Source organism: Ursus arctos, unplaced genomic scaffold, assembly GCF_023065955.2.
Source record: "Ursus arctos isolate Adak ecotype North America unplaced genomic scaffold, UrsArc2.0 scaffold_14, whole genome shotgun sequence".
Lineage (NCBI taxonomy): Eukaryota > Metazoa > Chordata > Mammalia > Carnivora > Ursidae > Ursus > Ursus arctos.
The window spans coordinates 25,917-95,982 of NW_026622808.1; the positions used below are offsets into that span (position 1 = coordinate 25,917).

The following is a 70,066-nucleotide window of genomic DNA, read 5'->3' on the forward strand; positions in this document are numbered from 1 at the left end:
GACTGAGGGCTAGGAATGGGGGCCAGGCCCCCCACGGTCTTCCCTGCCCCTCCCCACCCCGGCCCCCACCAAGCTGCTTCCTTTTGCTTCTTCTTGTGGTCTCCCACCTCAGGGCCTTTGCTCGTGCCAGCCCCTCTCCCTGGGAATTCCTCCTCATGTACTTGGAAAGGCCGACTCATCCCATAGATCTCAGAGGAAATGTCACTTCCTTGGGGGACCCACCTCGGTCCCTCTAACCAGGCCTCCCCTTGCTTTTCCTCCCATGGCGCCCTGAGTGTGTCCCATTACCACTCAGGGATCACTCCATATTGTCATTCCTTGGTGCAGAAGGCTCTGTCCAAGCCGGGTCAGTGGAAGAAGTGAGGGCTGTAGGTTGGTGAGACCCGCGGACCCCTCTGTGCGCGGGAGGCCCACAGGACCTGTACTCCATCCACCCAACCACCCATGAGGCAAATACACAAAAAGCACATATTGTGCCGGGCGCTAGAGACCCAGCAGCGAATGAAAGAGGTGACAAGCCCCTGCCTTCGTGGCTCTCTCACACTGGGTCAGGGAAGGCTTAGGTTGGAAGGATGAGGAGGTAGATCTGAAGGGGAAGTGCTCTGGGCAGAGGAAAGCATATGCAAAGGTCCTGGGGTGAGGAGAAAAATGTAGTGTTCCCAAGGCACTAAAAGGGGGCAGGGTGCCTAGAGCAGAGGGACAGGGGGAAAGGGTGAAGAGGATGAGTTGGGTGAGGTCAGGGCAAGATGAGACAGGACGTCAGAAGCTGGAGAAGCAGTTAGGATTTTGGGATTTTAGTTTCAGTGTAGCAGGAAGCCGGGGGAGCTGCAGGCAGTGGGGTTACAAGGCCTGATTCTGGCTTTAAGACCATTCTGGTGTTGGGTGGATGGTGGCTGTAGTAGGATGGGGTATATCCTTTGAAGCCCCCACTATCCCTGGGTTGCAAACAGACAGCTCTGATCTTGGTCCTTCCACACTGAGGGAAAACCCATGTGTGATTCCCTCCGAAGTCATTGGGGACCCCACTGCAGGAGATGGACTTTTGGAAGGAGAAACTGAGTCCAGGGCAGGCCCTCTGGCTGGGCTGTCATCCTCCCGCTGGCCGAGAATCTAACCCCCGCCCTGGCCCCTGGGAGGCAGAGGAGGGGTCCAGAGCGGTTCGGTGCCTGTGAGGGTAGTGGCGTCTGGGTCAAATGAAGGCCGCAGGAGCACTGGGGGACCCCAGGCCTGGGTCGGATCCCAGCTCCCTGGAGAGTCCCTTAATGTCCCTGGACTGATTTTCTCCAAAACAGGTACAGCCGGCACTTCAGGGACCTCACACGTCAAGTCAGTGAGCGCTTAATAAACGGTCATCACCGAATCCCCCACTCCCACCCCCTTTCTACCTTTTTTAAAGCAGATTCCAACTTGGACTCATCTCATCCTTGGGGAGGCAGGAAAGTGCGGGCAAGCTGTGGGCTCACCGCACACACTGGTGTTGCTGCAACTGGGGAGGGGGGCACCTGCTCTCTCCACGTGCGCCGGCCCCACCTCGAGGGCTCGTGTTGCGTGTGCGCGCGAGGCGGCTGCCGAGTCGACGTTCTTTCTCCCTCTCGTTCTTTCCACAAGGGTGTGAGCTAGCATTTATGATGAACGTCCCCTTTCTTTATAGGCACAGCGACGGAGGCCACGGCGGGAAAGGAATTCGACACAGGTCACCAAGCAAGAGAGTGGCCTGCGTTCTGACTGAGGGTCACAAGCAGGACAGGGGCGCGTCAGGGCTGCTGAGCGCCCAGGCCGTCAAGCTGGAGTCCTAGATGGTTATCAAGCGCTGACTGGGGCCCCATTCCTGTCTGTGGAACCAGTTCCCGGGGGGCGGGGGGGCCCCAGCTGGCTTCGATTTCAGTATTGGGGTACCAAGGAGGGCTCCGGGGCTAGGGGAGGGAGCTCCACCCCCAGATCAAGCTCACCACCTTCAGGGTCTGCTGTTCTCCAGGTTCAACCCAGACGAACAACCTCCAGGAAGCCGTCGTGACCTGCCCCAGCCCCTCCCGACCTCCTGTCCTTCATCCCCGCAGGTCGCCACTGCCTGGGCTTCTTATCCTGTGGTCTGGAATCATCGCCTGAATCCCGCAGAATGAAGCTTCCCTGGGGTCCCTCACTGATGCAGGGGAGTTCTCCAGGGAGGGAACTGGTTGGGGGAAAGGAAAGAGTTTTCTCTCCGTGAGCCTCTGCCAGAAGGCCACTGACACCCCAGAGACTGAGCCCCTGCTACGGGTAGAAATCTCCTTTCCCCCAGATGGGCCTCGCGTGTCTTCCTCCCTGCGTGTGCTCTCGCCCCTGCTGGCGGCACCTGTCTGCCCTCCGGCCCTCATCGCCCCAGCCTCACTGGGAGAACACCACTCCAATTCCTCCCCATCACCATGCCAGGCTGCAGGAGGGGTCCTCGGGCCCCCCTGCCCACCGCAACTTTTTGTCCTGTCACCGTGGTGAGAACCAGGGCTGCTGGCTCGCGGGGCCTCCCCGGGGGAAGGAGTCCCAGGAAAGAGCTTCTGCTCTTCTGCACACAGCACACGGCTGCGTGTAGACGTGCTCACCGAATCTTTGCAGAAGGAAAAGTGGGGATGTCCTGGGCCCAGGGAGGACAGGGCAGTGGCCCAAGGTCACATGGCTGGGGAAGTGTCGCATCCAGGGTGAGGGGGTGGGCGGGCTCACTCCAGGGCCTGTGCGGGAGAGGGTGTGCGGTCACAGGGGACTGCTGGAAGAGGGCGCTGGGGTCTGCAAGCGGGTGGGGCTCGGTCCTCTCTTGCAGGGCTCCTACCAGGACCCCCCCACCCCAGGCCCCAAGCCCCGGGTCACAGTGGGCTGAGGGAGCCCAAGAATGCCAGGCAGGGATTTGCAAACACACATCTCCACACGGTGGCACTCAAAGAGATCAAAATGCATTTAATGTGGTCTAGTCTCGTGGCCTATGTCTTTAGATATGCTATGTATTGAAAATAACATGAAAATTCTCCAGTTTCACCGTTTAAAATAGATGTGACATTCTGTGACCTCACGCAGGACAGACACCCCTGTGCAGGGGCCTCCTTCCCATCAGGCCCCCGCTCCCGCCCCCCCGCCCCGCCGGGACCCTCGGGCAGGCAGGGACCGGGGTGGGGGGAGTGGGGGGCACAGCACCAGCATGGCACGGGGGGGCGGCCACCACGTCCCAAGCAGCACACGCAGGCGCGCACGCGGACACACCGTTTCCACGGACATTCGCGTGCACACAGCCCTGCGACCTGCACACGCTCACACGTGCCCACACACACGGCCCCCAGCAGGCGGGCACCAGCCCTGCTCACAGAGCCCGGCACCGCTGCCACACAAATGCACCAGAGGCGCCCGCGTGTTCACGGGGACACACGCGCGCAGACGCCATCCGCAGGCAAGCGCTCACCCACGCGTGCGGATATTAGCTCGTGCCCGCGTGCACAAAAGCCTCACGCCAGCATACGCGTTCCACGCATTCCGGCGTGGACGTGACCAGGGCAGACGGCGGGGTTCAGCTGTGCTGATGGCCACAGCCGGTGTCCGTCCTGAGCCCTGCGTGCCCAGCCTTACAGCCGGCAAGCATCACACCAATGCCCGCATACAGAACACGCACTCACGCACGCGCCTGTGGGCAAGTACATAGAACCATGCGTGTGTGTGTACACACATACACACCACATATAGCTATCATCGGCCCAGACTCACACGCACACGGAGATCACCGTGGGCCCGCGTCTGCACGACACTCCCACGAACTGCGAACCCACACGCTCGTGCGGATTGCCGTAACTGCACCCATTTGCTTGAACACAGAGGAGATGACTGCACATGGGAGTCCACACACTTGGTGCTCACACACTCACACTCACACACACACACCGTCAGCACGGCCCCTTTCCCACATCAGCAGCTCAGTGTCTCAGGGAGGAGGGCACCGGAGGCCACGACCTTGGCCCATTCCAACCCCCACCCCTCCTGGTTCAGGCTGGCAAGAAACTTCTCGGAAATCTCGGTGCCTGGGAGGGGAGGGTGGGTGCAGATTGGTACACACACACACGCACACACACACACACACACGCACACGCACACACACACACACACGCACACGCACACACACACGCACACGCACACACGCACACACACACGCACACGCACACGCACACGCACGCACACACACACGCACGCACATACATGGGCACCCCCCCCAGCACACACTCCCCAGGGACGACGGAACCCTTGCTCTGCACACACACAGCTCCTCCCATCCACCCTCCCGTTTCAAGTGCACTAAAGAGGGAGACTATTTTGGTCTTTAGCACAAGCAATAAATAAATAAATAAATACAGGGAAGGAAAAAAAGAGGGCAGAAGAGTTTGAAAACGCAGCATCTGCCTTTGGCGAGAGATGAAAGGTAGCTCAGGGCTGCTCTCCCGCAGGGTCTGGGGCTGAACCATCCAGCCTGGGCCTCGGAGGGGGACAGGCCTGAGAGGAGGTGCACCGAGCCAGAGGTGGCATGGGCCTTGGGGGACCCAGAGTCCCTGGGCTCTGCTCTGGATGGTGGCAGTGGAAGCCTGGCCCACCCAGCTCTGGAAGGATCTCCAGCTGCTGGGCAGAGCAGAACGCAGGCCGGTATGCCAGCCCCAAGTGACCGGGGCCACCTCATCCTTCCCCGGCTCAGCCTGACAATCTGGGTGGGGGAGGGCAGGTAAGCCCTTCCACATCAGCCTTGCCCTGCTCCCCCACCCCACCCCGCCCCTGGAGCTAAAATGGAGAAAGCCAGCCAGGCTCAAGGCTGGAAGCCAGGCCCCAGGCTGGGAAGGAGCAGAGGCCCCTCCAGCAGATCCTGAGAGGAAAGAGCTGCTTCCAACCGCCTGAATCATCCCAGCCAGAAACGAGGGCGAGCTTGAGGCCTGGGCGGGACGCTGGGAGTCAGGCATCCCTCAGGGCATGGGCCCAGGGTGTCCGTGGGTGGGAACTGATAGCTCACGCCCAGACCCTCCAAGGCCTCTGACCTCAGGCCAGGTCTCCAGCTGCCCCAGGGGTGGGTGGAGGAGGAGGGGTGAAGCAAGAGCCCCACCCCGGGGCCCTGGCCTCTCCCTGCCTCCAGAGACCCACCCAGCCACTGCATGACCTTGCACTCTGCCTCAGTTTCCCCACTTGGGCCAGAGCCCTGAGTGCCTAGCTGTCTTGGAGGGCACGGGTTGGAGCGGCCTAGGCGGGCAGACTGGGGAGACACGTATGGGCTTTCTAATTAAGGACTTCTTTACAGGCCTGGTCATTTGAGAGTACAACATTCTTCGCTGTCCTGGGAAGGGCCTGGCCAGCTCCATCCCTGCCAGCGGTGTCCTCTGCCAAGAACAAGCCCACGTTGGGCAGCTCGTGGTCCAGGGGCCCGCTTCCGGGCCAGCAGAGCCAACAGCTCCAAAATTCTTCCTGGTGAGGGTGCCTGGATGCAAGTGCCACTCCCAGTCATCTCAGCTGACACTTCCACACCTCTTCTAAGATCATTCCTCTGCCATTCAGCCGGGACAGCCTGGCTGGGACCCACCTGCAGTGCCCCAGGTGCGGAGAGAGTGCCAGGACAGCCCTGCCTCTGAGACACACAGGCTGGCGGGGACTTCACGGTGGAATCGGGGGCAGCTGGGAGGATGGGCGAGTCTGATAAAAACAGAAACAACTAGGGCTGGCCCACCCGGGGTCTCTAAGGCACGACTCACACTGGGGACCCGTGGGAATGGGGCTGATCTGCTTCCTGGTCGTCTGGGAACCCGGCCTCCCTTCCCACGGAGCCATCTACTCCAACATTTTCTGAGCGTCCCTCACTGTGGAAGGGGTGGAGGCCACTGGGCAGAAAAGGAGAGAGAAGTAAAACAGGAAGCTCTGGGGGGAGCGGGCCCTCCACGGCAGGCAGGTCCCATATCCAGCCCTGAGACGCATCTCTAAGGTACAAAAGTCAAACTCAAAAAGCTCAAACTAGTTTTTTCCCAGCCCCTACCCCCACCTCTAGGACTCTGGAAAGCTTTTATTATGATCATTAACACGGTCTTGGTTTTTCTATCACAAACATCATCCAATCGGCCGTGAGCCGAAGGAACCGCGGCTGAGCCCCGTGCCTGCGCGTGTGGACTGCCCGCCCGGCACACCCGGCCTTCACAGAGGAGAGGCCTATCCAGCCTCGGGGAACCTCGCGGAGCCCCCATCGAACTGCCTGCATCTCGGCAGACCAATGCAATTCTAACTGTCTTTTTTTATAACCCCCACAAATTAAATATTTTGTCAATCACGTGTTAAATTTTTTTTTTTTTTTGTAAACAGTCTTACTCAAGCTAAGGTTGAGAAAGCCCAAACTGGTGTTTCTCCCCAAGTTAAAAACCAGCGGGGCGCTCTGTAGCCGCCAGCCTTCACCCGCAGAAGCTGGGTGGCTGTCGAGCCACTTCCGGGCAGGCTGCCGCTCTGCCCAGGCAGAAGGCCCTGGCTCCTGACCCGGACCCCTAGAGGCCACCTCCCTGCCCCTGCAGCTCTTCTGGCCTCCGAGGCCAGGGGCGGCCCACTCTGGCCACCCACTCTCCCGCCAACCTTACCAGGCCACTGTGAAGAAACATAAAACATCTAAAACGCTACTGAGTCTGCAACCGGGGCACCTGGCCCGTTCTGCCGAAACCCAGGGCCCTCGCGGGACGCCGGGCCTCTCCCTGGAGGGGCGGACGCTGCACCTTGGCCCATGGTGGCTCAGATCTCCGACTCCCGTCTGTAAGGCCGCTGCTCGAGGCCGCCACCCCCACCGGCCTGGGGTCTGTCAAAGTCGTGCCGGGCCTGGGGGCTGCGGCCATCCTGGTCGCCATCTGCCTCGTCCTCCTCATCGCGGCTCAGGAAGGCCAGCTCGTTCTCGTAACAGAAGGAGTTGGCGCTGGGCAGCAGGAATTTGTTCTCCACCAGGTCCTTGGCGCTGCAGCGGGGCGTGGAGGGCACCTCATAGGTCTTGTGAAAGTGGGAGTAGTCGATCTTGTACTGGTTCTTCTCCTCGAAGAGGACGGGCTCGAAGCGGTGGCCCCACAGGATCTCGTTGGCCAGGTAGGAGCTGCGGGCCTGTGTGGTCATGGCCGTGGCCTCCACCATGCCCTCCAGGATGACCACGATCTCGAAGTCATCCGTCTCCAGGTCCTGCCGGCTGATGCCGAACAGCGGGCTGGCCTCGTCGATCTCGTGCAGGATGGTGATGGGCGACACGAGGAAGATGCGGTCCAGGCCCTTGTCGAAGCCGACGTCGATGTCGATCTGGTCCAGCGGGATGTACTCGCCCTCCTCAGTGACCCGTGGCTTGATGAGCTGGGCCCGCACGTGGGCCTCCACGATGTGGCTCTTGCGCAGGTTGCCCACGCGCCACATGAGGCAGAGCTTGCCGTCGCGCAGCGCCACCACGGCGTTGTGGCTGAACAGCAGCGTCTGCGCCCGCTTCTTGGGCCGCGCCATCTTGGCCATGATGGCGCCGATCATGAAGGAGTCGATGATGCAGCCCACGATGGACTGCGCCACCACCATGAACACGGCCACCGGGCACTCCTCCGTCACACAGCGCAGCCCGTAGCCGATGGTGGTCTGCGTCTCGATGGAGAAGAGGAAGGCCGCCATGAAGCCGTGCACCTGCATCACGCAGGGCGTGCGGCCGCGGCCCTCGGCCGGCTCCAGGTCGCCGTGCGCCACGGCGATGACCCAGAAGATGACACCGAACAGCAGCCAGGAGGCGAGGAAGGCCAGCGAGAAGATGAGCAGCATGTAGCGCCAGCGGATGTCCACGCACGTGGTGAACATGTCGGCCAGGTAGCGCTGCGACTTCTCATCCATGTTGGCGAACTCGATGTTGCACTGGCCGTTCTTCTTGACGAAGCGGTTTCGGCACCGGCGCCGCGTGTGCACCTTGCCGTTGCCGAAGCCGTTGGCCCCCGACATGGTGACCAGGTGTAGCCCGTCCTCCTCCGATGACACGATACTGTAGGGGTTGGCCCTGCCGGCCGAGGTCATCCCGGGGCTGGGGGCGCCCTGGCTCGCCCCCCGGGGCCGGCTCCGCGGGGGGCGGCTCCTGCAACAGAGAAGACAGACGGGCTGGCGGAGCACCGCCCCGGCCCAGCCTTCGGCCCCCACCCAGGGCCCTCGGAGGGGCTGGAGGCCGTCTCCGCCCTAACTCCCCCCCCCAGCCGCACTCTCCGTCCTCCCTCCTCGGCTTGGAGAACTGACACTCGACCCTCCCAGGAGCTCGGCCCCAAAACCTTGGATTCATCCGCAACCCCTCTTAGCCCCACCCCAAAGGCTGTGCTCCAGAGTATATCTACGATCCTGCCTCTTCTCCCACCCTCAGGGCCTGAGTCCCCATCATCACCCACCTGCACCAGCACGGCGGCTGCCTCGCCAGCCTCCGCGCTCCTGCCCTCACCCCAGTCCAGAGGCAGCCAAGGGGAGCCTGTCCGTCCTCTGCTCAAAGCCAGTCTCTGCCGGCACCTGCGAGGCCCGCGTGAACGGAGTCCGGGGCCCCTCGGCTCTCACCTCCAGGCTCCTCCATGCTCACCCTGCTGCAGCTCACAGCCTCCACGCTGTTCCTCAGGCCTGTCCCGCGCACTCTCCACCCGGACATCCTCCCACTGCCTCACCTCCTTCAGTCCTTGGCCTCCATGTCACAGGAGCATCTTCCTGCACCCATGGGAGACTGTAACCCTCACCCAGTCCTCACTGTAACCCCAACGCACCGACTGCCGACCTCATAACAGCAGTAACAGTAACAGGAGTGACATGCGCGGGGTTGCGCGCACCTGCCGTTCCTGTGAGACCGCTGGCCACCCGAGCATCGTGAGTTTGCTGTTTTGTTCACTGCAGTCTCACTCCCACGGCCTCGAACAGAGCCCGGCCCCGAGGACACCCACTCTCAGCACCCATACACCACGCCCTCTGCCTCCCCATCGGTAGCTAGGAGGGGGTGATGAGTCAGTGCCCAGAGGGGCCGCTGACTGACCCCAGCCCAGGGGCCTCCCCATCACTGCCTTTCTCGGCTCTAAATGACAGCACATAGTGAGCGCTCAGAAGCGTCACTGTCCTTGGCCCACTCATGGGAGCACTTGGTTGGCTTGCCACGCACACGCGCACACACACACTCACGCACACCGAGCAGTCTTAGGCTTGCCCCACGGCATAATACCCACAGCTGGACAAACACTGCGCTCATGGCCCCCAGACAGGCCGGCAGCTGCCCCTCCCCCAGTGTCCCGCCAGCTCCGGGCTGGCCTGTTGGTGCCAGGCTGAGGCATCTACACGCCGGAGGCCATGGTGCCGCAGGGCCCTGTGGGCACTGAGGCCATCTGGCCATTAGCATCGGGGCTTCAAGGGCTCAGGCCCTTGGCCTGGCTCAGTGGGGCTGGGCTGGAAGGAGGGGGAGAATCCTGGCTGGCTGGCCTGGCCAGGGCGCTGAGCAGTTGGGTATATTCCTCTCCACCCATGGGGACCCCATCCACCCCTAATCCCCACCTGGTCACACTAGGAGGCAGTGTTAGACAAGGCTGGGAGTCCTCGAGTGCCCAGGAGACAATGAGGCCCCAGGTAAGAAGGTCACCAGGCAGCCGGGCCAGAAGCAGAGAGGCAGGTGACTGGGCACCCACCAGAGACCCAGAACCTGGAAGTGAGACAGTCAGGAGGAGGCAACACTGGGATTTAGCCCCAGTCTGTGTGACCAGAGACAGCCAGAGCCTCGGAGGGAGCGTGACATCTGACCTCTGCTTCAAACACCTGCGAGACAGCTAAGGGAGAAGTCCACGTGACCAGCCGGGCGGCAATCCCCTGCTAGGGTCTGTCTCCGTTGCCAGGTGTTTCTGGACCCCCAGAGCGGACACATGTCTAACACTCACGGCTCTTACTCCCCACTCCTCAAACTGCAGATAGCAGGCCAGACACAGCAGCAAATGCTCTTAGATTATCCTCTCAAAACCCCAAGAATGTGGCTACCATCATTACTTCTGCTCTAAATGGAAATTCAGAGAGGTTAAGTGACTTCCCCAAAGCCACACAGCCAATAAGCAAGAGAGCTGAAATTCGAACCAGTCTGTCTAATGCGAGGTCTCCTGCCGTGGGGACTTGAGGCTCTGCGGAGGCCTCTTCTCACACTGCCATCCTCCCCCCACAGCCACGCCAGCTGACCACCTCACCATGGGTCTGAGGAGCTGAGGCCTGGGGCTGTAATCGTGGATGCTGCTTTTGCCCAGGCCAGGAGGCAAGGAGCCGGCGGTTGTTGGGACCCCGAGTACTGAGCCGAGAAGATGGCTCCGCCCCAGATTCCTGGACCCTCCAGGCAGAGGTGGCCAGGGCCTGGGTACTTAGTTGCCACCGGACCGCACGGGGCAGGTTTATGCGGCCTGGAGGCCTTGAGGGACGTCCAGCGGGTCATGGCTGCTCCACCTGGGGCTCTGAGCAGCTCGAGGCCTGCAAGGGACAGAATCGGAAGAATCAAAGGCCGGAGAGCCCAGCCCGGAGCGCTGCTCCCATCAGCAGGGAAGCCTCGCCCCTGGCCAGCTCCCAAGCCCGTGAGGGAGCAGCAGTGACTCCTGGTGTCTCTGCCTGGGCTGGGCACCTGGGACCCACCCAGACCGTGTCACACGGGCTTGGGAAACCCCTCTTCTGTTGAGGTTCCTCCTCGAACCACACAGAGAAAATCAGTAAGGTCACGTTCACACCCTGCTCCCGTTTCTCAGCTAGAAACTGAGGCTATGAGCAGAGTCACTGTCCAAAGTCACACAGAAACTAAGGATTAGAGATAGAGTTGGAGCTCCAGCTATCAGGCCAGGAGTCCACTTCCCATGGCCCCATTCTGCCGTGTGTGTACATGCGTGTGAGTGCGTGTGTGTGATGCTAGGGGTGTGGGGACCCCCTCCCAGGCTCTTAGTGAATGCATCACCACAAAGAAAGATCCAGAACAGGACCCATGAACAGAAACCCCAGCACCACAAACTTGCCAAACGTCTCAAGCACACTCCCTGGCCACAAACACAGGAGTGCCAGGAAAGTCACACAGCTCTGGAGTCCTTAAAGACTCGGTTTCAGAAATGTGGGACAATATCCTCAACCAGGGATATGCACACCTGTTTGACTCTTGCTCAAGGATGCATATAGTTAGATCAGATAAGAAATGTTATTAGATTGGTTTGGTAGAGGGGCGCCTGGGTGGCACGGCGGTTAAGCATCTGCCTTTGGCTCAGGGCGTGATCCCGGCTTTATGGGATCGAGTCCCACATCAGGCTCCTCTGCTATGAGCCTGCTTCTTCCTCTCCCACTCCCCCTGCTTGCGTTCCCTCTCTCGCTGGCTGTCTCTATCTCTGTCAAATAAATAAATAAAATCTTTAAAAAAAAAAAAAAAGAGAGAGACTGGTTTGGTAGAAGAGGCCTCAGCAAGTAAGGAAGCCGGCTCCCCATTTCACAGATTCGAGAACTGAGGCTGAGACTTGCCCCAGGTCACAAAGCAACTTGTGGGCTTGGATGAGGCAGTAAAGACAACAGTTAGGATCGCTGCTGGCAGATGCCCAGGTTGGCCAGTGGGGATGCCAGGCATCGTCTGGAGGGGACGGGGACAGAGGCTCCAGGGGTGTGCTACCTGAGCAGACGAGGTGACTTCGACACAGGAGGTGGGGAGCGAAGCAAGTCCAGCAGGCAGAGGGGGGCGGTGGGGGCGCAGACCAGACACGTCCAAGAGATGGTGAAGCTGTCCCCAGCCCGGCTGTTCTTGAGCCTGCTTCCCTGTGGCCACAGCTCTGGGGACACAGACTCCCGGCCACCGGGGCGTTCAGAGCAGGACAGGGCCTGGGCTGGGAGCTTTTAGAGAGGCAGCTGCCACATGACCCAAAGGTGGGGCCCAAAAGCCACCGGGAAGTGCCTCCGGATGGAGCAGGACACCCCATGCCCTGTCCCCTGAGGCTCTGGGCACCTCAGGTTTCAGTGACATCCGGGAGGGAAAGAGGGCAAGGTGGGGGCCTACAGTCTCAGATGTCAAGAAAGCACTAACTGTAAGAGCGGGAGGGGCTCAAGCCCCCCCCCCGGCCCCGCCCCAGGCCTTTCCGCTGGCCAGAGCGCCTCCAGCGGCAGGAACGCGGGGATCGATGCCCACCGTGTGTTCACCACAGGCCCGGCCGGCTTCTAAGAGCTCCAGCAATCTCACTTAATCCCTTCAACAGCCTTATGACTATTACCCCATTTTCCAGATGAAGAAACTGAAGCTCAGAAAGACTGAGTCTTTCTGCCCAGGGTCACACGGCCACTAAGCAGCAAGTTCCCAGTCTGGAGGGTGGGAGAGAAACAGACCCCCATCGGCCCCAAGCCCCAGGGCCAGACAGCAGGCCTGACGCTGCGTTCCTGCCTCAGTCCTTCAGGCCCTGGCCGGACCGTGTGGTGATAAGACACACGAACGGCCCCGAATCCAGCACTAGAAGCAGAGATAAGCCCCTCGCCGGCACCCCCGACCCAGGGCCCTTCAGCCCTTGCTTGGAACGTCCAGGGACGGGGCACTCACTACGTCATGATCACAGCCTGCAATGAGAGAACTCGGAGATCCCGCGGGTCAGGGAGAGCCAGTGCGTGGCCTCCGTGCAGCCGCACGTCCTCCTCCCGCCCATGCCCGCGGCAGGCATCGCTGACCCATCAGAGAAGGCCTCCCGTGTCCTGGGACAGCCTCGGAATCTTTCCCACTCCGGGAACTACCCATCAGCTTGAGCGACAGAGCTTGACGAAGCCCATCTTTAATATGCGGGCTGGGAGGCTCCACGCAGGGCTCCCTGGCTCCATGACAGAGGAACTGAGAGGCCTGGGGGTGCAGCACAGCCAGGGGAGGGGCCCTGCCGGTGGCGGGGAGCACGGGGGGGGGGGGGGGGGGGGCGAGCATGCTGGCGCACTCGGGTGGCCTGTGAGGAGGCCGAGGTTGGCTTGGAGGGAAGAAGAAGGGCTGGGAGCACCATTTGCATTTTCACAATGGGGAAGAGGATGACAGTCTCCTTTGCCCCTTCCAGGCCCAGCTCCCTTCCCCTCCCCAGGTGCAGACCGCCTTTGCCCGAGGTGCACACCACGGCCTACACACACTCGGGGTCAACACGTGCCAAGCCCGTGCTGGGCACCAGGACAGAAACAGCCACGGTACAGGAGAGGACGCGGGAGCTCCTCCTGGGCCCCAGGCCTGCCCGCTCCCTTTCCGACCACTAACAGCAGTCTTTTTGCCCAAAAGCTCTCTGGCCGCGGCACACACTCTGCTCACACGTCGGACAGGCTAGGGAATGCTGCCCCCAGAGCAGCCTTCATTGAGGGGCGACAAGCGCACTCTGGGTGCCTGCTCTCTGCTGCCTCCCCAGACCCCAGCCTCCTGTCCCACAGCACCACGTGGCCAGCGCGGGGCCTCCTCTCCTCCCCAACATCTTCCGTCCTCCTACTCCCCTCCCCCTCCCCCCTCAGCCTCCCCCTCCTCTCCCACTTCCTCCTCTCTTCCTTCTCCCTCCTGTCCTCCCCCTCCTCCTGCCCCTCCTCATAGGGTCATTTGGCAACCTGACCACTTCCCCAGTTGCCTGAGCCGGAAGCCTGGTCTCCTCTCTCTCCTTCAGCCTCCATATCCACTCCCTCACCGGGTCCTGCGTGGTTTGACTCCTGATTTCTCATAGCTGCCCCCCATTTCCTCACCTACATCCTCCCTCCGGTCCAGGCCACTCCTGTCTGGACACACCACAGGCCTCTAATGGGTTGTGCTGTGGCGCCCCTCTGCCCCATGGGGTCTGACCCCCAAATCACAGCTAAAGCGAACCTTTATAATCCTCCCCTCTGTCAGGGATCAGCTGAAGGCCACCACTTCCACAGAACCCTTTCGGATCCTCTGGCCCCGGGCTTCTCCTGGTATGGCCGGACGTCACCTTCTACCCTCCGTGAGAGCTGAGCTTGCCCAGGCCCCATCTCTGGCCAACCTCAGAGGCCCAGAGAGGCTGGTACGGGCCTGGCACAGACTCGCCGACCAGACAAAAGGGTGAGGGAGCAGGCAGCGGAGCAGCAGACGGATGAGGACGTAGGTGGTGGACGGATCGTACGTGTACGATGGGGTTGATGTACGTGCGGGGTGGTCGGGCGCGTGATGAATAAATGGGACTGATGGGTGGATGGGCGGATGGGTGGTAGCCAGAAAGATGGATGGGTTAGGTGGATAGAAAATAATTCGATGGCTTCGGTGGATGGATTCGTGGCTGGATGAAGAGACGGAGAGATGGATGGATGGGTGGGTGGGCAGGCAGACGAACAGACGGATAACTAGACAGACGGACCGTGGATGGAAGGACAGATGGGTATTTGGGTGCACGGCTGAACCGCTGCGATGGTGGTGAATGGTTGGGAAATGGGTGAATACGTGGAAGGACAGACGGCCGGATGCGTTGGGTAGGTGAGTGGACAGGTGGGTGGATGGCAGGTGGATGGGGGCAGGTGTGGCGCCAGTGGGTGGACGATGGGCGAAGGAGAGGCCGGAGAGGTGAGCGGACAGAGGAGTGTTCGGTTGCCTGGATGACTAGACGGACAGAGGCACATCGCTGACCTTCGTCTTACCTCTTGGATCCTATCTTCTAAGTAACGGTGCTGAGCGGGCACGTGGCTGTCCTCAAGGCTGCGTCTGCAGCAGCTGCCATTTCCCAGGCCCCAGCGGGAGAGGAACCGGTCGCCAGAAGCCCCTGAAGTTAACAGAGCAAAGCCGAATTACTGTGAGGCTGCTGCTCTCACAAGGGTTCAAGAGTCTGAAATTTCCACCGAAAGCCACATTTCTGCTGCTTCCGTGGGGGTCCCGTGGGGGGTGGAAGAGGCCTCCAGTCCAACGCTCTGATACCCACACCTTCGCAGCTTTGAGTCTCTTTATAAAACCGTTCGGAACCAAAGAAGGGCAGAACAAGGTAGGTCCCCGGAGAAAACAGCAGCTGATCGTTACGGAGTGCCTGCCGATTGCCCGACACTGGTAGGCGTTGTCCAGACATCGGCTCGTGTAACCCTCACACCCGCCCCACGAGGCGGGAACTACTGCTGTTCTCATTCCAGAGAGGCAGGTAGTGTGGTAATTTTCCTAAGGTCACCGAGGAACTCAGGTCCCTAACCGATGCCCCTAGCCACCACCTGCAGAGCCTTCCCCATGCCAACCGCGGGACTCAGGTCCCTAACCGATGCTCCTAGCCACTCAGGTCCCTAACCGATGCTCCTAGCCACCACCTGCAGAGCCTTCCCCATGCCAACCGCGGGGTTCAAGAGTGGACGGACAGAAGGACAGACGGATGGCTGGCTGGCTGCATCACGGATGGGTAGGTGGACGGATTATGGGTGGGTGAGTGGGTGGGTTACCAACGGGTGGGTGGGTGTGAGGATGGGCGAGTGGGATAGATGAATAGAGAAGTAGATGGGTGGATAAACGTCTCTATGGGTGGGTGCACGTCGGTAACTCGTCAGACACTTGCCTTGGCAAACACGCATCCCATGTGGTCCCAGCACCCCATAAGCCTCAGTTTTCCTACTGTCAAAGGGGCCCCCTGCTTGTCTCCCCAGCGTGCTGTGGGAATCGGAGGACAGCGTGGCGGAAAGGCGCTCCGTGCGGTTCCAGAGGCAAGCCGGCTTGAGAGGCCCTTCTCACCTTCTCCCACCTCCCAGCCACAGAGGCCACAGGGCCCCACCCCTTCACAGCCGAGCTGGCTGCAGTCCACTGTCGCACTGGCTTTTCTGGCTGGGGTCAAGGGAACCGTGGGTGAGTCACCCCCTCATCATAAGCGTCCTGGGGCAGGTGACAGCAGTGGGTTTAGAGGCCCACAGACCTGAGTTCAAGTCCTCTGCTCATCACAAACTGTGTGACCTTGGGTGACTCACTTCCCCCTTCTGGGCCTCCGCTTACTCCATACGGGCATGTCCTGCTGGTGTCTCTTCACCTTCCAGGCTCTTACCTCAAGACTCCCCATCCTCGGCCCCCTGCTTCTCCGTCCCTCATCATTCCCTGAACAGCTGCTATGGGAATGCAGGGTCCCCCTCTTAGCCCTGGCACCCTCCAAGTAATGGGGAAATTGAGGCTCAGGGGGGCTCCATCATAGACCCACATCACACGGCTGCAAATCTCCATGGCAAGGGCTCTGCCCAAGTCCTGGATCTTTGCCCTTGCCCTTGATGGCCCTACACTGTGCCTGGCCCTGACGGCTCAGCTCCTGATGTCAGTTATTCCAACCTTCACAGCCTCGCCTTGTGGGAGCGCTGCTTCTCCCGGCTTGACAGACAGGGGAACTGGGGCTCAGAGAGGCTAAGTCACTCGCCCCGGGTCACCTGGAGTTGGAACTCCAAAAGAGGAGATGTCCCAGGGCAATGGGAGCCAAAGAAGTTTAGGGAGAAGGATGAAAGACAGCCGGCCCCACCCCCCTTCCTGTTGGTCACTTGGCCTGCCCCAGGCTCCCTCAGCCTTGTCCCTGATGCCCTAGTTCCTAATGGGGCTTTCTCCAGACCCACAAATCCAATCACGTGTGTTCTCACCTGTGAGGGGGGCGAATTAGCTCCATTCTACAGGGAAACGGAAGCTCAGAGCAGAGAAGTGACTTGGCCAAGGTCACAAAACCAATGAGCGAGTGGCAGTTTGGAGACAGGAACCCAGGTCTCTGGACACCCTGTCCGGTACTCTCCCTGCCACCCTGGGGTAGCCACAGCAGCCCGTGATGTGGATTCAAACCTCTGACGTTCACCGTATGTCTTCCTGGGTCACGGGCACCGCCCTGGAGAGGACCGTTTGCAGGCGGGGTGGGGCTAGCATGTAACACGGGAGGGCCCGGAGCCAGACCGGCCGGACTGGCCCTCAGACCCCAGCCAGCGGGGGCGGGGCCTGGATGGACACTGACGCTTCCCCACTCCCCCTGCCAGTGCCAGTCTGTCAGCCAAGGCTGGGGCCGAAACTGCCTGGGGACAGGGCAAGGCACTTCCCCTTCCTGAGGCCCAGCTTCCTCCTCCACAAAATGGGCTGATGACGCCTGCCCAGCGATGTGCCCATGCACTTCAGGGTGGTGAGGGAGCTGTGCTCTGGGCACAGGGCCTGGAACAGCAGGGCTCTGGGAGAAGGCAGCTGTCATCATTGCGGACCGCAGTCCTCCCTGGAGGGGTGGGGCCCGAGGGGGCCAGCGAGCCCCGATTCCCTAATCCAAGGCCTGGCTGACCCCAGCTCACAAAGGGCCCTTCCTGGGCCTTGGCCTCCTCATTTGCAAAAGACGCAGACCCCACCTACTTTAGGACGCTGTCAGGGGAGTAAAGGGAGGCCCTGTCCCAGTACAGACCCAGGGTAAGGGCCGGTCCCTCCAGGGTTCTCTGGAGGGTTCTCTCTCCGGCTCTAAGAACAGAAATGGGGATTCCTGACAGGACGGAAAGGTGGCATATGTATCCCTGGCCCTCCCATGCAGTCGTGTGTGACCCTCTCCGAATGCACCCCAATAGGCAAGGAAGCAGGAGACCCAGGAGCTGGCACAGACTGAAGTCTGGCCGCCTCCTTCCTCTGTGCCTCGATGGTGCTGGCCGGCAGGCAGAGCCCAGCAGACGCTGGCTGCAGTCACCGCCTGCAACCCTCAGGCCCCTCACGGTCCACAGCCTAGCGGTAGGGGCCAGACACACTGATCCTGGGACAGGCTGGGCCAAATGGCCACGAGAAGTGGACATCTGCCTTCTGAGCCCCAAGGTGAAGCCAGGGCGGGAGGTTCTGGCCCCCAGGATGGACGACAGGTCATGCCAGACACCGGGGAATGTTTCACAGGGTATTTTTATCTTGAGAACATCCTTCTACAGCAGGTGGGGACAGGAGGGATACAGGGTGTCCTTGGCCCCAGGCCTCTGGGAGTAGCCGAGGACAGAGGCCCCTGGGACCTCTCTACTAGAGTGGCCATTACAGACACTGCTCCGTCCCTAATATCCCGTCCCAGGGGCACGTGGGGCCTAAAGGGTCTTAGGGGTTTCATGGGCTCCCAGCTCTGCTCCCACTGAGAGCTCTGCTCTCAGTCACTGTGTGACCCGGGGCAGGTGTCTGCCCCTCTCTGGGCCTCCCTCTTGCAGTCAACTGAAGGTCTGCTCATGCCGGGCTCAGCTACGCACCAGTGACTTGGATGGACCAGCAAATGCCTGCTCGCGTGGGGTGCCCTGCCAAGCAAGGGAGATAGTGAGCAAACCAGCAATCACAACGAGGCTGGATCAGAGCCACGGTCAGAGCCCTCGGAGCCCCGGGGAGATGTCTAACCCAGTCGGGGTGCAGGGGGCTTCCCGGAGGGAGCAGCAGGAGAAAGCCCAGCCTGAGACGAACTGCAGTGCCCGTGAGGGGCACCTAGAGTTCCACGGATCCAGGTGCACACTGGACTCTGGGGCTCTCCTCACCTCTGAGCCTCCCTGTTTCCTATCTACAACCACAAAGGCTGGCCCTTCCAAGCCAACATTCCAGGATTCCAAGGCATTTGTGGCTAGGGAGGGTGTAGAGAGACAGGTGGGGACACACTTCATCACGTACTAACAGTGCATAGGCGCTGGGGCCAAGGCGTGACACAGATAGATGAAGAAACTGAGGACCTGAGAGGCACCAGATATCATACTAACGACCCTGGACTTGATCCCAAGGGCAATGAGGTGCCAGAAGGAAATCTGAAAGTATGAGTTCTGGGGCAACATGGCCTGGGTTCAAATCCTATCTCTGTCCCTTCCTGTGTGACCTTGGGCAAGTCATATAACCTCTCCGAGCCCATTTTCTGACCTGTAAAGTGGGATTAATAATGGTATCCATCTCATGGGGTTTCATCAAGTTAATACATGGAGGTTGCCCAGCTGGAAATTTCCTGGTCCCCCACCACCTCCCATCATCACATATCTGAGCCCCGACTCACTCTAGAGAGGGTGCATAGGCCCCTGGAGGGCCTGGGTTGGACCTCACTCCAGGCAGGAAGGAATGAACAGACAGAAAGAATGGGAAGGAACCCCAGGGGGAGGCAGACAGTGAGCAAAGGCACCATGGCCTCTATTTGTCTTAAAGCTGTAATTTTTCATGCTTCAACTTAATTGGAGTCTCAGACATTTCCTAAGTACCCAGCATGTTCGCAGGACAGCAAAGATCTGAGATAAAGTGACAAGAACAGCCTGGGACAAGGAAGGCCATGAAAGACAAAGCAGGAAAATTTACCAACATAAAAATACTTACGGCGTTACTTATCAAAACTCATCGTAAGCAAAAAAGGTAAATGAAAACGTTTGTTATAAAAAAGACTGGTGTGCTTAATATATAAAAAGTTCTTATAAATCAACAACAGAAAAGGACGTGATAGGAATGAACACAGTGCTAGAAGTAGGCTCTGCCCTGAAGACCAGGTGACCCCCAACAACTGATGACTCAGGAACATCCATGCCTCAGAGCCTCAGCATGAGATGGCCTCTCGCAGTGGAATGCCTTGAGCCGCTTTCCAGAACTCAATGCATCCTTCAAGCACGAAGGGTGCCTCCTCTATAAAGCTTTCCAAGACTTCCCTGGGTCCCCTTTTGCTCCTTGCCGAGTTCTCACATGTCTTGGGCCCTGGAACAGAGTGCCTGGCTTTGGCTGAGTACCTTGCATTGCATTAGAGAATGTTCCAGGTGGCATAACACAAGCATTTGACAGAGCAGTAAATAAGGCACAGAGAGGAGCGCGGCCATGTCCAAGGTTACCCACCTATGAGCCGATTCTAGGAGCCCGGTGTCCTGCCTCTGGTCCCTCTATGCTCCAGCCACCTCCTCCCTCAGGAGCCCTCCTGCCCTGCCTTGCCCCCAGGAGGGAAAAGGCCCCACCTTGGGAGCTGCACTTCTTCATAAGAGGCTGGGCCCCACGTGGGGCCTCCCTAGAATAAAGCTGGCCAAGATAAGAGCCTGAGCCCCTGCCCCAGTCCCCCCGTGAGCCCAACACTCAGCTGGGGGGACACAGGGACAGTTGTTTCTCTTCCCCTTTTTTGCCTCCTCATTCGGTAAATTTGGCTTTATTTGGGGAACAGAAAATGCACTGGGAGGGCCTGGTGGATCTCTGAGGGGCCTGGGGTTCCTCCTGGCATGGACGAGAGGCTGAGCGTTAAGACCAGGAGTCCAGGAAAATAGAGGGGGCTTTCTAGAGGGACCGTCCCTTCACCCTCGCTCAGGTCTGGAGCGCTGCCAAGGTCCGGGGCCCTCACTTGCTCACCAGAAGCACATTTCACATTTACTCACTCACTCAGCAGGGGGCCACTAAGCCTCCACTGTGTGCAGACAGGATGCTTGGTGCCAACATTCAAGTGAAGCAAGACAGACAAAAAACACGTTGGCGGGGGGGGGGGAGCCCCAAGTAATTCCAGAGGCAAGGTGGGCACTATTCTAGAGGTCTTTCAGAAAATTGTGACATTTGACTTGAGAGCGGCACAAGGAGAGAATGTGGGAACAGTGTTCCTGGAAGGGGGAACAGCAAGAATGAAGACCCGGAGGCTGGACTGTTGCTCTCTGTGTTCAAGGAACCGGAGGGCGGGTGGTAGGGCCGCAGCTGAGTGCGCCAGGGAGAAGAGAGGAAGTGAGAGGGGACAGAAACAGCTCAGAAAAAGAGAGAGGACTTGGCTGGGGCCACACAGGCAGCTGGATGGATGGAGCACCTGGGGCTCTTCTTCGTCATCGGCCAGTGGCAGTAATAACCCATGTCCCAGCAGTAGTGCTCAGAGGAAATGCCTCCCATCTCCTTGCCTTGCCACCGCCAGACCCTTCGCCCAATGCCCTTTCTTCCTCATTCTCCCTTAAACTCCTATGCATCCTTCAACACCCACTTCCAAGCCCCCATGCCTTGCGCCTCCCTCTGTCTTTGATCGGACCATGCTAAGTGGCAACCACCTATCCCTCCCAGTCTCCCCACCAGGGCAGGGACCCCCTGAGGCCAGGGCCTGGATCTGACTGCCCCGAGCATGGGGCCGGGTTCTGGAAGAGACTAAGGAGGGCAATGCAGACTGAGCCTCAGAAGGCCCCTCCCGAATCTGCCACTGTGACCCAGGAGTACCCTTGAGGCCCGCACCGCAAGACCGCAGGCCCGGTGGCAGTCGACCCAAAGATCACTTCAGTCTCAACTTGTCATGGGACCTTGCCCTGTGTGGGCCTCAGTTTCCCCATCGGCCCAATGAGAGGCTTTTCTGGGTCTTGTTTTGTCTCAGGGAGAAAGCTGTGGCCTGAATGGGAGTTTCCCACTTCCTTCCCCTATTAACTGCTCACAGTAGCATGGCCCCGCGGGGAGCAGGGGCCAGGCTGTCATCATCGGAGCCCCCTCTGAGCTCTGGGCAAGCCCACAGAGCCGGACACATCAGCTTCCTCCTCCCACCTGCTGGGAAACATCCCAGTGCCTCCCCAGAACAGCTGGGTACTGAGGCACCGAGGATGCAGCGAACCCTGTCTCCCCACCACGGCCACGAAACGGAAGCAGAGGCCACAGCGCTGGACGCCCGTGTTGGTCCCCAAACCCTCCGGAGGGCTGGTCGGGGACACCAGAAGCAAAACAAAGGGGCCTGGGAGGGGGAAGCAGGGGTTGAGGGGTCTGGAGGATGATGCAGGGCGGGGGGCAGGGCTGCGTGGTCCCTGCCACACGTTAGCACGTTCCAGGAGGTCCTACCCTGGGCCCAAAAATGAAATCCAGGGCTCTCTGAACTCGATGGGAAAAACACAGGAACTTCACCTTGTCTTTCTGCAAAATGCACCGCTCCCTCTGCGACAAGTGGAGGCAGCAAAGGCCAGCAGCGTGGCGCTCGGTGCGGCCGGTCCTGGGGCCTCGGCCAGGCTCGCTATGGAAGGCGTCCTGAAGCCACAGCGCACGGATGACTGTGTCGCACATTCCACCAGCACGTGCTGCTAAATAGTCCCGTGTCTGCTTTCCTTTGTGGCCTTCTGTGGGTTCTCTCATGCGTCCAAAAATACCATCCCGAGCAAGGGGACATCAAAGGCATCCCCAGCCAGCCACTTGGGCCTGAGGTCTCCTCTGTGACACGGTGGGGTTGCCTGGGCCATTTGTCCGCTCAGTCATTCGTCCATTCCACAAGCCAGTGCAGCGAGCACCGACTCCAGAGATGCCCTTGTACAAGGGGTCGTGTGAACAGGGTGAAAAGCCCCTGTCCCCCCCGGGGGGGTTCATAACAGGCAGGAGGAGAGACAGGCATTTCAGAAGAAAGGAACAAATGAAGACGACTCAGGCGGCGCCAAGGGCTGTCCAGCCCCCGGGGAGGTGCGGCCTGGCCGCCGGGGAGAAAGCCAGGCCTCCACAGGGAGCGGCCACCACACTGGCCGGAGGCTAGAAGGAGCTACTATCCGAGGGAGGAGGGTGACCAAGAGGGAAGGGACGAGGTGAGGTCTGAGAGGGCCTGTGACCCACCTATGATGTCCCAAGTCAAACCCAGAGTCACCTGGGAGTCCTTCTGGGGCCCAGGCCAGGAACACGAACCTGAGGAATTCTCTGGAACACAGGGAGGAGTACTGACAGCATCTTCTCCCAACCATCACCTCGTCCAGTCCTGGGTGAGGAGCTGGCTCTCCTTGGCCCAGTGTCACAGTGAAACTGAAGCTCGGGCTGGGAAGGGACCCATAGCTAAAGGGCAGCTGACATTCCGCCCCCACAGCTGCCTCACCCCGACTTCACCATCACACACGCTTTTCCAGCCCCAACAAACGGGAACAGCACACCCACCATGCATCAGGCATGGCCAACATATGACTTCGTGGTACCGTTCCTCTTGACAGAGGCCAGAGACGGGCTCAGAGAGGGTAAGCAACCTGCCCAGGGTCACACAGCTGGTCCACAGCAGAAGACATGGGAACCCAGGACTTCCAGGGCCATGGGAACAGAGACCCTGGACTTGACCACAAAGCCTGGCCCTAATATCCCTAGGACAAACCACAGTCTCTCCAGGTGTCTCAGGACCACCTCCTACCGTAAGCCTTCCCTGGCCGTGTGCTGCTGTCTGCCTCTCCCTCACGGCTAACTGGTGCTGTGGGGAGCTTACTGGAGTCTGAACCCTGTTTGGCTCTGGCTGTGTGACCTGGAGCCACTGGCCCTCTCCGAGCCTGTGTCCAAGAGGATAAGGTAGGTTTGGGGACATTTGTCCTGGAACAGAGGGCGTGAGCAGCAGGTCTCTGCCCCAAGAGCAGGCAGCTGCTGAGACCCCCAGGAAAAACTTTCTCATGCCTGAAGCATTTATGTAGCACCTACTGTGTATGTCTCTCAACAACCCTGGGGGCCACTGCCTGCACATCCTGCCCCGAAAAGAAGAACCAGGGTCTGAGAGAGACCCCAGCATGCCAAAGCCACAGGCCAGCCAGTGCTGGAGGGCCGTCTCCTCCTCAGGCAAGGTAGCCTGAAGAGGTCACGTGGGTCCAGGGGCTGGCAGCTAGGAGGAGGAATGAGGCTGCTTCTTATTACTGTTCTCACACCAGCATCTGCCAGGCAAAGGGCGACGCTGGGGGGCTGGAGAATCTTCCCACACTGGGCACGGCCCTGCCGGCTCCACCTTGCCCTGCCCCCACCCGGAAGACACCTAATTCCAGGATTAATCCTTGCCTCGATTTCCACATCGGTTCAACAGACCTAGTTTTACTGCCTGCCTGGTACAGCTGTTGGGGAATTAACAGGGTTACTCTCTGCAAAGCGCCCGATTAGGGTCCAGCACACAGTAGGTGCTCATGTGTGGCCACAGCCTTGCATGGACGTAAGGCCTGGGGTATGGGTGCATGTGTTTCTAGAGGTGTCAGTGATGTGTCGACACCTGACCCCACAGAAACATATCTTGAGGGAAGGATTTGGGAGCGGGATCTTGGGAATGGGGGACAAACAGGAGGACGGCAGCAAGTCACAGGGGTGCAGCCAAACGAGTCCCTGCCAAGGGCACCTGGGCACCGGCCCGATCGTACCTAGAACTCCGGCCTTGGTTATGCCCCCAAGGGGCAAGGAAGTCCCCAGAGGGGTCGGTGGTGGTGCTGCGGGAGGCAGGGGTGCAGTGGCCTGAGGCTGTCCACTCCGCCAAGGGGTATAGGGCTGGGGAGGCGGGGGTTAGGGGGCGTCTGTCCCCAAGGCTGCACCCTCAGGCAGCTCTGGTGCCCAGAGGAGGCGCTCGTGCGGAGTCTGGGTGAGGGTGGAAGTGGGGGGTATGAAGTGAGCAGCCCCGCCCTCCTGAGTCTCCTGCAGGGGTGCACGTATGTGTGCCGTGTGCGTGCTCTGTGCGCCCCTGGTCCTTCGCAGGAGCACAAGGTTGCCTGGTCCGGCTACCGCGTGTGCAGCGTGAGCACAGACACGGGCCTGCGCCTTCCCAAGGACGGATCTGTGCCTATGTTTGTGCGGGGCTTGGACACCACGGCCCAGGTCTCCGCGTGTCTGCTCTTGCACACGTGTGCGAGTATGTTTAAGCTTTACGAGGCGTGGCACGCACATGTGTGTGCGCTCAGGGTAGGTGCACACGCATGCACTATAGTCCCTCGCCCAACCCTGGTTGGCAGTGGCCATGGGATGGCAGAGATGGTCTGGTCACCTTGGCAACGGGGCAGGAGCTGGGTAAGCTGGGACAGCCTTGGTTCAAAGGAAAAAAAAAAAAAAACCCAAACCACTGAACACAAAGAGGCTGGGAAGAGAAAAGGAGCTGGAGGGCTGGGAGGGGGCAAGGCTCAGCCCCCAAGCCCCAGGTTCTGCTCACAGCTACCCCACCCCCACTGGGTTGGAGGCCCAGTCCCGGAGCTTGCAAACCGCAGCCGGGAGCAGAGACCCAGGTTCAAGGTCCCATATCTGGCCCAGCTTGCTGAGTACCCCCAGCGTAAGACCCTTGGAGTCCTGGGAGCCCCCCTCAGAGGACGGCAAGCAGGGACGGGGTGGGAGCCCCAGGCCCTGACCGCTGGATCGGGGAGGCGGGGGGGGGGGGGGGGGGGGGGGGGGGAGCCCACGCCCAGATCCACTCGGTGCCAGCAGAGGGCGCCGCGGACACCAGGCACTTCGCGAAGCAGGGGACACTGGGCCGTGCCTGCACAGAAGTCACCCTCTCTGGACAATTAGCGCAGTAATTGCACGCGCTGCCCCACAGCCAGGCCATTAGCCCAGATCCTGCGATGATTTATTCACGAGCTCCCATCCCCTCCTCATGCCCACGGCCAGCTCATCAGCTTCCCGGCCTATGCCGGGAGGGACGACCCACTGACGCTTCCCCGTCCTCGCTCAAAAACATGGCCTGCTATAAATATTTCATCAGACCGAGTGCATGGGGATGAAACTGCTGGTGATCTGCTCCCCGCAGGCTGCCGGGAGCTGAACCCCCCACAGGGGTGGCCTCCGGGAAGTGACCTCTGTCCCTCAGGCTGGAGATGGCCGACGTTGCCTTCACGCTGTCAGGGTGGCCCAGGCCCGAGAGCCTGTGGCAGGACCTCTGCTCACATTTCCTGGGGCTTTACCCGGACTGCCTCCCTGCGTCCTGACAAGGCCCTGCGGGACAGAGTCTGCTACCATCCTCAGAGGAGGAAGCTGAGAGACGAAGGCACTTACCTAAGGCCACACGGCCTGTCAGAGGCAAAGCGGAACCGAACCCCGGCAGGCAGCCCCAGGGCCCCCAGCATCTGGCCTCCCTGAGTCCCAGAGCAGCCCTGTGACATGGGTACTCTCGGGATCCCTTATACAGATAAGGACACCAGGGCTCAGGGAAGTGACTTGCTCAGGGTCACAGAGCTGGGAATGCAAGCCAGGCAGGTGACCTTGATCGATAATGGGCTTGGATTCATGCCCTGGGTGACCCCACTGATGGGAAGGACATTGAAATCAGCCTCTTGTCATCGCCCTCACAGGGAAGGGGCCCCTCGCAGAGTCGCACAGACCGGGCCTCATCAACAGCAGGCTGAGGAATTCTGGAAACCCCGGGCCCGCTCCCAGGGCATCCCATAACCCCTGGCTTTCCTTGAGACCCCTGGAAGCAGAACTGGCTAGAACCCCAAATCCTGACAACGGATTGGCCTCCTCTTCGGGCCTCAGTGTCCTTATCTGTAAGATGGGCCCTGACAATGCCTCCAAGGGCTGGGGTGGGCATGTGAGGCCTTGGTAGACAGCATGGGCCTGCGTGCCGTGATCCCCCAGCAAGGGGCCACTGTGCGTCCACCTTATTTGCAAAGCCCGAGGTAGTGCACCTGCTTGAATCCAGTTTGCACAAGCTCTGCAGTGGGCCAGCTCTGGGTTCAAATTCCAGCTCTACGACTCCCTGGCTGTGTATCTTGGGCACCTGGCTGCCCCTCTCTGAGCCTCGGTTTCCCTGCCTGTCGGCTGAGGACGTCACTCCTGCCCCATAGGATTGTGGGAACAAGGTCAGTCCAGGTGTTACAGCACTCATCTCTGACCTCAGCAAGCACTTGAGAGCCAACCAGCCCCTCACTCGCATTTCAATTCCAAAGTCAGGGCAGCAGGCACCCTCTGGGCAGCCCCCAGCCGGGATCTGCCTGCTGGACCCCGAGAGGCCACCACGCCAGGCCTGCCAGGGACCTAAGACAGCAAGACTGTAGCCCAGCCGGGGAGTGGAAGGAGTCCCAGGGTGGCCGCAGAGGTCCAGGGCCCAGAGACAGCAGGCTGCGCGCGCACCACGCAGGACAGCGTGGGGGAGGCGGAGCAGCCCGGAGACCCCGCCCACTCGGCCTGCCTAAACCAGAGCCAGCACGCCCTTCCCGGCTCCCGGACCCGTCCACAGCCCCTGCCTGACCCCGGCCGCGTTCCAACCGCAGCCCTGGCGCTCAGGCATGGCGAGACTTGGGCAGGTTACTTCAGCACTCCGGAGCTCGGTTTCCCCATCTATAACACGGGGGTAATAAGAGGGGATGGCTGTGGTGATGCGTGAGTACATGAAAACTTAGAACCGTGCCTGGCATAGAGAAATGCTGTTCTCACCACCACGATTCCCAGCAGCAGGATTTCTGCGCCGGGCGTTGGGGGCACGGAGGGAGGAGACCCATGGGTCCCTGCACCCACCGCACTGTGTGTTCGTGGTCTCTGTCCAGGCCTGCCAGCTCCAGGGGTCCTCAAGCACTTTCAGGCGCCCCTTCTCTATGGCCCCAACAGGGCCGGGAAAGAGTTTCTGGAAAGAAAATGACTTGACATTTTCTGACAGTTTATCTCTGGCCACACTGAACTCCCAGCAGGCCCTCCCTCCATATGCCCTTGCCCCAGCTGTCCCCCGAACCCCCAGGGTGCCCACCTTCTGGCCGACCTCGGGGTTCTCCTTCAGGCTTCTAGGCTGGGTTTAGGGCCTCCCTCAACCCTCTGCAGACTCCGGGCTTTCTCTCTGATACAGCCCTGACCACACCAGGCACCCCCCCCCCATACCCCCAGCCTCAAGCTGATTTTCCGATCCCTGATTCATCTCCAGAATCACCCAGCACGGGGCCAGGCACAGAGCAAGGGCTCCGTGTCTGTGTTCAGAACAATGATCTATGATGCGAGCTTATGTTCACTGAGCCCGTATTATACACCAGACCTCGTCCCCAAGAATAACATTGTTTCATTTAAGCCATACAAGAGTCCTAGAGGTAGATACTATTATTTTACAGAGGAGAAACTGAGGCCTGGGGAGATGGCCTGAGAACCCTGAAGACTTTGTGTGGGCCACAGCCCAGATCCAGACTCCCCTCTCTGCTCCAGCCCATGGGGCGGCAAGAGAGGCCAGCCCTGGTGACCAGCAGTGCTCCTTAGTGGCTCCCCTGAGCAGGGAGAAGCATCCTTCTGCCGACGAAGGGCCCTCAGTACTCAGTGCGGGGGCAGGACAGAGGAGGACTAGAGTACAGGGGCTGGTTTCACACTTGTGAGACGGAACTTGCATTCCGGGCCTCAGTGGCCTCATCTGTAAAGTGGAGACAGGGAGACAAGTCTGGCGCGTGACGCGGAGTGGGCGCTTGGCAATTGGCTGTTGAAGGAAAGGGTGGAGGGGCCCTCACGGCCCCGGACCTGCTGGCCTCCCTCCGCTCAGGCCTCCACCTGCCGGTGACGTCAGCCCAGACAGGAGTCCCAGGCCCCCAGAAGGATATTAAAGGCCCCCAATACCAGATTGATGAAAGCCAGGTGTCAACACCCGTAAAGCTCTGAGGCAGGAGAAGCTTCCAAGAAACGTCCTTTCCAGAGACCCGGGAGCCCGCACTTGCCCTCCAGCTCGAGGGTGGGCGACAGGTGAGCCAGAGAACCTGGGAGTCGGGGCGACGCAGGGACCACAGTGCGGGCAGCAGTGCCAGAGGTATGGCTCGGGAGACACTAAAAGACACATGACTTAGAAGCCCAGCCTTGGCCTGGAGGCAGCCTCACCCCTCCCCAGAGAGTGGGGGGCTGGGCAAGAAGGGCAGAAGTTACTAAGGGCAGAGCATGGGGAAACGGGGGGCCCAACCCAGGTACACTACCCACACCCGCCCACGCCCCCCCCCCATGCCATAGGTCACACCCTCCTTACTGGTCACAGCACACACCTCTCTCCCACCTGCTTACAAAACTCGGGCATGCGCCCTCTCCCGGTCAGGGCCTGTGCACACCCACAGCACAGACAGCCATGCGCCCCCATCTCCAACCCCCACACCCACCTTCGGGCTTTCCACCCGTCTCTACCGTCCACGTCTGTCTCCCTTGCCCCCAAAGCGGCCCCATCACTGTGGGTCACAACCCATCTATAGCAGCTGCCATTCGGACAGCCCGACCCTGTCTCTGTGCTGGTCCCAGGCCCCGCAGTCTGAGCCCCTGGCCTGGGCCTCACCTCGTGACGACCCTGGGTTGTGAGGAGGGAAAGCAGAGAGGAGGGTAGGGGTCCACGAAACCCCCCACTCCCAACAGTACCAGCATCCCCAGGCCGAGGGGAGCCAGGTGGCTGGGACCCCCTCCAAACCCAGCCTCCAGGCACAGCCCTGGTGGGGGGCTCCTGCCGGATCCTCAGTGCTGACAGGCTGATTAGAGGGTGGGCGATCAGCTGGGCCTGTGCCTCCTGTCTCAGCAGCTGCAGCCCAGGGGGGAGGCCGGCGGAGGGGGCTCCTATTGGGAGGCGGCCTCTATCTCCTGCCTGCCTTTCCATGCCCAATGTAGCAGGCCAAACCACCGTTCCTTGGGGAGCCCTAGCCTGCCGGACGGGGCACTGCTGGGCACACACATGTCCCTGACCCCCAAGGGGACACAGGCTGAGTCCCTACGGGGTGCAAGGCTTGTGGGAACTCCTGGACATGGGACCCTGCTAGGACCTCTACTGGGTAGCTTTTTATTCTACAGGGAAACTGAGGCTCAGAAAAGCTCTGTCGCATGCCTGGACTGCTTCCTGCAGAAGTTGCTGCAGCTCAGGAAGAGGGGATGGGAAGCTGCTCGGAACGCCCCGGTGCCCGCCGCACACCTGGCACTCTCCACAAACCGTAAGGACAGCCCAAGGAGGCGGGGACCAGATGCCTGCACCTGCCGCTCAGATGAGGAGCCCGGAGCACGGCGGTGGCCCTCCCCACCTGCCCGCCACCACCAGCCCTGCTGGGAGGCCTAGGGTGCACCCTGCGGAGGGGGCGGGGAGGGGCAGAAGGTCAGGAGAAGGTGGGAGAGTCGGAGGTGCCCAAGCCTGGAAACAGAAGGCAGGCCTGGACTGGAGACGAAACTGGGAGCTGACCGAGGGGACGGCTGAGGCCCGTGGACGGAAGGAGAGGGCACCCCAGCAAGCGGACTTCCAGGCGCTGGGGCGGGTGTGCAACCACACAGGCCTTCCCGGGGGGAAGCGAGGGCTCTGGACCCAGACGGTGCTGAAGTGAGCAGGACAAACACTGGAGGGGACCGTGGGGGACACAGATGACCCGGACCTGAACGGTTTTCACTGCCATCATAGGTATAAAGATCAGGGACAAAGGCCAAGAGGCGAAATTGGGGAAAGCAACTGCGGAGCCTGTGAGGAGTTCTGTGGTTACAGAGAGCAGAGAAATGAGCAGAAGCCGGGGGGGGGGGCAAGAGAGGGGGTTTTTAATATGGGAAGATAATACAACCTTAGAAACTTAAACACAGGGCTGCCATCCGACCCAGCCATTCCACCCCTAGGGATACAGCCAAGGGGACTGAAAACTAGGGTTCATACAAAGCACACCTGTTCACAGCCGCATGACTCACAACAGCCCAAACACTCATCAGCCACTAAAGGACACAAAACATGTGCTACATTCATCAGTGGAATATCGTTCAGCCACAAACTGAACCAAGTACCGGCCCGGCAACGTGGATGAACGTCAGAAACATTTCGCCAAGTGAAAGAAAGCAGACACGAAGGCTTGTTTGATTCCGCGTACGTAAACGTCCAGAGTCAGTAAACACAGAGACGGAAAGTAGATTCGTGGTTGCCAGGGCTGGGGGGTGGGGAGCGATTACTCAATGGGCACGGGGTTTCCTCTTGCGATGAGAATGTTTTGGAACAAGATGAGGGACTAGCTGCACAACGGTGAGAGTGTACTAGATACCACTGAACGGTTCGCTTTCAACGGTTCATCTTCTGTCCTGCGAATGTTTTTCGAGGAGTCCCGCAAAAGAGATTTGAACCCAACCAAAGCCTGACAGGTGCACGCCTAAGTCCTCACACCCACTCAGCGGGGCCACGGCCACGGCCACGGCCCAGGGAGCAGGAAAGAAATACTTGCTGTCGTCAGAAATAATACCAGAACTCTGGTGGCCTCCTCCAGGCCATCCGCAAGGCCCCCGCCTTACTCACCCTGCTCCAGCTGTGACATCCTGTTCTCCACGCGGGTCCTTGAACCCGGGAAGCACCAGCCGCCTTTGGCCTCTCTCTCACTCCCTCCTGGCCCCTCCCTGACTCCAGGAAGCTCTCTGATCGCAGGTCCCCTTCCCTCTCGTATGTTCCGTGGTCGACGCTCAGCTGCCCACTGACATGTGAGGGAAGGGATTCGGCCTCCGAGAGTGTGTTCCAAGATGATTTTTAATTTTTTTTATTTTTAAAGATTTTATTTATTTATTTAACAGAGAGAGAGACAGCCAGCGCGAGAGGGAACACAAGCAGGGGGAGCGGGAGAGGAAGAAGCAGGCTCCCAGCCGAGGAGCCTGATGTGGGGCTCGATCCCAGGACCCTGGGGTCATGACCTGAGCTGAAGGCAGACGCCTAACGGCTGAGCCACCCAGGTGCCCCCCAAGACGATTTTTTAGAGAAGTTTTAGGTTCACGACAAAATTGAGGGGAAGGTACAGCGATTTCCCATCTACCCCCTGTAGCCACACACGCACGGCCACCCCACCATGAACCTCACTCTCCAGAGTGGGACGTTTGTTACAACTGACGCTCTTACACTGACGCATCATAATCACCCAGAGTGCACAGGGTACCTTCGCGCTGAGTCTTGCCGTTGCACTTTCTACGGGTTTGGACAGATGGGTGATGACATGTGTCCGTCCTCATGGTATCACACAGAATAGTTTCACTGGCCTAGAAATCCCCTGGGCTCAGCCTTCTCTACCCTGGAGAAGGCAACCACTGGCGTCTTCCAGAAAGCCGTAGAGTTGGAGCCCACAGCACGTAGCTTTTTCCGACTGGCTGCTTCCGCTCAGCGATCTGACCTTCACGTTCCTCCGTGTCTTCTCATGGCTTGAGAGCTCATTTCTCTTTCTTGCTGAAGAATATTCCATTGTCCGGACGGACCACTTTATTTACCATTCACCCACGGAAGAACATCTTGGTTGCTTCCAAGTCTTGGGATCATGAATAACGCTGCTGTGAACACCCGCGCAGGATGTTGTGTGGAAGCAAGTCTTCAGCTCGGGTGGGTAAATACCAAGAAGTGTGGTGTGGGAACAGCGTGTTTAGTCTTTAGGAAACCGGCAAACTGTCTTCCAAAGGGACTGTGCCATTTTGCATTCCCAGCCATACTCACATTCCTGTTTCTCCCCGTCCTCACCTGCGTCGGGGGTGGCCAGGGTCCTGAATTTGGGCCAGCGGCACAGGCGTGTAGTGGCATCTCGTTGTTTCTGCTTCCAATTCCCCGATGACCTATGCTGTGGAGTGTCATTTCAGATGTCTCCTTACCATCCGTGTATCTTCTTTGCTGACGTGTCCGTTCAGGTCTTTGGCCCATTTTTTCATTAGGTTGTTTGTTTCCTATTGTTGAGTTCTAAGACCCCTTTGTATATTTTGGATAACAGCCCTCTATCAAATGTGTCTTTTGTAAATATTTTTTTCCCAGTCCCTGGCTTGTCTTCTAATTCTCTTGACAGCCTTTCCCAGAGCGTAAGTTTTTACTTTCAAGGAGGTCCAGCCTGTCGATCATTTCTTTCATGGATCGTGTCATGGACGGTGTATCTAACAGGGAATCACCTGACCCAAGGTCATGTAGGTTTTCTCCTATGTTATCTGCCCGGAGTTTAATAGTTTTGTATTTGGCATTTAAATCTATGATCCAATTTGAGTCCGTTTTTGTGAAGGGTGTAAGGGCTGTGTCTAGATTCATACATATATATATATATATATATACAATTTTTTTTTTTGCTTGTGGATGTCCAGTTGTTTCATCACCATTTATTAAAAAGACTATCTTTGTTCCATTGTATTGCCTTTGCTCCTTGCAAAGACAGGTTGACATCGCTGATAGGGGTCTATTCCTGGGTTCCGTATTCTGTTCCAGTGATCCATTTGTCCAGCCTTGAGTCAATGCCACACTGTCTCGAACCCTGTAGCTTTACAGCAAGCCTGGAAGTCATGTAGTCTCAGTCCCCCAACGCCGTGCTTCAGTATCACGCTGCCCCATCTGGGACTTTCGCCTCTCCATGTAACTGTAATCCGTGTGTTGATATCCATAAATTAAGTTGGTGTTTTCGCTGGGATGGCACTGAAGGTACAGATCAGAGGGGGGAGAACGGACATCCTGACAATATCGAGACATGGACTATAGCTCCATTTATTTTCTTCTTCTTTGTTTTCCTTCACCAGAGTGTTGTAGTTTCCCTGTTAAAGATCTTGTATATATGTTGTTAGACTTATACCTACATACTTCATTCCGGGGAGGGCTGATATATTGTGGTGGTGGGGGGGGGTGTTGCTTTTCTTTCTTTTTTTTTTTTTTTAAGTAGGCTCCACACCCAGCCTGAAGGCCAGTGCGGGGGTTGACCTCACGGCCCTGAGATCAAGGCCTGAACTGAGATTAAGAGTCAGACACTTAACTGACTGATCCCCCAGGCGCCCCAATGGTATTGTGTTTTTAATCTCAAATTCCACTTGTTCGTTGCTGGTGTATAAGAAAGCCGCTGACCTTTGTATATTAACCTGGTATCCTGAACACTGCTAAAACTGCTTGTTTGTTCCAGTTTTTCCCTATTCTTTCAGATTTTCTTTCTTCCTTTTTTTTTTTTAAAGATTTTATTTATTTATTTGACAGAGATAGAGACAGTCAGCGAGAGAGGGAACACAAGCAGGGAGAGTGGGAGAGGAAGAAGCAGGCTCATAGCGGAGGAGCCTGATGTGGGACTCGATCCGGGAACGCCGGGATCACGCCCTGAGCCGAAGGCAGACGCTTAACCGCTGTGCCACCCAGGCGCCCCTCTTTCAGATTTTCTAAATAGACAATCACGTCATCTGTGAACAAACGAGTTTTATCTTTCTTCCCAATTTGTATATATTTTATTTCCTTTTCTCACCGAATGACATTAGCAGAGACTTCCAGTGCGACGCCAGCAGGAAGTGGTGAGAGGGGCATCCTTGCTTTGCACCTCACCTTAGTGGGAAAGCTTACCGTTTTGGTTTTTTTTTTTAAGATTTTATTTATTTGACAGAGAGAGAGGCAGCGAGAGAGGAAACACAAGTAGGGGGAGTGGGAGAGGGAGAAGCAGGCTTCCCGCTGAGCAGGGAGCTGGATGTGGGGCTCGATCCCAGACCGCTGGGATCACAACCTGAGCCGAAGGCAGACACTTAACGACTGAGCCACCCAGGCGCCCCTGCTTACAGTTTCTCATTGTTAAGCATGATGCTAGCTATAGGTTTTTTTGTAGCTAGTCTTTATCAAGTCAAGAAAGTTCCCCTCTATTCCTAGTTTGCTGAGAGTTTTTACCATGAATGGGTGTTGTCAAGGCTCTGTTTTGTCCCCTGGAGTGTCCTGGTACTTGGAGAACGTGGTGGCGTACGGGGGGTCAATAATGACTGCCTTTGCAAGAAGCAGGTGCACAGTGTAGAGAACTGTCTGGCGGAGACAGGGAGACTCGCCACAGTCATGACCTTGTGTCGCTGAGCGGCGTGGGGGCCGAGGGGACAAGGCAGGATAACGTTCCATCCACAGGAAAGAGAGGGGGGCTCGCGGAGGGACGCGGGGCCAGGACATGGGTAGCTGCGTGGGGAGCAGAGAGAAGTTCTCTTCTTTGATTTTCTCAGTGAAAGAGGAAGCCACGCTATCAGCTAAGGCTCTAGGACCTAGAAGTGGAAGGCAGGGTCCCAGAACTGAGGAGAAAGGTTCTGGAACAGAGAGGATGGGGATAGTCTGGGCCCAGCAGCCCAAGCTCAGAAGCAGGACCTGGAGTGAGAGGGGCCTGTGAGACTAATCGGCCACCCCAAGCAACAGAGGGCTGAAGCTGGACTCAGGGCTTTGTGTCCTTTCAGTCTCTCTCCCTGTATGTCTAGGAAGGTTGGGGGCGGGCCCAGGCGACAGGTGGCAAGAGACCTCTCGGCCCTCGCCCTGCCTAGGGCCCCAGGGATGGCTCTGAAGGGCTCTCTGGAGTCTCCACCGGCTGGAAACTCACTGTGGACGGCCCTGGTACTGTGGACGGCCCTGGTGCTGCAGCCGCCTCTTGTGGGGCCGGGGGCTAGAGACCCCTCCCTGGGGTGCCTGCTCCACTCTGCAGAAACATCTACCCAGGCCACATGGGTTAACTGCACTTTCAATCCACAGTTAAATGAATGAGCGAATGAATGAATGAGTGATGAACAGCTCCCTTCATCTGCACAAGTGGCAAAGCCGCTGCTATCACATCCTGGGGCATCAAACAATATTTACGGCGGGGTCTGCAGACAGCCTGGTGCGCAAAGCCTCCACACCCACAGATGCACAAGACTCAGCCCTGAGCGGCGGGGGCGGGAGGGGGCGCCGCAGGGCTATGGGGCCGGTAAGCAGACGGGAAGCCCCGTCTCTCTCTAAGAAACCAATAAAGGGGAGGAACCCCCACCCTGAGAGCTTTAGCGAACCCTTGACCTAAATCTTTCCCCTGCGTGAGCCCCTCAACACACAGTAGGTGCTCAAGCAATGATCTTTCTATTCTAGTCTCGTGGGGCTAACAGCTCCGTGTTCTGTGGCTGAGGTCACAGGGGATAGACGGCAGCAGGTCATTCAGTGTGAGCGTCAGCTCTGCCAGTCCTTCTCCCTCTTGGGGCCCCAATTTCTCCACGTGCGAAATGGACAGAACTCTGAGAACCCTCTATCATCTAAAACTCTGGAACAGTTGTAAAACTTGGTACACACAATCACAGTTTAAACGGGGTAGACTTAGCCCCATTTCTCAGAGCAAAGGACTGAGGCTCAGAGAGGTGAAGCTGCTTGCCTCAAGACACACAGCTAGCAGACAGGGACAGCCCCATGTGAAGCCAGGCCAACCTGGCTCATGCCCAACATGGCATTTTCTGGACCCTCGGCCCAGGGCATCTCTGCCCCCCAGGGGAGAACGGAGGGCCTGTGGCATCCCGAAAAGACTTCATGCCCTTGGAGAGAAACTGAGGCGCACTCATAGGACTTCTCGGTCTGGGTGCAGACGCAGTTTGGCCATCTACGTCCCTCAGTGGCTCATCTCTCCAGCCCTACTCCCCCCGCCTGGCCAGGACACTTTGCGAATTAAATGAGATAATCTTCGGGAAAGCACTGAGCACAGCGCCCAGCACCAGAAGACACGGGGTAAACAGTCATTTGCATCAGGATTTCTGGGTGCCAAGTCTCAGTGACACGTCAGGCCACTTCCTGGGAAATAAAGACACCGGTGACAGCATGAGCTCTTTTCACCACCAGCGCAGGCGTTTTGCTAAAGCCCCCAGACGATTCTATGGCCACCAGAAGCCATGAGAGGGGGCTGAGGACACCCAGGCTCTGCAGGCCACTTGGCATGAGGCCAGGCACTGCAGCGGTCCAGCAGTGCCTGGGCCATCTCCACAGGGACACTTCCTGGTGGCCTGGTGGGGGGGAGTGGCAAGAATAAAACGCAGCCCCCTCCCTCCAGCCACTTCAAGCTCTCAGGAGGTGGGGACCCTGGGGAGCCCCCCTCGGGCTCCAGGCACAGACTGGGCTGTCAGAGCCACGAGGGGCTGCCGCATGGCCTCTCTGAGCCTCAGTGAGGCTTCCTCCTGTCCGTGGGGTTAGCCCTGAAGAGCCTCGGGGATGAGAAAGGCTCCTCACACGGCAGGGGCACCCCCCTGACTCCCAGGCACCTCAGCTGGGGGAGGAGGAAGGGCTGGAATAGAACCTCTTTGCAGGAGCGCCCAGAAAAACTACAGGGAGGTGTTTTGACGTGCAAAGCCACTCCACCTGGCTCTCGAACAAGCAAGAGACAAATAAAACAGCTGAGGCGGAAGCACCAGTCTTCACAAGCAGGACCGGCAGGGTCTGGGTGACAGGCGACACTGGTGGCCATGGCGCGGGGGGGCAGGCACCCTTAACTCTACTGAGACCTGGGGGCACTGGGATGACTCGGTGGAGGGCACAGCAGTGACAGCTCTCAAAGTCACAGAGGCACAGGCCCTGGGACCCCACAGGACCATTTCTGGAACTTCTGGACAACCCAGGCGTGAGGACCTAAATATCTGGGTTTCGCTCTGGCAGTAACAGCCTGGGGCGGAGAAAGATGCACGTCAGAATGAGGCAGGCTAACAACATGGAAATTCGGCCTCACGTGGGGAAATGCCAGCTAGATTTCATAACCATTTCACTGACTGATGCAGTAACAAACGGCCTCATCTATCGCACCCACCCCATCCCGGGGCTGCATGTTTCCTCTGATTGCTCCCAACAGCCTGATGGCAGGAAGGACCATTAATATCCCCATTTTGCAGGTGAGCAAACTGAGACACAGAACAGTCGAATAAAATCACAGCTGGTAAGTAGCAGAGACCAAGCCTATAACCCCAATGCTCTAGGACTCCAAAACGCACCGCTTAACTAGAGTATTTTTCTTAAAAAAGAAAAAGTCAAGATACAGGACAGCGTATCCTGGTTGACCGTGTGTAGTGGGTTGAATGACAGCCCCCCCGAAAGATAAGTCCACCCAGAACCTGTGAATGTGACCTTCTTTAGAGAATTTTTGCAAATATAATTAAATTAAGGATCTGGAAATGAGATCATTCTAGATTAGGACGGGCCCTAAATCCAATGACAAGTGTCTTTAGAAGAGAAGACATGATAAGACCAGACCCAGGCAGCGATCGGAGGGATGTGTCTAAAAGGCACAGAACACCGAGGCTTGCTAGAGGCTACAGAAGCTGCGAGAGGCCTAGAAGAATTCTCCCTCGGAGCCCCTGGTAGGAAGCAACTCGCCGACATCTCGACGTCAGACCGTGGCCTCCAGAATTGGCGTATAATACATCGGTGTTATTTTGATCCGTTACGGGCATCACGGGGAAACTAATACAGGGTGCAATTTGCTCCCCACTGTCCCTGTGTCTGTTTTCTTTTCCAGACCTGGCCGACTGTCCCCCTTGGACCGCCGCCACTGCGTTCCTTCCACAACCCAGACACAATTTCAAGTGTATGGATTCATTCACCCCATTTCCCCTGGTGTTCCCATGTCACAGATGAGGAAACTGAGACCACTGGCTCGGGTCACAGCTCCAGAGGACCCCAGGAGCCCATCCAGCCACAGCTGGCCCTGCGACCACCAGAAAAGGTGCTGAGTCAGGACGGGGCCCGAAGCCTGGTCACCTGGCCCTGGAGCTTCAGGGCCAGAGCACCTGCTGCAGGAGAAGGGCCAGGCCCCACAGGTGCCCATGAAGCTGTGGCTGCCAGGGTCAGCAGGGGCAAGGAAGAGGGCGGCCAGGGTCTCCTCCCTACACCGCCCCCAGGGAGGGGCAGGACCGCTCTGCAGCTCCCCCACGGACTGCTGGGGGCACCCCCTCCAGTGGTCTTGAAGGCTCCCAGGGCCCAGGAGGGGGGCCTGGCCGCCCCAGCCAGGCAGGTGCTGCCGACAGCTTGCAGCTCAGCAGGCCAAGAAAATGGGCATGGCTGAGCGTCCGGCCCGAATGGCAGAAGGCAGGGGAGCAGAGAGAGGGAGGAAGCTGCCTGCCCTGCCTTGACCGCAGAGCCAAAGCCAAGAGGGGGTGAGAAAGTGGATGTCCAGATGTGGACATACTATTCATGCCCACTCTGTAAATGGGGAAACTGAGGCTTGGGGCAGAAGAGCAGCAGGGGTGATTCGCCTCTCTCGGACTTAGGCTCACAGATCCTCCCCTCCAGCGGCCCCCGGTGGAACAAGGCGGGCGCTGTCCTTCAGATGCAGCTCAAGCCGGGTTATGGGAACGGCAGGGCTGGCCAAGCAGGTGGTGGACACCTGAGACGGAGCAGCTCAGACAGGAACCAGGGGTGACCGATTCCCCAGACAGCGGCCCTTCCCCCCCCCCCCCCCCCCCCCCCGTGAGGACCATGAAGACTCAGGTGATGGCTGCAAGCACTTCCCTGCGGTGTTCAGGCTGTGCTGAGCGACAGCTGGGTGGACGCCGCGCTCCCTGAGACCCGAGCGGTGGGGTCTACGCCGGGTCCGGGAGCTCCACTGCAGCACGGTGACTTCCCCGTGGGGGGCTGGGCTGGGGGCTGGGCCACCGGGGAGACGGAAGGGTGCAGATTCCCAGGCTTCCCCCCAGACCCTCCGAGCCAGGCTTTCTGGGGATGGAGCCAGGAGATCTGGATTCTCCCAGTGCTCCCAGAGAGTTCTGAGGAAGGAGCTACCCCATCGAGGATTCGGCACCTCTCCCAGGGCGAAAATGCACCAGTTCTGCAATTCTGGGCTCCCGGTCTCGGAGAAGCTACAACTTCACAACTCAAAGAATCCGTGACCCGTGCACTCGGGTGGCTCTGTGCGTTCAAAGACTCCACGGCTAAGACTGTGATCTGGGGACTCTGTGACTCAGCCCTCAACCCAATGGCCATCAAAGGCGAGAGGACGAAATCCCTGGGTCTGGAGAGCTGGGGCAGCAGCTAGGGAATGATCCCACGGGAAAAAAACAGAAAGCAAGAAAGGAAGAAAGGAGAAAGGGAACTATAGATGTCGGCATGTTTATATAACTACCTTCGCGTGTTTGCGTAAGCACTCAGACAATCCAGAAAGTTCTCCAATAATGGTCACCTCGAGAACATAAAGCTTCGGGCTGGGGTGAGGTGGAGACAGGGGTTGAGAAGGAGAAACTCACTTTCCACGCTTACGCGGCTCGCAAACTTCACCACGAGCGTCTAACACTCAGGTAATTAAACGATTAGTGGACAAATATGACAAAGTCTACGCTGCGTTATGTGCTCGCTTGTTCCTTTCACGCTCTTCCGCCCACCCAGACATCGCCACCGTCCCGGGCACGGGGCCCAGCATGCCGCACTCGCTCTAGAGCGCGGTGCGGCCGGCCTGAGTGGCGCGGAGACTGCCTGGCCGAGCCCGCGCCCGACCCGTGAGACCCCTCGCAGAAGGGAAGGGCCGGCGAGGACAGGGGCGCCAGGGGCTGGTCCTCAGGGTGGCCTGTACGGGGCATTTCCGGACCTTCCACACCCTGGCTCCACGAGGCCCCGTTTTTGAGCTCCCCACCTGCCCCCAGAGCCCCGCACCTCCAGAACCCCGACAGCACCTCCACTTCTGCCCTCCATGTGACCCAGAGAGGCCCCTCGCTCTCTGCGCCTTGCCAGGCTCGTCCCGTGAAGGGATGGGGCCAGCTCCCCTCGGGCCTCGCCAGTCCTCATCAGGTCCCCACAGGCCTGCGTGGAAGCCCAGCCTGGCCTTGGCCCGACACCAAGAGCCCAGAGGCGCAGGGTCGGGGGCAGGAGGAAGGCGGCCGCTACCACCCCGAACGCCAGCTGCTGGCACTGATTTATTTTTGCTTTAAGTGCTGGAGAATTGCAGGGCTGGAGCCGCCAGCTCGGGGGGCTCGGGCTGCAGCTGGAAGGAGAGGGAGCTGGGCAGGAGGTGGGGGCTGCAGAGCCCCTCCCTGACCTCTCTTGCCCTCAGCCTCTCCATCAGACACACGCACGCACACGCACTCACACACAGCTCAGCACCTCCCCATCTCCACACGCTCCCTCCTCCCGGCCCAGCTCTCCTAAGTCAGCCTCCAAACAGCTGCAAGGAGGCTTCGGGGGACAGAGAAGCTCGACCACTACCCCCCACCTTGCTTCTAAGGAGCCGTTGCACCTCCGGCTGGGGCTGTCCCCCGCTGAGCCTCAGCTGGCCCACCCCCACGGCGGGGATGTCCTACTGCACCCTTTCCCTAGGACACCCACTCGCACGGCGGGGGCAGGTCAGAGGCTGGGGACAGTCACAGGCAATCTCGAGATAGCTCTGCGGCTCATTGGACCTGATCCGTTTTCTGTCCCAGAGGGTGGGCTGGCGGAGACGGGGCCCCTGCCTGGGCACATCTGGCCCTGGTGGAGCCAAGCAGCCTGGCCGAGGCCCGGCCCCTCGGAACCGGTCTGCTCGTCCCCAGAAGGGGTGTAAGCCCGAGCTTGGGAGAGGTGATGGGACGATCCGAGGGAACGGAAGGGGCTGTGCTGTGCCAACTACAATGCCTGTAGCTTCTTTTTACACCCGGGAAGCTGCTAAAGTTGAAAGCGGCAAATCTTAAAACATAAAAAAAAAAAAAAAATTAAACCTGGGTGTTGTGCTGAAAAACAGAGACGGGGCAAAGGAGGTGAAACTCACTGACGCAAAACACGAACGGCCAACGGGCGTGTGCAAATGCTTCAGTGGGCAAGGAGTGGAGACACCGTGCCCCCGGCCGCGCCCAGCCCCTGCAGCCGGGCGCCACACATCTTACGGAAGGAAGGCACGAAGATGCAGCAACGAGAAGAGAAGCGCGGGACCGAGTGGCCCTTACTCTCTGCACCCCAGTCTGCCTACATCTGCAATGGGAATGGCTTCTGGCCCTCACACGGGGTTGGGGTGGGAGACATCCTAGGCTGGAAACAAGCCCAGGCCCTGGGACATGGCAAGGGTCAGATAAAAAGAGCTCAATGCGGAGTCGGGGCCCAAAATACAAGACAACTCCCTCCCCCTCACGAAGACAGATGGCAGGCCAAGGGCTCAGAGAAAAGGTCTGAAAGCTGGCTCTGCCCCCCCGCAAGCCCCACGATTCCGGGCCAGTGATGTCACCTCTCCGAGGCTCGGTTTCCTTATCTGCAGAATGGGACAATAATTCCGGCGACCACTGCTACGGAGCACCCACGGTATATCAAGCACCATGCTTGGCTGAACCAAAGCATTCATTCCCCACGTGTTTGCTGAGCACCTACCACTCCGAGTGCTGCGGGAGGCACTGGGGACACGGCCGCGAACAAACTGAACCCAAAACTCTGCACTTCAGCTTCCATCCCAGTGGGGGAGACAGACAGTACGCAAGAGAAGCAACTAAAACATAATGTGGCAGGTGGCATTACGTTCTGCAGAGCAAAAAAGCAGGAGAGGGAATGTGGGTAGAGGGAGGCCACGGTGTTATCCAGGAGAGGCCTCATGGAGGAGGTGGCATTTGGACAGGACCTGAAGGCAGTGAGGGAGGAAGCTGTATGGAGATCTGGGGAAGAGTGTTGTAAGCAGAGGGAGCGGCAAGTGCAAAGGCCCTGGGGCAGGAGCAGGCCTCACATGTTGGAGGCGCAGCAAGGAGAAAGGCAGGTGGCTTGAGGAGAGGAAGGCCATGGTGGGAAGACAGGGCAGTACTGAAGACCAGACTGTGCGGGGTCCTGTGGACCACAGAGACGACTGCGGCTTTTATTCTGAGCTGGGGCCTGGAGGGAAAGGACCACGGGAGGATCCCAAGCCCAAGGCGCAGCCAAAAGCACCCAGACTGTGTCAAGCACACAGTAGGTGTTCAAGAAGCCATGGCCACTCTGAAGCCTTAAGTCTGTGTTCTCTAGCTCCTCTCCAAGCCTGAGTCCTCCAAAGAGATCCAGACCACAGGTGAGGGAAGGACGGGGGAGGCTGCAGCTAGCTGCCCAAGGGGGTGGGAGAGCTCAGTCTAACCTGGTTGAAGGGGACGGGTCCCTGGCAGGAGCCAGGAGGCTGCTCGCACTGGCTCTGGGAGAGCATTAATGCTGGGCCAGGGCAGACCTGCCCCTGGGATCACTGCGGAGGCTCCCCCTTCTACCTGGCTGTGCAAACGGCACTCCGTGTGGTGTTACAGGGCTGAAGGCCAATGTGGGCGCTGGCCCAGGGGTCCCCAAGGTCCCCTCGGCCTCACACTGCTTCCGAAGCTGCCACTTCCGCAGACAGCAGGGAGACCTGAACTGTGGCACATGGGTGGGGGTGGGGGGAGAGGAAGGGGGAGGGGTACACGGCAGGAGCAGAAGGCCTGCGTCTGAGGCCCTCTCCTGCTGCAGCCCTCCCGGGGCCTCAGTTTCCCCACATGTCCAAGGAAAGGCTGCCCTGGAATGACAGAATCCCAAGGCTCTGGCACCACAAATGCTCACATTCCCCTTCTTCATGGAGTCCCCTTTCCACACCCCTATTTCCGCTCAGATCGCCCCTCCACCCAGAAGCTCCCATTCCTACTCTCCCCTCCCAAGTGTTGTCAGGAGCCTCCCCAGCTGAGGCTTTGATCCCACTTCACAGATGATAAACTGAACACTAAGAGAAGTGACTCAGCCACAGTCACACCGCAGGCCTCACTCACCTTGGCTGTCTGCCCCAAAGCCTCCTCCCAAACAGTGAGATTCTCGAGGGAAGGGGCCGGGTCTCCATCTATTCAACACCAGTTTATTAAGCACCTTCTGTATGCCAGCGGCCGCACTGGGGCCTCCGCTGAGGCTGCCAGTGTCTCCCCGTCCAGAGCTCGCGGCCTGCCAGAGCTCACGGCACCACCGAGTTCCCACTGCGGCCTCTGCGGCCAGAGAAAGCAGCCCACACACAGACCCGCCGAGCACTTCCTAAGCACCTACTGCAGGCCCGGGCCTTCACCGGGTGCCAGGGAGACAGCGGGAGACATCCCAGGCCACGGGGACGGCAGGCGGGCACCGCGCGGCCAGCCGGGCACACGGACGCAGCCGGGCAGGGTTTCTGGAGTGAAGGAAGGTGCAGCTCTGTCCCTGGGAGAGCACCAGGGCTCAGGATGTGAGGGACATGGGTTCCAGTCCCTCCCGGTGCCTCCCTGGGCCTCACATCTCCCGTCTGTACAATGGAGCTAATGCCTCCCTCTGACTGGCAGACCATTAGGAAATTAAATCAGGTGGCAGAGTGCTGGGCCCTCAGCCAGTGCCCAGCGAGGGCTCCGGTCCCGCCTGCGGCCCCAGCTCCTCTGGAAAATCCGCCGGCCTCAGCCCAGCACCACCCCCCACCCCACCCCACCCCCAGGGCTCCTCTGAAGCCTCCAACCTCCGTGCCCTGCCTGCGGCCCAGTTTCCAGCCGGCTGGCTTTCTTTCATCTTCGGCCTGTGCTGTCTTCCTATCACGCAGCCCGCAGCCCCGGCGCAGCCGGCCTGTGGGACTGAGCCCACACCCACCACACCTTCGTGCGCCGGCCCAGCCTCCATCCCTCCTGCTGCCCCCGAGCCACCTCCCTCTCGGCCTCCTCTCGGTGCCAGCCTGTGGCAGGGCTCCAGTTGCAGGCCCCAGGGGAGGGGCAGGTGTGCCCATGTGTCACTCATGGCGAAGCCCTGGCGGGGGCCCAGCAACACACACCAGGTGCACCTGTCAGAAGGCAGGTCCGGCCCCGAGCCAGGCCTGGGAGCAGCAAGACTAAGAGTGGGCATCAGGTGGGCTCCGAGGGGGCACCGGCAGCCTGCAGCCCGGGGCTGGGCGAGGGCCACAGAGGTTGCCAGGAGTGACGACACAGTTGCTTCTGCCCCAGACATGCGCCAAGGCCTCCGGGTGCCATGCCTGGTGCTGCCAACCGTGGCCCGGGGCACCGGAGGGCTGGCCGGGCCGGAGGAGAGCGCCCGCAGGCGGAGTCAGGCCCAGCACTGCATAACCGCAGGGCACTGCTGTCGCCGGTACTGTTACTCCTCTCCTCACTGCTGTCCCCACTATTTCCCTGCCGCAGGGTCACCAGTGTTCCCCTGTTCGGCTTCGGGAAGACACTGTGGCCCTGGGTCAAGAGGCCTGACAGGGGCAGCCCCCTGGCTTGCGAAGAGCAAGATGGAGGGGTCTGCTCAAACCCCGGACTCGCTGTGTGGCTTTGGGCAAGACCCTGGCCCTCTCTGGGAGTATCTTCCTCCCAGCACAGCACAGCGCACTGAACATCCCTCCACCAGGCACCGACCCGCACCCCATCTCCCTCCTGAGCCACCTGGAAGCCCTCAGGCAGTCTGATGTGGCAGCTGGGTGCAGTGGGGAGGGGGGTCCAGGGACAGGCCAATAAAGTCAGCACTGTGCCAACCCCTAGCATTTACAGAGTACCCCCTATTCAGCGGCGCCCCGCGGAGAAGGGAGATCTTGGCTGCTGCCTGGCACACAGGAGCACCCGTGCTGGTCCCCGGGAGTGCTGAAGCAAGGTCTCCCCTTGGCCCCCTACTCTCCCTGAGGAGTCTTGACCCCACCTGAAGGGAGCCCTTCCAAGGTCCCCTTCTTTGAGCTGGCCGACCTCCAGTCCCCTGGCTGGAGGGAAGGGACCACCAGAAACCCGACGGCAGACTTCTCTGAGGATTCTCTCTGGGGTCCCGGCGTGAGGACAGAGGTGATTTTCTCAGAACAGAGGAGAGTGTATTCCACCAAAATAAAAGACCACAAGCCTCCCGTGGGCCCAGGGCTGGGATCTTCTCCCTGGCCTTCTCGGGCCCTCTGGCAGCGGCCCACGGAGGAGGCTCCAGCGAGGGGCCACCAAAAAGCAACCCAGCACAAAGTGAGCCTGGGGTCGCAGCGAGGTAGCTGGAGGGGCCTTGCTTTGGCACCTCAAGGAGGAGTGAGGGGTAGGCCGGAGGCTAACGCCTTCTGGGTTCTACCCTCGAGGAGGCGGCTGCTGATTTCAGCGGCGGCATGTGGGCGCCTCCACGCTCCTGGGAGACGGAGCCTGTGAACCTGGGTTCCGGAAGGTGGATATGGGGGCCAGGGGGTCCCCGGCTTTTTATCCCAGGGCTCCCACCTGGGCAGAGGGAGCAAAGGATAAAGTAGAAACAGTCACAGGCCGTGCAGTGCTCCTAGACGGGTACACCCCCTCGGAAATGGGTAACAGGGTGGCCCCAAGTCCCAGCAACTCCTGGCTGTGAGGAGGCAGGAGAACCTCCCAGAACAGAAGACCATCTCCAAAGAAACACTTTGCTGTGACCTCCCATTCCAAACACAGGTTTTAAAATATTCACATGACCAGTGCACACTCGGTCAGAACAGACAGCACAGACATGCGCTGGGGCCTCAACTCCCATCTGAACCCTCACCCCCCCCCAGCAGATCCCCACCCCAGGTGCCACTCCACCGAACCCCCTGGCTCCCTACCCGACTTCCCCACAGGGCATCCAGAGCAGAGGTGAGCACGTAGGGGGGAGTCCTGCCCTGAAACCCTGGGGGCTTCTCAGTGGAGGGGTCAGCCCCTCCGCGATCAAGGCCGACTTCTAAAGGCAAAAAGGTGCGGCTGGAGTTGCCGGCTCGCTGGCTAGCAGAAAACACCATTTCCAGAATATTTTTACTCCATTAGAGCACAGGAGGTGGGAAAGAGAAAAGGCTCCAAGGACCCGGAGATCTGGGGCCTGGGGGCATTTTCGGGGCGCTCGTAGGCTGCGCCCCCCTCTGCACCCCCACTCTCATCCCGGGGTCTCAGGGAAGGTCACGCGTAGGACTGATGCCCCGCGCCAAAGTGCCTCCCCACGCTCCCTCCCGAGCCCCCATGTGCTAGTCAGCCAGAGGGGGGCCGAGGGCGCCTCAAAGTTTCCCGGAGCGCCCCCAGGACGAAGGTTAGCGAGGAGCAAAGTTCCCCGGTGGCAGGAGCCGGAGACATGGCTGGGGAAGAAAAGCTCGCAGTCAGCATTTCCTCCGATGGCTCACCAAGGGAGGAAAAAAAAAAAAACAGAAAGCCAGAGGAAGAAAAAAACCTCCCGCCCCACCTTCCCTGTTGCAGCACCACCTCGTGCTCGCTTCGGGCCGGGGAGAGGCCTCCGGGGAGCTGGAGTCGGGCCCCCGGGGGGCCGGGCGCCCGGCGGCCGCGCACTTACCTCGGTCAGCGCCCCGGGCGCGGCGCGCTCCGCGTCCTCCGAGCTCCGGGCGGCCGTTCCTGGCCCCGGCAGCCGCCGCGCTGGCTGCATCGCCGCCGCCGCCTCAGGGCAGCCCCCGGGGGCGCTCCATGCCGAGGGGCGCGTGGGTCTGGGACGCCGATCTCCCCAGTTCAGCCGCGGGTCGGGGGCGCGCGCCTGGACGGCGCCCCCGGCCGCGGGGCGCTAGCTCTGGCCGGCGCGGCTGGCGTCCGTCCCTCCGTCCGGCTGGGAGAGCGGCCGGCCCACCCCCTCCCCCGCCGGCTGTTATCTGATCCCGGGCAGGGCCGGGCGCGCTCCCCTATACGCCCCGGCGCCCCGCGCCTCCCCGCCCGCTCCGGCCGCGCCAGCCCCTCGCCCCCGGCTACCGTTCCCAGGGAGGCGGTGGCAGCGGCAAGGCCCGGGGAAGGCGGGTAGAGAGGAATGGAGGGCGAGGAGGCGGCTGGAGGCAGAGGCTCGGCGCGCACCCAGCTCCGCGCCCCGCTGCCACCAGAACCCGGCTCGGCAACTCCTGTAACTCTCCGCCCGAGAGCACGCCCGCCCCGCGCCGCGCCGCCGCTGCCCCCGCCCACCGGGGCCCTAGCCTGGCCCAGAGCGCCCCCAGCCCCGGGCCGCCCCCCACACACACACCGCCAGCCACTTGCGCAATGGGGCGCGCGCGCGCACACACAGACACACACACACAGAGGCATGTCCTCCAGGGACACGCGCACACACAGGTGCACGGCCAGAGCTCACACAGGCAAGGGAATCTTGCACACCCGCGTGCACACGGCCGGGTCCACAAGCTCAGGCGCCGGCGCACGAGCATGCAAAATGCATGTCCTGACACGTGTGGTGTTTGCAGGTGCACAGGTGCGTGCACACTCACACGTGTGCATGCAGGGCGGGATCTGCACGGGTGCATATGTGCACACAGACCCTGGCTTGTACGTCATTCCCATGGAACCCTTTCTCTTTGCACACCAGGCATGCACACTCGTATACATACATCATTTCCCCCTCTTTAATAGCATCTCTCTCCTCCCCATCTTGTGCTCTGTTTGGCTTCTCCCATCTCCTGCTTTCTCCTCCGTGCTCCTCCCCCCTACTCTCTCTCTCCCTGTCTCTCTCCCTCTCTCTCTCTTTCTCTCTCTCTCTCTGCTGACTTGACCCCCATGTGACCCTCTTCTCTTGCCACCCCTGCAAGGCTCAGGCTTTCTTCCTAGCCTGTCCCCACTCGCCCTACCCTCCCAGCCTCCTGGGGCCTATTGTCTGGGCCTCAGATCTCTCAGCCTCCCGCCAGGCCCAGGCCTTTCATCCTGGCAGACGGACCTGCCCGGCTGGGCCTTGGCCCAGGAAGACCCCATTTTATCACCAGTCTGACCCCTTGCTCAGCCTTGGGGCCACAGAATTGGGCCAAGGAGGCAGGTCTGTGCCCAGAGCACAAGCCTCAAAGGGCTCCCTGGCCCCCTTGGCTTCCAGCTTCCCCTTTAATGTGAAATATAATTATGTGTCTGCACAGCAGGGAGACTGGCTGCAGGATTCTAACCAAGGAGGACGGCTCTCTGGCCACCGCCCAGATTGCTGGCGGCTCAGGCAGCGCGGTCTGCAGGCCCCACTGGCCCCCGGCTCACGGCCCCAGGCTCCGGGCCCCTGGTGGCGGGCAGGGGCTGCCTGGCCTAAGCCACCCAGAGAACTCACGGACTTCAGGCCGTCCAGGGTTTGAATTCCACCAACTCTACTGACCGCTGTGGAGGCGGGTCATTTCACCTCTCTGGGCCTTGCTGTCCCGGTCATGTCATCAAACGCGGATAATAGCCATTCCTACCTCATGGGGCTGCAGCGAGGATTACATGGCTATAAAGTCGACCCCGAGCCCTCGGTGCAGCTTCCGGCCGGGTAAAACGGCTAACATCGCCGCGCAGTCGAGATGCCTGAGGCTCTGTGCTGAGGACCCAGCTCGCATGGCTTCGTTGTCACTACAACGCTGGGGTGCATACGCTCGCTGGCCATATTTTTCAGATGAAGGAGCTGAGGCACAGAGGGGTCACTTGTCTGTCAGAGCTGTTGAAGGGAGAGCCAGGCCTCAGAGCCAGACCTGTCCCCAGAACAAGAGCCGTTGCCCCCTTGCCTTGACGGCTGCTGAGGGCTGCCCTGGCCCCACTCCGCCCTCACTTGGACGCAGTGTCCTGGTTTTCACCTCCTCGTCAGAGACCAGCCCTCCAGAGGACCAAAAGCGCTCGGGAAACTTCTCTTCTTTCTCCCTTGAAGTGACCCAGGAGGGAAGAGATTCAGCTCCCCACTGTCCCTGCCCAGTTTCCCGGAGGAGAGAGGCCATAGTGCCACCCTAGGAGGAATGGGCCCCAAGGCACTCCTCCCGCGAGGCCCCACCGTGGGTCCCCAGAGGAGCCGGGGTGCCCCTCAGCTGGGAGACAGTTTCAGCACAAGGTCTCGGCGGAATGGACAGGAATGCCTTCAGGCACCACTGTGTCTAGGGTTCTGGCAGTTCCTGGGACAAGGGTTACCATCCCCGCATCCTCACCCCTGGAGGGTCCCCACCTAGATGCTCACCAAGTGGGGTCTTGTCTCTGGACCCCGAGCCTCCCGCAGAGCCATTATCAGGCCCATTTCACAGAGACAGCAAATGTTTTTTGCCCAGGGTCATCCAGGAAAGAATGTCCGGCAAAGGTGAAAGCCTGACTCCCCAGGCCACGGCTCTTAGGGTCCATAACCCACCCTCCCCACCAACCTGCTGGGCTGGAATTCAGGTCTTTTTTTTTTTTTTTAAGATTTTATTTATTTATTTGACAGAGAGAGAGACAGCCAGCGAGAGAGGGAACACAAGCAGGGGGAGCGGGAGAGGAAGAAGCAGGCTCACAGTGGAGAAGCCTGATGTGGGGCTCGATCCCATAACGCTGGGATCACGCCCTGAGCCAAAGGCAGACGCTTAACCGCTGTGCCACCCAGGCGCCCCTGGAATTCAGGTCTTAATCATATCCTAGAAGCAGCTGTTATGCCCCCTGACACCCAGGCCTTTGCTGGGCAACGTGGGGCACCAGCCTCCCTACGGTGCGGGACGGAGGCACAGAGGAACAGGCGTATGGGGGTGACTCCCGAACCAGCTCCTACCTCCTTCCCTGTCTGTGAGCAGAGCAGGGCTGGCCCTAGCAGGGCACCGCCCGTAGCCCGGGCAGTGGGCTGGGCAGTGCGGGGCGGGTGGGGGGGGCTCATGACATGCCTCCCTCTAGGGTTGAAGGGAGCCAAACAGCACTGCGCAGAGGGACTGTGGGCACGTCCCTTGCTGAGGTCTCCGTAAAACAACCCCCTTCCACGTGGCCGTGAGAGAAGCCAGTGAGATGAATGGGAGCTGGGTGTGCTGCACACGGAAGGAGTTGCAGCAACATGGCCAATACCCTCGGAGTGCGCCCCGCTCTGCCTCATTGGAAATTCTCTCTTTCTGGCAGGTGGGGCAGTCCCTCCCAGCCCTGGGCATGCCACACGGTAGCCGTCCAACAAATATTTGCTCATCTGGGCATCCTGGGAGCCCCAGGCCAGGAGGCCGAGGTGCCCCTTGGCCCATTTGGAATCACTCCTTTCTTTGAGGAAGGGGAAGCCCGCAGAGGTGAGGTTGACTCCAAGGCCATAAAGCCATGGGAGTGGGTGGCGGGAGCAGCCCCGCCGGCTGGGGTTGGCTGGTCTGAGTGTGCGGCTCAGAGCGGCCAGCTCTCGTAATAGTCACGTCTTAATCTAACGACAATGACGCATTTGCGTCAGGCACACATTGATCATTGATTGAGATGTGAAAACCAGACTGTCCCTCACCGCTGCAGCTGCACCATTGCTCCCCAGAATCCTCCCAGCATCTCTGCCTCCTGAGGGCTGCCTCCTCCCGGGAGCCTGCCCGGCTTTCTCCCGCCACACCCAGACCTTGGCCCAGCCCCTACTCCCGAGTCAGGAGACCCTTGAAACAAAATGGACTCGCTGCCTGGCCAGTTTCACCCCTCCCAAAGCGGGTGTGAGGCCCAAAGTCCCAGAGGCCCAGGACCTGCCATCCCGCCTCACCCACGCCCCTCAGCCTCCCTGTCCCAGATACGCGGGCCAGCCATCCAAGCTCTTGGGTGCCGCCAGCTTGATTCTGTCGCTGGGCTCCCTCCCCAGACTACTCTTCTTTCAGGGGAAGCTGAGGCAGCACCTCCTGGAGAGCCCGCCAGAGCCCTCGCCTCTGCTTTACTACCGTCCCCCACTTTACCTCCCTCCTGCCTGGCCGCGCTCTGAGACACCTTGTGTACTACGGGCCTCCTCCGAGGTGTGTCAGTTCCTGGGGACAGGGACAATGTCTGCTAGGCGTGTTCGCAGCCCAGGGCCCGGCACACAGTGGGTGTGAAGTAAATGTCTGCAGAATGAGAGCGAACAGACAGAGGATGGAGAGACCCAGACGATCGCAGGGTGGCTCTCAGCAGAAGCCTTGCCTCCTCCTCCAGGCAGGGGGCCAGGGACCCGGGCTCATCCTGCCTCTCCCGGCAAGCCCTGAGAAGGGAGAGAGACCCGTGCCTAGCTGGTCCGGGATTTTCTTGTCTTGTGGGATGCGCAAGGCCCTGGCTGGAGGTCAGGAGGCACAGGATCGCCCTCTGCCGAAGCCGTGGGAGAAGGAAAGGCCCCCGAGCCGTCAGGCACAGAGCAGCAGGGCAGAGCCAGGACCTGGGAGTCCTGCCTTCAGCCCAGGGGCTGCCCTCAGTGCCATTTCCCCTAAGACATCACCGTGACCCTAACAATGATGGGGACAATGGCTGCCACTGGCTAAACCTTAGCCTGGGCCATGCTTGGGGTTAAATGCCCATGTGCATGGACTATGAAGGACCACGTCTTTATTACCCCATTGGTGGGCAGACAGATGCCCCCCCCCAGTCCGTAGATGCAGAAATGATGCCCAGACGGGTCCCAGCGAGGGATTGCCTGGGGTGGCTGTGAGCTGCTCTGCCGGAGGTGTGCAGGCCAAGGCTGGTGGCCCTTTGGGGGGGGGGGCGGCCACGGGTGACGGTGCCTGCCGGAGAGGTCGAGGAAGTGACTCCCCCGCGCCCTCGCAGTCCCCAGGCACCCGCAGGCCCCGGGCTGACCCTGCAGCATTGATTTGAGGAAAGCAGAACTTCAGGAACGGACGGCGGCCCTGGAAACAGGACACTGAGTCCCTCCCCGCCGTCAGGAAACAGGCATTGATCCGCTCGGCCTGCTGGCTTCTTCCCTCCTGCACAGCCTCGACACTCGCCCTGGCCACCCCGGCCCCTCCTCTCTGCCTCCCACGGAGCTGCAGCTGTCGGGAGGATGCCCTAACGAAGGCCCGGGAGACAGTGCCCGCGACTCCGGGCCGCGCTCCTCCCGCATCTTCCGGGCATCGGGCCGTTTCCAGCCTGGCGACGAGACTTTAGAGGCATCAGCGGTCCACGTCCTCCCACGGTTTGGGCCCCTCTTCTGAGAACCGTTCTCTTCGGGAACCCGCCCACCACGCACTCATGCCCTATACTCCCTACCACGTGCTCCTCGGAGGCTGGGACCATCCCCGGGGCCCAACGGGAGCAAGTGACCCCCCACCCCCCCGCCCCGGCTGGGAGCTTTACTGTGATTGGTTGAGGACAGACATGTGACCAAAGTCACCCAATGAGAAGTGGCCCTAGGACTTTGGCTGGATAAGCCAGAAAAGGAGGTCCAGTACCCAGGGGCTCCTTAGGACCACTGTGCCCTGCAGGGAGGAGCGAGCTGAAGGGAGACACCCCCCCCCCCCAGAGGAAAGTAGAGTTGAGCGATAAAGAGAAAAGATTCCAGACATGCTCCTCTGGGCCCTTCAGCTCCATCCCTGGACTTTTGAGTTCTGAATTGTTTTTGAAATAATCCCTTTTCTAACTTGAGAGATTTTTGAGATGGATTCTAATACTCTTCTCCATGGTCCGAAAGGGCTGCTGATGGAGATGGGGGGTTCAAAGACCAGCAAGGCCTCCCAAATGTCCCTCAAGCCTTCTGAACCTTTCCTCCTCTCTAAGGTGGGGTGCTTGAGAGCCACCTGGCAGAACCACGTGGGGGATAAGCAGACAGGTGCAGGAGGACTGTTTGCTCCCTCCCCTCCCTGAACAGGGACAGGAAGGCAGGCGAGGCCTGCAGGCCCCAGTATGACAAGAATAAAGGGCAATAAAGGGAGGGAGGGAGGGAGGGAAGTCGCTTCAGCCTCTCAGAGCTAAAAATAGCTTCCCCCAAGGAGGCCTCCCTGCTGGGATAATCCGGCCAATTACCCTGCCCCCTCCGCCCTGGTGGGCACTGCCTCCCTCTTCCCTGTGCCCCCTCATGTCAGTCCCCACATGGGGCCATCACTGCCTGCCCCCATGACCAGCCCCCTTGCCCTCAGCAAGGGTGCAGGGCTTGAGCACCGGGACTCACTTTCTTCTCCGAATTGGGCCTGACTCCGAAACCGAAAGAGACCTGTCAGGCCTGACGGAGGAAAGCTCACCGGCCTGACACTGTCTCCCCTCTCCATCCTGAGACAAGAGGGGTCAAGAGGCAGAAGAGGGTCTGGTACATGAACTTACTCATGTGAAGAAAAATCACAGATACTTTTGCATTCGCAAAGCAAAAAATCTGGTGAAACTGCCGGTGGGGAGCCCTCCTAGGAGGGGGCCTTGTTCCTCATTCACTTTCACGTGGAGGCAAATGTCTCTCCCTGCTTCCTGAGCCCTCCAGACTCGGGCCCACCTGGAGGGGTGCCTACCCCGCAGCAGAGGTGAGCTTCCATCCTGAAGAACGAGAGTCGTTTGCACACATGTGACACGTGGGCTCATTGGACGACATTGGGTCTGTTTTGTTCAACTGTTGTCCAGAAAGCATTTATTGCTTCAACAATTTTTTTAAGTTCAATTATCTCATCAGCTTAATAAAGCCTGACAACCCAGCCACAGGGTGGACAACCTTCCTGGTGTCCTGAGGTCCTTTCCCGGGAATCAGCCGGGCCCAGACGGGCCTATTTAAAGAGCACCCACAACCTGGGCTTTTCTCAGGAATGGGGCGGGGAGGGGTGCTGAGACTGCATATTCCCAGAGCCCCAGCTCTTGCCTCCTCCCCCTGAGCCTCAGTTTCCTCAGCTGTAGAAAGGGCATGACGCTGGCCTAGTACCATGTCTAGCACCTACGAGGTCCCCCGGTCATCCACCGGACGAGACACGGATGGTGTAGATCTCGGAGGGGACAGCTCCCCGAAAGGGCCCAGCACAGCAACAGACAGACAGCAGGTGCCCAGGGGAAAGACCTCCTCCCCGAACGCCCCAGGTCTCACGTCTCCTCTAGGGGCCCACAGCCTCCCGGGCTTTCCCATCACAGCTCTCCTGGACCCTCGTGCCTCACCAATCCTGCCTCAGATTGCAAGCTCCTTGAGGGCAGAAGGGGTTCCTCTCCGCTCCCTCCCCAAGCACGTCCCTCCTCTGGCTCTCAAGTCTCCCTCTCTATCCGCATCGGCACCGCGTCCCTGCCTACAACCGAGACCCCGACATTTCGACCGCAATCTGGTGATAGCTGGCCAAGTGAGGAAGATACATCCCTTAATCCCGGGGATTCCATATCTAGGAACTGAGCCCACTGATTTGCTGGCACACAGGTGCCAAGATGTGTGTCCAGAGTTCCTCACCTTGCAAGAGGGACAGGCTGCTTGGCATCCCCAGGGAAGGAAAATGAACCTAGCACATGCATGTGGTGGGGCAGTGTGCGGCCATGGGAAAGCAAGGCCCAGGCCCCATGAGGACAGGGGGCTGGGGTTGGCCACATGAGAGCACTCAGCTCCAGAAATACTTGTCGAATGAATCTGATGGGGAGAGTTCTTTAAGACAGAGTGGGAAAGTGTGATGTAGAAGAGAGGGGATGGATGCCATCACTGGGACTTTTTTTTTTAGTAGATACACACACACACACACACACACACACACACACACACAGAGGTGTTTGGTAGAATGTTCGGGAAAAAGACTCCAGAAACTGGCATTGGGAGGAGACCTGGGGGTTGGGGAGGCAGGAAGGAGGTGAACCATTCTCCGTAAGTCTGTTGTATCTTACACCATGCTCAAATATTCCAATGTGCCTCCCCAAAGTCATTAATTTTTAAAAGAGTCCAAAGCTGAGGGAAAAGGGAGACTTCCCCCTTCTGGGGTTCCCCATCGCCCTGGGAGGCTGGTCCAGAAAGCTGTCCTGAACGACTCCCTTCAGTTTCTCCCTGCTGCCCAGTTCCTCCCTGCTCCGGACTCCCCGTGGAGCTGCCCGACCCCATCCTGTCTGTGGTGATTAATAAACACTCCGTGATGACCTGAATCTCACAGAAGCTCCTCGGGGACAGCCTCGCCTGGCGTCCAAGGACCGGGAGGACTTGCTGGAATGAGAGGCCTACCTGGTTCCCCCGGGAGGTGTAGAGGGTCCTGCCACCACGCCTGCGCCCGCGCTGTTTCCTTGGCCCGGAGCGCCCTCCCTGCTCCCATTTTGGCCGATTTAAATCCTCACCATAGATCTGGTGCTGTTCTCGCTCACGGAATTTGGTCCCATAGCTGGAGGAAAGTCTCCCCTGGGCAGGCCCAACCATAGCACAGGGGCAATTAGTAACGACTCCATTTAAAATCCATTAACCTGCCTAGGGATGGGGATGATAAATATAGAGGCAATTGTAAATCCGGACAGCCCAGCCTAGCCCCAGGGAAGGTCCGTCCTGATCACAGACGATTCAGCAGCGACCCTTCAAATGAGCCAAACATCTATGAACCCCCTAGCATACGCCAGACCTTCTACCGGGTGGGGGGTGGACAGCCCAAGCTCTGGGGTCAGACAGACTTGGGTTCAAATCCTGACACCAACACTCTCGTGCTGTGTGACTTTGAGCAAACTACTGAACTTCTCTGTGCTTGATTCCCTGCACGATGGGGACCACACTCGTGCCTGCCTTGCAGGGCCGTGAGAAGGATCAGACGTGCGGAAAGCTCTCCGCCAGTGTCTAGCACAGTGCCAGGCCTCCATGAAGAGCACGGCTGGTCATTTGTCACCCTTAGTCACTAATGTGGCTTTATTGGTGTCGCCGCTGTTAGTCTTCCTGGGAGGGAATGCGGGAGCAGATGACGTGAGGAGGAACTCCCCGTCCATGTATGTGACAGGGGGAAGCGTCACTATTTTTGCCAACCTCCCCCTGAAACGTAGCGCTTCCTTTAACTGGACGTTGAGGCCACAAACCCTGATATCAGCAGCACCTTGGGGGGTTTTGCCCCCAAGGAAAGTCACAGATGTGTTCGAATCCCTCTCCTGGGCTTCCAGACCTTTCCGAATATCATTTATGCTCATCTCTGGCCTGAAAGTATGGTTGGGATTAAATGGGCCATTCAGCCTTATCATCAAGCATTTGTAAAGAAGCACATACGTACCAATCATGGAAGCTTTTTTTAACTATTGTGATAACTGGCCCCTTTGGGGTCCGGTGTGTTCTTGGATGCATGGAAGACCTGAGTTCTGAGGAAGGGTCCAAGACACAGAAAAGGGCCAGAGGGCCCCAGAGGGATGACCCCAGGGTGGCGCTAGGCCCACCGACCCATGGCCTCCTCCTGCAGGGACCCCAGGACCCCAGGTCTGGACCCGTCAGCACCTGCGGTGGGTCCCCACACCCGCCCTTCCTCACTTGGGGCCTTGCACGTCCGTCTGCACAAGCTCTGGTGTCTTACAACCCTTCGGGGGGATCAGACCAAGAAGGGGATGTGTCAGGTCTGAGCCAGGGATCTGGAAAAGGGTGTGATAGTTGGAGGCGCCTCCACCCCCGTGTGCCCGAGAGGCCACCTACGTTCACCCCAGGAGCCTTGATTTCCACATCTGCCTGGGGGGGGGTCCTGTCCCTGCCATCTCCAGGCCTTAATCCCTCCCCAGAATCCTGGCTAAGCCTTGCACCGCCTCGGGCCGCCCCAGAGGCCCTGGCAGGCCTGCCATCTCTGACCTCTGAAACTGTCACTCAGAAGACGGGGAGGAGGTGACAAGAAGAGCATCAGGGAGGGGGCTGGAAGGGCAGGGCATCACAGCGGGAGGTCATCCACAGCAAGGGGCTCTCCCCGGGCCGGAGGGGTCTCATGGAGAAAGCGGCCACTTCTCGCAGGTCTGAAGTTGGTAGCTCAGCTGAACCCGGTGGCAGGGAACCCCCAGGCTCTGGAGGAGGACCAAAGACCTCAGGGTGTTTCAGCTCATCCCCGGAACTGACTCACTGAAGTCTCCAGGTGTCCTCTCTACCCACATCTCCATACCCCTTAGAGCATTTTTTGCCATTTTACAGATGAAGAAAACTGAGTCACAGAACTCTCTAGTCCAAGGTCACATAGCCATGAAGTGGCTGACTCAGAGTAGGCGCGCATAACCGCGGCACTGTGCTCCCTTCCCGGGGGTAAGCAGTTTCTGGGTTCAAGTTTGTCCTAGATCTCTGGGCCCTAACGGTCCAGCATGGCAGTAAGCAGGGGAGCAGGGCAGGCATTCAGGGCGGCGGGAGCAAGAAGGACAGGAGCTGGTGGTAGGAACCAGGGGTGGGTGTGGCCAGTGGAACCGAGGTCTCTTGGAGGCCAAAGCTCAGCCTCTCTCCGCACTGGTGCAGAAGAAAAACTAACTCCTCCTACCATTCCAGCAGCTCAAAGCCAAACACAGCTGCCCTGGAAGGTAGTGAGCACCACGTCACAAGAGGTGTCCAAGTACCAGAACGCCTCTGTCCCTGGGTGGCAGGCCCAGGATGTCTGGGCAGGGGCTCTGGTCAGCTTGTCCTGCGTGTGTGAAGGGGGGTGCCAGAGAGCGGGCCCGTCCAGGCATGGCCCCGAGGTCAGTGCCCGGAGCTGGGGCACCATTGTCCCGGGATCCCTCCTGGGCCTTCGGCCTAGCCAGGGCTTAGGCACAAAATGGGTGCAGTGAGGGAAGCAAGATGGGGAATTCGGGGCTTTGTGTCAGCACATAGCTCTTGCTGGGTGAGGCAGGCGCCGCCCCTCCTGCCCGGGCCCCCCATCCCAGGGCGGGCCCCTCTCAGCCTCTCCCATCTCAGGGGCTCTGCAGGGTGAACACACTGCTACACCCCAGCATTACTGGGGGACAGTGGAGGGTTGAGAAAGGATTTTTATCATTTTGCTTTTGAAAAACCTCAGCTGATGCCGGGGTCTGCTGTGCACATCCTTAGGGCTTTCTGCCGGGAAAAAGCTTGGACCACAGCCTGCTTCCAAATGGACAAGGTAAAGTTGCCCGAAGTGACGTTGGCAGTGCTGTGGGCTCAGTGTGGCTGTGTCGCCACTTCCTGGCACGTGCTCTGGCACGCATCTCAGTGGCACTCCGCCTGCGGAACTGGGAGCCCGGGTTTGGGGTGGCAGGTCCCAAGCCGGGTGCTGACGGAGGAGCTGTCTGCCGGCTTGCCCCCCATGAGCCCTTGGGCTCCTAATGCCAGCTCTGGCCTGGGGCCTGGTACAGCGGAGTCTCCACAGGGGCCACCAGGGGTGGAGGGGTGGGGGAGGGGAGGCAGGACTCAGCCGCTAAAGGGCCCAGGAGAGGGGCTGCTCCACTGGGGAGAAAGACAAACGTGCCCCTTGCTCACACATCACAGTGTGGGGAGCCTGTTAAAACTCTCCCATGCCTCCCCGCTGAGCCACAGGCTCAAGGCCCCCCAGTACCTCTCACCTCATCCCCCATCCCTCTCCTCAGCCTCCTTGCTATTCCTCAAACACACCAGGTCCTGCCCACCCCAGGGTGTTGGCACTCGCCTCTCTCTTTGCCAGAATGCTCTTCCCCCGTATCTCTGCAACATTCGCTTTTTCACTAACCTTGGGTCTTTATTCAAAGATCTCTTCTTAGGGATATGCTTTTCTGCACACCTTATTTTAAATTGTACCCCTCTCTAGTCCATTGACCCTTTCCCAGATTTACTTTTCTCACTATCAGTTATCCTCACTCGATAGGGTCTGTAATTTACTTATTTGTTATGTGAATTGTCTCTCCCTGCAGACAGGAATGTCTGCTTCACGCACTGCTGTCTCCCCAGCACATAGAGCGGTGCCCGGCAAAATAAATCTTTGTTTGAAGAATAGAATCTTCCGAGCAAAACTTCAAGGTAGGCCTCTGCTTTCCCATTTCAAAGAGAAGGGAACTGGGGTGCCTGGGTGGCTCAGTCGGTTAGGCGTCTGACTCTCGATCTCAGCTCAGATCTTGATCTCAGGGTCCTGAGTTTGGGCCCCATGTTGGTCTCCGCGCAGGGTGTGAAGCCTACTTAAAGAGAAGGGAACTGAGGCTCAGAGCAGGGACCTGCCTAGGGCCCGCCGTAGGGACGCGGCAGAGCTGGTTGGAATCACCATCAATAGAAGCTACCTACCCTACCATGTGCCAAGCACTTAACACTCATCTCTCACTGGGGGTGAGGACACCCAATTTCCCCCATCAGGCACCAAGACCCGGAGCAGTGAGGCCTGGGTCTGCAGGGCTGGCTGGGCATAGGCCTGAGGTTCATGCTGCTGGCTGGAACGGGCTCCCTGTGTCTGCAATGAGTCATGCCAGCCTGCCTACCACCCACACTCCCTGCCCCATAGCGGGGCTGCCAGGTGCCAGTGGTGTGTGGACGACTGTGGGTGAGCTGCTCTTGTCCTCACTTCTCTGGGGCCAAATAAACATCAGATTGGACCCAACAGATCTTCACAGAAACCTCCTTCTCCAGAGGCCAGCTGGCGGGATCTTCAGAGATGCCCAGAGATACCTGCTCATGTTGTGGGGACCCCATCCTGAGCAACAAGGGAGCCCTGAAGGCTACGCTGATCTGGGTACAAATCTGGCTTCAACCTCTCCTCAGCTGTGAGGTCTTAGTAAGTCATTTCACATTCCTGAAACTCAGGTTTTCCATCTGTAAAATGGGGACATAAGTGCTTCCCTCCTAAGGTGGTGATAGGAATGAAATGAGATTGACTATGCGATGTGCAGACAGATCACGCCAGGGGCCCTCGGGACATGCTGGTTGTTTCGCATCGGCGGCAGCAGCAGCAGCATCACACAAGCCATCCGTCCGCCATCGACTGATCCAACCATCCATTCATGCATCACCTCATTTCCCATCTACCCACCCATCTGTCCATTGATCCACCCACCCATCCATCCATCCATGTATCATCCTTCCATCATCCTTCCATCATCCTCCCATCCATCATCCTTCCATCCATCCATCATCCATCCATCCATCCATCATCATCTTTCCATCCATCCCTCATCCATCCATCCATCCATCCATCCATCATCCTTCCATCCATCCATCATCCATCCATCTATCATCATTCTTCCATCCATCCCTCATCCTTCCATCCCTCATCCTTCCATCCATCCATCCATCATCCATCATCCTTCCATCCATCCATCATCCATCCATCCATCATCCATCCATCCATCCATCATCCATCCATCCATCCATCCATCCATCATCCATCATCCTTCCATCCATCCATCATCCATCCATCCATCCATCATCCATCATCCTTCCATCCATCCATCCATCCATCCATCCATCCATCATCCATCCATCATCCATCATCCTTCCATCCATCCATCCATCCATCCATCCATCCATCATCCATCCATCCATCCATCATCCTTCCATCCATCCATCCATCCATCCATCCATCATCCATCATCCTTCCATCCATCCATCCATCCATCCATCATCCATCCATCCATCCATCATCCATCCATCCATCCATCATCCTTCCATCCATCCATCCATCCATCATCCATCCATCCATCCATCATCCATCCATCCATCCATCATCCTTCCATCCATCCATCCATCCATCATCCATCATCCTTCCATCCATCCATCCATCCATCCATCATCCATCCATCCATCCATCCATCATCCATCCATCCATCCATCATCCTTCCATCCATCCATCCATCCATCCATCATCCATCATCCTTCCATCCATCCATCCATCCATCCATCCATCATCCATCCATCCATCCATCATCCTTCCATCCATCCATCCATCCATCCATCCATCATCCATCATCCTTCCATCCATCCATCCATCCATCCATCATCCATCCATCCATCATCCATCATCCTTCCATCCATCCATCATCCATCCATCCATCCATCCATCATCCATCCATCCATCCATCCATCCATCATCCTTCCATCCAACCATCATCCAGCCATCCAGCCATCCATCATCATCCTTCCATCCATCTGCCTCTTCACTCATCCTCCTGACTGTTTCCTTTCTTTACTATTTATAGCATCAACATTCTCCCTTATCTCTCACCTCCAGAGATTTTTCTAGCATCTGACCCCACCGTCCCAGTACAAACCCTCTCTCTGCCTCCTGCTGCTGACAGAGTCAGACCCCAACTTCAGACTTAGTTGGGTCTTCACCCTCTACACCAGACCCAGCAGAGTCCTCAGGGTTCCTGTGCTGGAAGAGGAGGGAAGCTGCCACCCTCACCCCTTCCGACTCCTCTCCAGCCAAGCCTAGACTGGCAGCATTGGAGTAGGGTGCCCTGTAGGTGACCAGGCAATCATTCATTCATTCAGGGCATATGTGTTGGGCACCCAACATGTGCCAGTCACTGCGCCAGCTGCGGAGACAGAGCAGTCAACAAAACAGACAGAATCCTTGCCCTTGTGCAGCTGGGGTCCTAGCGCAGGAGATAGAATAAACAAGCTAAGTGAGGAATTAGAATATTAGGTGTTATGGAGAAAAATAAACCAGGGTGAGGGGGTGGGCTGGAGAGGTGCAATTTTTGGTTGGGCCACAAACATTTCACTGAGAAAAGACCTGAGGCAGATGAAGAAGGAACCACGAGGATATCTGGAAAAAGAGTGGTCCAGGCAGCAACAACAGCACATGCAAAGGCCCTGAGGTAGTACTTATCTAGTGAGTTCCAAGAGAAGCCCATGTAATTAAGCAGAGAAACCAAAGGCAAGAGGGATGGAGGCTCATGTCAGGGGGTCATGGGGAGACTTGAGGCCTTTGGAAGACTTTGCCTTTGTCTCTTAGAGAGAGGCAGACGTGGGAAGGTTTTGAGCAGAGGGTGACCTGAACTGACTCAGGTTTCAAAAGGGAGACAGGAGAGGCCTCTAGAGGAAAAAAGTGAGCCTGCCCAGCAAGCCCCCTTTGCTCCTCCCCCAAGACCCTGGGGTGGCTGGTACCTGTAATTGTGGATTAATTCTGGAAGAGGTCTTCCTCCCCAACCTGACTAAAGGGACCTAAGGGCAGAGCCTATTTCTGTCCCATTGTCCCCAGCACTCAGCATGAGGTCTGGTGCACAGTAGGAGCTGGGGAAACAGTGACTAACATCCAGAAGGGAGGGACGGGGGGGAGGGAGGAAGGGGTGATGTGAACAAGAATAAATGGACATAGGAATGAATGAACGTGTGAATGAGTGAGTGAGTGAGTGAGTGAGTGAAGACAGAGGTTGGGGGCTTTGCTCCTCCTCTTCCTCTTCTTCTCCTCTTCCCTGACCTTTGAGGCACCCACTGACCCCCTATAAAATAGGACGGTGCCCTCAACCCACAGCGGCAGGCTCTGGGGCCCCTGGTAGCCTCAAGCTGTAGCCCTTGGCTTTCATGGGCCTCTGAGGACAGAACGCCCTTCCTCCACTGAGTCCTCTTCCTGCTCCTTTCCTGCCACTCCAGCAGCTGCCTCCAGACTGCTGATCCTGGACCAGGGAGGGATGCTGGGAAGAACTCCAGGGAGCCCACTCCTGCCTCTGAGAAACTGTGCTGTACACACACACACACACACACACACACACACACACACCCCTCCACTGGCCCTTCCAGCCACTCTCAGTAACCCTGAGCCTCTCCAGGACCGTGGGGGCTACTAGCATGTCCATTCCAGAGACGGGGAAGTGGAGGCCCCTGGGGCCCGCTCCCGAGAGCCCTCAGCAATGATTTGGCCTCAGGTTCCCATTTCCCAACCCCTGTTCCATTCCCAGACATACTTGTGAAGGCAAAATGTATTTTTTAAATAAACTTGAAATTTAAATTTTTTAATGTAAAACGGAAACAATAGTATCTGCTTTGTGTCACACCCTGACGACCTGCCAAGGGCCAGGTGTTGTTGGGGACGGAGCCCCCGCGGCTCTCAGTTCTCCGGCCAACCGCTTGGAAACCGTCCTGGGCCTGTGTCTCCTCTCTGCGCGCTGCAGACCCTGGCCCCCAGAGCTCGAGCATTTCAGAATCCCGAAGTTTCAGTCTGACCCCCCCCCCCCATTGGATAGATGAGTTAGCTGAGGCCCTCGCAGGGCCTGATTGACCCAAGGATGTCCCGGGCACTGCCTGCCGGACAAACGGACAAAACCCACAAGATGGTCACGGAGGAGAAAACAGCTGAGGCACGCTTCGAAAAAGACATCAGTTTTTCAGATATGAACGAAAGGAGGCCGGGGATCCAGGCAGTGGGAATGGCAAAGGCCAAGGCCGGGAGGCAGAAACTTCCTATGCGCAGTTAGGTGATAGCCGCTGATGGGGGCCCAGGGAGGGCCTGCGGAGGGTCGGCAGGGCGAGTCCTGGAGGACCACCGAGGCCCGCCGAGCTGGGACTGTCTCAGGACCGCGATGGGGAGCCATGGAGCGAGGCCCGGACAGAGACAGATGTGGGCCTGTCCTTCCCAGGGCGCCCGTCTTTCACCGCCCGCAACAGCCCAGTTCCTGGGGTCGGTACCCCTTTTCCACCTAGCAGGGACAAGGAGGGAGGGCCCGTCAGCTCCTGATGGTCACCAAAATGTCCCCCCAAGGCCCGAAAGTCCTCCCCCGGTTGCTCATCCAGGGAGCCAGTGGTGGGGCAGGAGGCCCTCCCTGCACAAGCCTGCGGCCGACTCCTCACGACGGAGAGAGCACCTCCATCCCTCCGCCCCGGCATCAGCACCCCACACATATTGCAGCTTTGCAAATGTTTGTGGCTCTCTCCTCACACTGGCGGGCTCATTATAAAATAATTGAGCACTTGTAACAGTTTTTCTCCTCGAGGATCCCAATTAAGACATCACTTTACGCTCTTCCTCCCTTGAAGCCGGTCTTCAGTTCCCCTCCCCTCGCAGGCAGGGCGGGCAGCTGGCTAAAAATACTGCGCCAGGCGCTGCTCTCTCCTCCCGCCTCCCCACCCCTCCTCTCCCATCCTGCCTGCCGGACTCGGCCCTGAGGGGACACAGGATCCCTCCCTGAGCCTCAGTTTCTTCATCCATGAAATGGGAAGAACAAGGGCGTGCAGGTCGTCAGGTCCTCCTGACAAGCAAATAGAGTAATAGTGTGAAGTACTTGGCACAGGACCGTCCGGGTCACAGGGCCCCCTTGCTTCGAGTGATGCTGGGTCATACTGCCTTCTAGAAGCTGGCTCTTTTTAGGGCCGCCATCTGGAGTAGGGGTGGGGCAGCAGGAGCGGGATCGTTTTGGGGGCAGCTCAGCTCAGACTGTCAAAGCTGGAGCACAGGGAAGCTGGAGGGGGTGGCAGGGGCGGGGGGGGGGGGCTGAGGCTGCACGAGACGGATCAGGTCCCCGTGAGCTTCCTGCCGGCTTCGGATGCCAAGTTTCTCTGAGGCTCCTAATTCTAGTTCTAATTAGGAGAGTCTAATTCTAAGATTCATGAGGCTTCTAATTCCCGGTGACTCAGACTGCAAGCAGATCGGCGTCCGTCCCTCCCCTCGCTGTCCCCACCCGCCTCTTGCCCAGGCCGGCAGAGCGCAGCCATAGCTCACCGGGGACGCGGGCCTTCCTGCCGCGCTTTCCGCCTGCACGCCGCCGTGGGGCCCTCTGGACCTGGAGCCAGATCACATCCCTCCCTGCTCTGGACCCTCCCACAGCTGTCCTTTGCATGACAAGAAAAATCCAAACTGCTAGGGTCCCCGTAGTGCCTCCCCTTGAGATCCTGTGTCTCTCCTCCAGGCCCACTGGCCTCCTCTTCCTCCCCACAGGACATTTGCATGCCCTGCTGCCTAGAACATTCTTCCCCTTCTTCTCCGCTTACCAGGCTCCTTCTCACCATCCAGGCCCCAGCCCCAAGGCCCCTTCCTCGGGGAGGCCCCCCAAACTCTCAGACTACAACGGCCACTCCCACCTTGTCTCCCGTGACACCATGTTCTGTCTCCCCCGTGGCCCTTTCCTTCTGGGAACTTGTCCCATTTGTTCCTTCCAGTGTTCATTTTCCGTCTCGCCTGGAATGCTTGTCTCTCTCGCGGCTGTGTCTCAGGGCCTGGCATACAGTGAGTACTCAATCAATACTTGTTGGGGAGTGAATGAATTCTGTAATTAGGAGCGTCTAAGTCTTTGCCCTCTCACCCAAGGTCTGATGTTGTGTAAGCTCAATCGACGTTTGTTGATTGACTGACTGACCTGACACGGCTCCTCCTGGGTAAAAGTCACTTCACGTATCCCGGGCGGGAGAAAGCAGAAACAGCACGCAGCTCCTATTCAGCAAAGGGGCAGAGGGGACTTCGTGCTAAGTGGTGGGCCCGTGGCCCACGCCTATCACCGGCCATCACCACCTGCTCCGTGGGTCCAGCCAGCAGCTCACACCTGCCAGGCTCTCCTTGCCTTTGACCCCCACAGCTCTGCGGGCCAGCCACAACCTTGCACCGGCTGACCAGGCCTCGACCATGGTTGGGGCCTCTGAGACCTGTCGGTGTGAGGTGCCCGGAAGCTCTGTCAGGAAGCGCAAGGCAGGTTCTGAGGCTGGGATGGGGGTTTGGGGGTGAGGGGAGATGGAGCTAATGGGCTGCTAATGGCCGCACAGCTGGGACCTGGTGACCCCTGGTTCCCCAGGGGCTATTACCAGGGCTAATGGGGCTGAGGTGCTCCGTCCCACAGCAGGCCCTCCCCGCCTGGTCCAAGGTCATCAGGGCTGTTAAGTGGATAAGTGGCAGGGAGGAAAGGGAAAAGCAAGCACCCCTCCTCCACTCTGGCGCTCAGGCAGCTTAGGGAGCCTAGAAACAGGCTTAGAAAGTGGGGGAAGGCCATCGCAGGTGGGCAAACTGAGGCCCAGGACAGGAATCTGTTCCCATTCCTCCCCCCTTACTTCAGCCCCCGTGATCGTGGCTCACCTCTCTCCTCTGGGCTGCAGAGCCGCAGTCACAGACCCTCAGAAACAGCTTCCAACCCAAGGCAGAGGGAGACGGCTGGGGACAGCTCACCCACTGGGCACGGTAGGCACATTCCTGGCGTCTCCAAGCTTCTAGGATCAGTGGCGGGAGCCGTGAGTGGAGAGACAAGATAGGTTGGCAGGGCCTTGAAGCCTAGCTGAGTTTGAAGCTTGGGTTGGATCTGTCATTTGTGCTGGGAATTGGAGTCAGATGCTAGAAAAGTCTCCGGAGACAAGAGATGAATGCAGAGACTGGTGCATTAAGTGATGAAGAAAGAAAACAGACAGACCTGTGGACAGACGGACGGAGGACTGGCGGGTAGACGCGCTGAGCAGGTGGCTCAAGAGGCCGGCTGAGTGGGTGGACGGGTGGCTGGGTGGACAGAGCAACAGAGAGGTGGCCAGGGGAGCAGGTGGACTCGGATGGATAGAGGCTCATGTGGACGGACGGGCGAGTGGAAAACAAACAGATTAATATTCGTCTTTATACCAATGCAGCCAAAATATCATTTTTATTCTTTTTCATGGAGGAGAGAGCTCATGGACGGGAAGGTCCCCTTGGTGCTGGAGAGTCACAACGTGGCCCTGGGGAAGGCCTGATGACCTGCTTGGGGCCCCGTTTTCCCACTTGCCTCCATCCAGCCTGGCTCAGCCTCTAGGATGTCTCGCGTCCCCCGCTCCAGGTCCAAGCTCAGCCTGTTTCTTCTGCCAGGAATACTCCAGAACGCACACTGCCCACATCGTCCTCCTCCAGGAAATGTTCAGGGCTGGCTTCGAGCCCCATCTGGACGCCTGCAGGCCTTTGGTCTTGTGTTTGAGACAGTCTTCACCCGGACGTGCGCCCTGGGCGTCATCTCTGCATGGACCGGAGCCCCGGGGAACTGGGGAAAGAGCCCCCGTCACCCTGATGCTTCCCAGAGCACGTGCCAGGTCCCTCATTATGGCCTCTTCTCACCCTGGGGAAGAAGACACTGACACCATCCCCACTTTCCCAATGAGAAGACGGAGGCACAGCCAGATGACCAACCCAGTAAGTGGCTGGATGCTTGTTCAGCCACCGGACCCCTGCTCAGAGGGAGTGGGCCTGAGGCTGTGGGGAGCAAAGGGCACAGAGGGGAAATTACCCAGGGACGGTAATAAAAGAGTAACAGAAAGAAAAATGCAGCCGCTATAGTCACATCTGCTCTCTCCCTTCCTCTGTGACCTTGGAGAACTTGCTTAACCTCTCTGAGCCTCAGTTTGTTCACCTGGAAAATAATGCCCAGAGGGCCAGAGGGGATCATGAGTAATGGATGTGTGGGGGCTCATGGGAACACTCATTGTTATCACCACCATGGCCCTAGGTTGGCTTCTTGGCTCCTCCCAAATCTGGCGGCAGAGTTGGTGGGGGGATCCCAGGCGGAACCAACCTGCTGTCAGTCTCTGCTGCAGCACTCAGCGGCCACATGGCCTTGGGCAGGCGGAGGGACCTGCCTGGGTAGGGGCCTGGAGGCGTGACCAACCGGTTGTAGTGAGTGTGGGAGTGGGGGTGGGGAAGGGGTTCAGGGTGGGGACAGTGGAGAGATGGGCCAGCAGGGGCCAGGGAAAGACCTTGAATGTTATGCCAAATGGGATGGGCTTCATGCAGGGGGACGGGGAGCCACGAGGGGTGCAGGCAGGGCAGGACGCCACCAGTCCTTCACCAAATGCAGACCCAGCGGGCTTCAGCACGCAGCTCATTGCAGGTGTCGGGGGCAGGCCAGGGAGGCAGGCGGACTGGCATTCCCTCATGCCTGTGTCGAGTACCCACTGTGTGCCAGGCCCTCTCCTGGGCACTGGAGACGAAACTCCCTGGCCTCTTGGACCTGATGCTTCAGTGCGGAAAGCAGACGATAGAGACGGAAACGAGCAGACCTCAGGGCTGTGTTTTCAGGCCGTGGTAAGAGCTGTGAAGAGCCAGGGTGCCAGGTGGACAGTGATAGCGGCCGCTCATCTCCTTCCCGTCTGGGACTTGGCATGTCCCGCACATTCCGTATCAACGGAATCGTATGATATGTGAGCTTCTGTGTCTGGCTGGTTTTGCGTCCACAGCGCCTTCGAGATCCATCCATGCAGCAGCGTGTCTCAGACCATTCCTTTTCGTTGCTGAGTAATATTCCATCGCATGGCTAGACCCCACTTGGTTTACCCATGCATCCGCCGATGGACGTTCGGGGGCTTTCCGCCTCCTGGTGCCGGTTAGCGGAGCTGTGTGGACGTGAGCGCCTACGCTTGGTCCAGCGCCTCGCCTCATTTCTCTTGGCTGCACACCGAGGACACGTCAGTGGGTCGGAGGGGAACTCCGTGTTTAGCCACCAAACTCTTTTCCGCAGGGGGTCTGCCAGGGTGGTCTGTTTCGTGCTTCAATCTCCTAGTTGCTGTGAGTAGACGAGGTGAGCCGGGCGAGCAGGGTGCGGGGGGCCCAGGGCGCAGTGAGCGCACGAGTCCAGGGGGCACGACGGCGCCCTGCAGGCAGGGCCGCGGCTCGGCTGGCATTGGGCAGGTAGAACCGCAGCATTTACTGAGGAGCTGGGCGTGGGGCTGAGGAAACTGAGGAACTGCCATTTCCTGAGCTGAACACGCCCTGAATGGTCCCACCTCAAGGCCTTTGCGCTTGCTGTTCCCTCTGCCGGGAACGCCCTTCTCCAGATGGGTTCTTGCTGAATCCTTCCCTTGTGGCAAGTTTTGCTCAGCTACTGACTTCTGCCAGGGGCCTTCCTGGACCACTGGATTTCACATTCCATTCCCTGCCCCCCACCCCCGACCCCGGCAGGATGGGCCCCTCTCCCCTGCCTCAGTTTTCCAAGGCATCGCTGCCAACCGCTATGTACCAATCCCCAGACTGGAACGTCGAGTCCACAGGGCAGAGCCATCGCCTGGTCACCCGAGTCCCTTGCGCAGGACTGGGACACGGGAGGTGCCCAGTAAGTGCCATAGACTAGAAAAGACTGCCAGGAGATGGGTTTGGGGTCCAAAAGTCAGGGAGTGGGGAACTGGCCTTCATTCATTCATCCAGTGCATTCATGCAACGGTGTTTATTGAGCAGCTCCTACGTGCTGGCACTGTTCTGGGCACCGGGGGGCTTAGCAGGCCAGACGATGTTCTTTCCTTCTAAAGGCGACATCTAACAGGGGAAGCCCAGTGAAATCCGTGAAGACAGGACGACTCAGGCAGTGCTCGGGCCAGGAGGAAAAGAAGCAGGACACAGGGTGCCTGACCCCAGGCCCCAGCCAGGCCCGGCGCCGGCGCCCCGCCCCGCCCCAGCCGTGAGAGCATGCTCCTTTCACAGACGGGAAGACGGACGCTTCGAGGGGGGAGCCCCTTGCCTAGAGGCTCCCAGCTTTCCGGGGCAGAGCCTCAGCATCGGTGCTGACCTCCTGCCCCCCAGCCTGGCCCCAGTGACCTCCCGCTATTTCCTGGTCAGTGGAAATGGTGGAGACCATGCCCTCATCCATCAGCGGCTTCCAGGCAGCAGGGTCGATCTGCTCACACATGCACAGGGCCTGTGGGCTCCTCTCTCCAGAGGACACCCAGCTTTCTCAACAGCCCCTGCGAGACCTCCCCAGTCCCTGCTGTCCAGAGAGCGTGGGCCTGCATGCGGCCACACGGGGAGGACGGTTCGGGCAGGAGGCATAGCCCAGGTCCCACGACCGCCAAGGAGGCCCGGCAGCCCGTCCCCCAGCTTCATCTCTTGTCCCTTTGGCCCTTAGGCCACCACCTCACTCTCTGAGCCTGTTCGCCCATCTGTAAATGTGGTGATGCGGCTGACCTGCAGACGGTTGGGGTCACGGGGTTAGGCAGCCCCCAAAGGGCCCAGACTGTACTTCAGAGTCTCCTGGCCCTGGCCCCAAGCAGCCCAGTTGGAAGACTTTGGGCCTTGGCCTCCGTGCTCACATCTAGCAAACGGGAATAACTTGCCCTGCATGGGGTTGCTGTGAACAGGGGTGACAGCCCAAGACCGCAGCACAGGCGCCGCCAGTGGGAGCCCAGGCTTGTGACGGGTCATGGTCGGTGGGGGGGGGGGGGGGGAGCAGGTGGAGGGAGGGGCCGGCCATACACAAGGGTCTAGATACACTCTTCAGCTTTCAAGATCACTGGCCCGAGACTAGTTGTGACCAAAGGGCTTAGAACAGAGCTTGGCCCCGAAACATGTGTCTTGTCTTCTTTGTGGCAGTGGGCTCCCCATCAGCAGAGGTGTGCAAGCGGGAACTTGACAACAGCTCACTGGGGTCCCCAAAGGGATCCCAGCATCCCATGGGGCAGGATTTGGCCCTTGCACATCCATTCGTGGAGATGGTGCAGGGCATCAGACAGTGCCTGCAAATCCGGGAGGATCTCCACAGGTGGCAGGGCCCGGGCTGTTCTAGTGATGGGATGGACGCCGGGTAGCTGGCCAAGCCAGTTCCGGCACCAGGTGGGCAGGAAGCAGAGAAGAGAAGGTGGGGTGGAGGCTGCGGCTTCCAGCCAGCACGGGGCAAGAGATGCAAGCCTTCCAGAGCAGGGCAGGGCCCAGGAGGATGGAACCTGGAAGAGGGACATGGGTGACCACACGGCCCTTCACACCGCCCACTGCCCCAGCTCGCCGTAAAGAG

At 59.1% G+C, this 70,066-nt stretch overlaps 1 protein-coding gene across 2 annotated transcripts; it reads right to left on the reverse strand.

Annotated features, from left to right (window-relative positions):
• Positions 1–2,905: 2,905 nt before the first annotated feature.
• On the reverse strand, positions 2,906–46,615 carry KCNJ12 (potassium inwardly rectifying channel subfamily J member 12). Of its 2 annotated transcripts, none has more exons than XM_044391756.3 (3): positions 46,323–46,615; positions 14,597–14,729; positions 2,906–8,092 (listed from the first exon to the last, which is right to left on the reverse strand). In XM_044391756.3, exon 3 carries the CDS (start codon positions 8,032–8,034, stop codon positions 6,745–6,747), a length of 1,290 nt encoding a protein of 429 aa, XP_044247691.1. In that variant the 5' UTR covers positions 8,035–8,092; positions 14,597–14,729; positions 46,323–46,615; the 3' UTR covers positions 2,906–6,744. The 2 variants fall into 2 exon arrangements, with proteins under 2 accessions (XP_044247691.1, XP_026376984.1); XM_026521199.4 differs by having other exon boundaries at positions 14,608–14,729; positions 46,323–46,614.
• Positions 46,616–70,066: the final 23,451 nt, after the last annotated feature.

Bases quoted from the DNA above. Each gene is read 5' to 3' on its own strand.
- KCNJ12 (XM_044391756.3), bottom strand. From the start codon at position 8,034: ATGACCTCGGCCGGCAGGGCCAACCCCTACAGTATCGTGTCATCGGAG.